Raw genomic sequence first — 72089 nt, 5'->3', positions numbered from 1 at the left:
CAACAGGGCACCTAATCGTGTCACACACAAAAAGCAATAAATCCTAAACACTCTAATCAGATTCACGCAGGCACACTCTTAAACTAAAACAGAAATTAAATAAGCTCTGTAAATTTACCTAGGCATGAAATAAATAAGCATGTAAAATTATCTAATGCAGAATTTATAGAAGGCATATAAATTATCTAGGCACAGATTAAACGGCGTAAGATTATCTAAGGTTTTAAACTAAGAGCATTAATTCAAACATAAACCATTTCAGTAAACATTAATTATCTAGGCAATGAATTAAATGATTAAGCACAATAAATTTATCTAGAGCGTGAATGAAAATAATGAATACTGTGAAATCAATAAGCGAGAAATTATCTAGGCAAGAATAAAATCACTTACAGTAAAGCCGATCCTGAAAATAAATCTCTAGCTACGAATTATCTAGGCGTAAGGATAAATTCTCAACGCAAAATAACCCTAACTAAGAAAACAGGAAACCCTAACTATGAACTGCGTCTAGAAATGGAACTGCCGCTTTTTGGAGAGCGGAAGAATGAATGATTGATTCATTGATAACCCTAGAATTCAGAAGTCTCGCCCTTTTATATCCAAAAATAAAACACGCCAATAGCTTCTTTAACACTGCATCCGGGACACGTGGCAATCTCTAACTGGAGCAAAAGAGACTAAAATAGGGTGAAGCTTGGGTTACACACGGGCGAGAGCCTTGGCACGCGGCGAGGGCACGCTTGGGCGAGGGAAGGCTGCAGCTCGGCGAGGGAAGGCTGCAGCTCGGCGATGGGAGGCTGCAGCTCGGCGATGGGGTGCTGCTCCTCGGCGAGCAGTTGGGCGAGGCTGGAGCTCCTCGGCGCTGGCTGGGCGAGGGGGAGATGACGCTCGAGCGCACGGCTCGGCGATGGAATGGAGTCCCTCGGCGCTGGGGCTCGCCGATGGGGGAGCAGGCGCTCGGCGATGGAATGGAGTCCCTCGGCGCTGGGAGAGCAGGCTCGGCGAGGGGAGAGCAGGCTCGGCGAGGGAGGCTGCTGCTTGGCGATGGGGGCTGCAGTACGCGGGCGAGGAACGAGAGCGTGCGGCGAGGGGGCTGCTCCTCGGCGATGGGAGAGCAGGCTCGGCGAGGGGAGAGCAGGCTCGGCGAGGGGGGGAAGGCCTCGCCGAGCAGTGTTGAGAGATCGGCGATCTACACGGCGAGCTCTCCAAGGCATCGGCAATCTGGAATAAGACTCGGACTCGGATGTAAGCGTGAGTACACGGGCGCATGCGCCACACGTACTCCGCCTTCTTTTGCTCCCAGAAAATACTAAAAATAGACATTACCTTTATTTCCACAAATTCCTACAAAGAATAGGTAATTGTCATTCAAAACACCAATACTCATAAGATATAAAACCAAAATGCACTCACAACTCCCCCACAATATGAACAAATAGGCACAAATCAACCCCCCCACACTTAGCCTTTTGCTTGTCCTCAAGCAAAAATCAGTATAAAACTAATGAAAAGATGGTATCTCGATGCTCAATTCCAACTAGACTTTCACAGATAATTCAAGGTTTTTCACAACAACACACGATTCTAGATGATGCAAAAACTCAGAGTAGAAGAAGCAACACAAATGTAAACAAAAGATTCGATCAGACCCAGTTCTCCGATAGAAGTGAATTCCCTAATGCGATCGCCTTTATAATCCATATCTCAATTAAGCGCATTCCACTTTTTACAACTTTTGTGTTTTCAACCGAAGTTATTCCTTTAAATTCAACAGTTAAGCCAGTATTCGTGAAATAAACCCTTTGGGTGCACTTCCAAAGTTGTTTCACGTGGTTTCCCATGCTCATAGATTTTCTAGAGGAGCAGAGACTCAGAGCTGTCAAATATTTTCAGATTTAAAACAAACTTCACACAAATAGATACGATCGTAGGCAACCACAATGACAACACTCCTTCTATCATCTACCGGACAAATCACGCCTCAAAAGTTTGCAAAAGTGTTACAACAAAAAACTCATAAATCATTTGCATCACACAGAACATGTCAACCGGAAAAACCAAAATTCCACCAATCAGTCACAAACCCGAAAATCACATTAGAAACCATCACTTCACAATTTTTAAACTGACCAGCTCAATTTCAAACAATTAACTTTATGCAAGGGGACCATTTGCCCCAAAATTAAGCTCATAAATAAAACTTCCCGCAGTTACCAGAAACTCTTCCCCCCACACTTAAAAATAAAGCGCATAAGTGTAGAAACACTTCCCTGGAAGAATAGGGGAGGAGAAACTTCTGACTTCTGCAGGAGATCCACTTCTTCTCATCCGCACAAAATCACTCTCAAAAGAACAATTCCTGCATCAGACCACAGAACCCAAAACAAAACATTAAACAGAAAGAAAACCAAAAGCAAACAGAAAGCAATAAAACATGGGTTGCCTCCCATGCAGCGCTAGTTTTAAAGTCGCCAGCCCGACTTGGAAAAACCCGTTAACCAAAATCACATTTACGAGCCAGCTGCCTTAATCCTTGAGAACACAATCCTTCCTTGATTGCAGCTGCGGGTTCTCCTAATGAGTTTACCGAACTCATCACATTTCTCCTCTTCAAGATTCTTATTGGGGAGCCAAATCGCGTGCTCCCCACTTCTTTCTTTTCCAAAGGCAATAAGCACTGCAATCCTTGCACAACTCCATCGTTGCAGTGCTGTCTATCCAATTCCTCTTCTTCACGGGCCTCCTCAACTTGCAAGATATTGGGAGGCTCCTGCAGCTTTTCGTCATCCTTCTGCATTAAACATTCTTGCTCCTGCAGATTATCAAAATTTTCCTGCACAGAATCTGTTTTTTCTGCAGAATCACAAATCTCAACGAAGGAACAGTTATGCAAATAAGGAGAAGAATTAGCAGTCTTTTTATCATAGACAGAAAATGTTACTGATCCACCTGCCCCGGCCATACTCAAAGTTCCAGAACCCACATTAATGCGAGTTTGCGTAGTAGCCATAAAAGGTCGGCCAAGCAGAACAAGACGACCATTTTCTCCTTTTATTCCTTTTCCTGCATCCAGCACCACAAAATCTGTGAGAACTTTAAGTCCTCTCACCGTGACTTCTACATCCTCCAAGAGTCCACGAGGACTGCTAATCGAGCCATCGGCCAGCTGAATCTTCATGTTGGTGCACTTCAGCTCACTTTCTCTTCTTCCCAGCTTCTCGAAGAAATCGAACGGCATCAAGTTGATTGCCGCACCCAAATCAAGCATACCTGAGACCTCCCCAGCTCGTCCCAAGCCTATGTCAAAAATGAAGCTACCGGGATCTCCTTGCTTCGGTAAAGGTTGGGTGGACTGAACCTGCGGCAGAGGTGGACTGAGCTGTTGATTGATCTTCATAGCTTCCACCGTTTTACTCCTCCACTTCCCCGCGGTTCTTTGGGCATCTTCCTCGACAAGCTCAATAGCATGAGCTTGATGCAGCTGTGGGTTTTCAGTTTGCTGCGATTGCTGCAACTGATTCAAAGCTCCTGTGAGTTGCCCGACTGTAATCTCAAGGCGCTTTATGGTAGCATTCTGAGCCTCCATTGCTTGCTTGCTAGCTTGCATAAATGACTGCATCGTGTCCTCCAATGAAGGTCCCATGGGTTGAGGCGGCTGCTGCAATGGCATAGAAAAATTTTGTTGAGGTGGAAAATACTGCGGCTGATTCTGATATCCCATCTGCTGCGGTGGTCTGCGAAACTGATTTCCTTGGCTTGACCCTGACCCGCTAGGAGCTTGATTCCGCCAACCAGAATTGTAGTGTCCTTGGACTGCATAAGTCTCAGCTTGTCCTTCTGGTGGAAATTCTCCCATTCTGTGACAATTATTGGCTCCATGGCCAAAATCACCACAGATTCCACAGCCTTCTGCATTCTGCACTGGAACGGGTGGATTTTCCACCTTGCTCATCTTGAGCTGTTGTAACTCTCTCATCATAGTGGCCATCTGCTTTTGCAGCTCGCAATTTGGTCCTACTGCATTTGCCTCCACCCGTCGTCCCCGAGTGGTCTTCTGCTGTGAACTCTCCGCCAGTGTCTGAAAAATCTGATTAAGTTCAGCTGCGGTTTTTCTGGCGATGTTCCCTCCTGCAGTGCTGTCCACCATAAATTGGGAGGTGTGGATCAACCCATCATAGAAAAATTGGCTCAACATTGCAGGAGCCAGCTGATGCTGCGGACACTGTCGGAGTAATTCTTGGAATCTTTCCCATGCCTCATGAAAAGGCTCGTCAGCTCCCTGGATGAAAGTCATGATCTGTGTACGGATTTCCTGCGTCTTATGGTTGGGGTAGAATTTTATCATAAACTTCTCACATGCTTCCCCCCAAGTTTTGATGGAATTTGGAGGCAAGGACAACAGCCATGTCCTTGCCCTATCCTTAAGGGCATAGGGGAAGCACTTGAGCTTCAGCTGATCTTCAGTTATTTCCAGCAGTGGGAAAGTTTGTACTTGAGTACAGAAATCCCGAATGAATTGTAATGCATCTTCATTTGGCAACCCGTAGAAAATAGGAAGCAGATTTGCATCATGGGGCTTCAAACTATAGTTCCTCACTGCAGTAGGAAGAACTATAGCCGATTGCGTAGCCCCAATAACAGGCCGGGCGAAATCTCCAAGGACTTGGGGATTGTCTGCCATTTCTTCTTCACGCTCACTTTCAGACTCTTCAGAATGAAAAGAGTGAGTCTCCGTGTCCTCCAGACTGATAAATGAATTTGTTGCTTGTTCGCGATCTTCTTCCACAGAACTTCTAGAACCGGACTCTAATTTATCCCAACGATCTCCAAACAGCTCTTCACTGCAACTCCTGAACACGTTACTGGTTCGATCAATGTTGTCGTTATAGGGCTCCAACTTTCTTTTCAGACTTCGGCGACCCTGCATACACAACACTAACAGACGGATCAAACGCACCGGAGGGAGAAATACAGAGTCAAAAATAAAAACGCAATTAAAAGGAAAAGAAACACAGAAAACAAAGTGACACAATTAAAAACGCCTAAAATCTTCCCCGGCAACGGCGCCAAAATTTGACTCAACTCAAACACTAGTGAATTGACTCGCAATCGTACGAGGTCAATTGCAGTGGGCAAGCTAACCCAAGTCGTCTCTCAAGGAAGATTCAACAGGGCACCTAATCGTGTCACACACAAAAAGCAATAAATCCTAAACACTCTAATCAGATTCACGCAGGCACACTCTTAAACTAAAACAGAAATTAAATAAGCTCTGTAAATTTACCTAGGCATGAAATAAATAAGCATGTAAAATTATCTAATGCAGAATTTATAGAAGGCATATAAATTATCTAGGCACAGATTAAACGGCGTAAGATTATCTAAGGTTTTAAACTAAGAGCATTAATTCAAACATAAACCATTTCAGTAAACATTAATTATCTAGGCAATGAATTAAATGATTAAGCACAATAAATTTATCTAGAGCGTGAATGAAAATAATGAATACTGTGAAATCAATAAGCGAGAAATTATCTAGGCAAGAATAAAATCACTTACAGTAAAGCCGATCCTGAAAATAAATCTCTAGCTACGAATTATCTAGGCGTAAGGATAAATTCTCAACGCAAAATAACCCTAACTAAGAAAACAGGAAACCCTAACTATGAACTGCGTCTAGAAATGGAACTGCCGCTTTTTGGAGAGCGGAAGAATGAATGATTGATTCATTGATAACCCTAGAATTCAGAAGTCTCGCCCTTTTATATCCAAAAATAAAACACGCCAATAGCTTCTTTAACACTGCATCCGGGACAGGTGGCAATCTCTAACTGGAGCAAAAGAGACTAAAATAGGGTGAAGCTTGGGTTACACACGGGCGAGAGCCTTGGCACGCGGCGAGGGCACGCTTGGGCGAGGGAAGGCTGCAGCTCGGCGATGGGAGGCTGCAGCTCGGCGATGGGGTGCTGCTCCTCGGCGAGCAGTTGGGCGAGGCTGGAGCTCCTCGGCGCTGGCTGGGCGAGGGGGAGATGACGCTCGAGCGCACGGCTCGGCGATGGAATGGAGTCCCTCGGCGCTGGGGCTCGCCGATGGGGGAGCAGGCGCTCGGCGATGGAATGGAGTCCCTCGGCGCTGGGAGAGCAGGCTCGGCGAGGGGAGAGCAGGCTCGGCGAGGGAGGCTGCTGCTTGGCGATGGGGGCTGCAGTACGCGGGCGAGGAACGAGAGCGTGCGGCGAGGGGGCTGCTCCTCGGCGATGGGAGAGCAGGCTCGGCGAGGGGAGAGCAGGCTCGGCGAGGGGGGGAAGGCCTCGCCGAGCAGTGTTGAGAGATCGGCGATCTACACGGCGAGCTCTCCAAGGCATCGGCAATCTGGAATAAGACTCGGACTCGGATGTAAGCGTGAGTACACGGGCGCATGCGCCACACGTACTCCGCCTTCTTTTGCTCCCAGAAAATACTAAAAATAGACATTACCTTTATTTCCACAAATTCCTACAAAGAATAGGTAATTGTCATTCAAAACACCAATACTCATAAGATATAAGACCAAAATGCACTCACAACTCCCCCACAATATGAACAAATAGGCACAAATCAGCTTGTCTAAGCGCAGTTAATAAACACATATTAACAAGCAGAGACAAAAAACAGCATGCAAAGAGCATAAGGGATAAACACCACGACATGCAAAGAACATAATTAAAACAATAAAGTTCTTCGTGACCCATTCGTGGAACCCCAAATTCTAATCTATTACATTTCAAAAGCGCCGCCAGCATCCCTCGACAGCAGCTCCCGGCACGCTAGGGTTTGGGCCCCCTAGGGTTTGGAAAAATACGCCACCTAGGGTTTGAAAACCCTAGGCAGCGCAGCCAGCATCCCTCGACAGCAGCTCCCGGCGCGCATCCCCGGTGCGAGCGGCAATCTCCCGGCATGGCAGCCCCAGCACGAGCAGCAGCCCGAGGCGGCAGCCCCCTGCGCGAGCAGCAGCTGCCCGGCGCGGCAGCCCTAGCGCGAGCAGCAGCCCGGCGCGGCAGCCCATGCCTGGCTCGGCGTGCAGCACCACCCGCAGCAAGCAGCGCACGGCAGCAGCAGCAGCAGGTCCGGCGCACGGCAGCAGCAGCGGCAGCGCGTCGCCTAATGGGCGCGCAGCACGCAGAGCGCGCTGGCCCGGCCCCGGGCGCGCACAGCCCACGCCGACCGCGTCCACGCTCGCCTTCTGACCTTGCACAGTAGCAGCCTCCCGCGCACGCCACAGTGTGCAGCAACAAAGAACAGCAACGGTGGCACAGCAGCGCGCAACCGGGCGCGCAGCGCTCAGTGCGCAAGCGCGTGCGCGCGCGGCCCTCGTCGTGCGCAGCCACCACCACTCCTTCGTCCAGCCATCCCGTCCACCGTTCTTTCGTTGTTGATTCGTCGTCGTCTTCGTCTCATTCCTCAGTTTTACAGATTTACAACGGAAAAACAAATACAATTTGAAATCCTAATCTAACCACGGATTTATCTCGTGGTGAAAAACGATTACAACGTCAAAACGACGTATCCCACGAATCAAAAGACCACGAAGAACAACAGCAGTAAAAACAACGCATATTATTAATCGTACATAAATTAATAATAGAGCCAAGAAAATAATCCTGGGCTCTGATACCAATTGAAGGAATATTAAACTGAATTAATACTCTAATTGCCCGATGATCGTTTCTTGGATTATTATTAATTTATCATACAACGATTAATCCCTAACATGCATCTATGAATTTAAATGTTGCACGTTGGAGTTCAGAAATACCTGAAGAATTCAGAAGAATTCGTCAAACTCGCAGCTGAACAGATCAGTCAGCTTCAAGCCTTCGTTTGAAGCCTCAACCGTCCTCAAATCATATTTTGTCCAGAAATACGACTTCTTCGTCTTCGAGAGGGATTTCCGTGGCTGCCTGTTAGACTTGAATCGGAGTTCTGTGGAGGAAGTTATGGCTGTTCTCCCAAAACTGCCAGAACTTGATTTCCTGCGTAAAATCTGACTCCAGCTCTGATCTTCTGAACTGTATCCCGCTCAGCTTTCACCGTTGGATGGACAACATTCTACGAAAGTCCCAAGAGAGAAATAAAGCTCCACACGTTTCCCTGCGCCCCACAGCTCTCCAAAACTCTAATATTTTATCAGTGTATCTTTCCTGAGAGCTGACAGCTGTATTTATAATAAAATAAATACGTAGGAAGCGCAGATTAGGTGTAGGAGGCGTGTTCTCTCTCTTCTTGGGCTACGAGACTTTGGGCCAGTCCAGGGACCAAATACAAGGAATAAAGATGGGCCTCAAATAAATTAATTATCTACGGTCAGCCCAGACCATAATTAATTTATAAATATCAGTTCATTCCACTAGAGAACCAATATTGACTTACCCCTTTATTGCCGGTGTTTGAGTCGGGACTTGTATTTAGACTTATTAAATCCTCGTATTTAAAATATCCGACATCCATTAATTAATTAGAGCTCTGACAGCTTAAATTAATTAATCTCTTTGTAATCCTTAAGCACTACCACTCAAACCTTATTATTGCGCCTGAACTTAATCAACCTGCAGGGTTTAACGCAATAAACATTATTGAGCTCCTTAAGGGGATGTCATTATCCTCTATCGGATACGAGTACTAATACAGATAATCAAATATCATATATTAACCGCTATCACCCAAGATACGGAGTACTGAAGTTACTATATAACTCTCACTCATAGTAAATCAAAGTGATACACGAATTAACATATATATTCGAAATCTTATTAGTATTAAGATTTTATTAAGTCACCGAGATCTTGATTCTTCACTTAAGTCAGATAGAAGAATACATCTCACTGTGGTCCTATCAATACGTTATGACGTACCGGTATAGACAAGTAGTCAAGACAAACTAATTCCATCTATACCGCAGCCTAAACCGATGACTCGTCCTAAAGTCATCTCGGCTGTGATCATATTATATCTCTTAGGGTTAATCCGATTATATGGTCTTCTGTGATCTACAACACACCATATAATCTACTTGTATAGAGATAGAGAACATAGATATGCAATCATGAAAACAATCAGATAGGAGATTGGATAGTGAACTTAGGAAATATTGTATACAAGCATAAAACGGTTCTTGCTTTCAGTATACAAATCCAACAGAGGAGAGACCTGATGCTATTCTGGACCGGAAGATCCAACAATTGAGGAACAAGTCGATACCTTTGGTTAAAATCCAATGGTGACATCACGGTCAAGAAGAATTAACATAGGAAATCGAAGAGAAGATGAAAGAGAAGTATCCTGAGCTTTTTTCCGAAGGTGAATAACTCAAATTTCGGGACGAAATTTTCTTTAAGGGGGGTAGGATGTAACACCCCTTACTTTTCCTTATGTTGTGAGATAGTGTCTTAACACTAATGAGAGTACTGAGATGTCGAAATGTGAGATTATATTTTTTATGACCAGATAAGACATATTGTCTTTTAAATAGAATTATGAGTGGACAAACCAATGATAGAGTTAGAGTGAAGAGATTTGAGAAATGAGTTGAGATAGAGATGCTGATTGAATTGAGTTGAGATTTTATTTTATTTTCGACTATCGGGAATAGAATTACCGGATACCGAGTTATCAGAGATTGACTGTCCTATTAAGAAAATATGAATAATGAGTTTGACATAGAGTTGAGAAAGAAAGAGTGAGAACCTTTGATGAAAAGAGTCGGTCAGAGAGACGTCTAGTTTGTCTGTGTTTGCCGATTGCTTTGATGTGATGTTATGTGAAATTACGTGACTGAGTGATTATGTGACTTCGTTACGAGTGCTTTTATGAGCAAGTTATTATGATTTTTATTGAGGACTTTAGCACTTGGAATTTTAATTAAGTTTCCAAAGCAAGTGCGGTTTTTATTTTTACCGAGAAATCGAATGATGCCGGTTTATGGAAATTTTTCCAGGCATATATTTTTTTTTAAATTATTTTTCCTACGACGAGGAATATTAAAATTGAGTGAGTCCACTAATATTAGTGCTATAATTATTTTATTTTGGGCACATGAATAATTATGCTATGGTATTTTATTAATGAGTAATATTTCCATAATTATTATGGTTATTATTTAATCACCCTTCTCACATTATTATTTTATCCGTTTGAGCATGTGCTTAATTACCCACTTGCCAAGTGGATTGCTTGAGAGAGTGTAGAGATTAGAGAGAGAGAGCGATCAAGGCAATTAATGCCCAATATTCACTAAGATCTTGCAAATGTCTCTAAGATTACCAAATCAAATTCAATCTTGTAAAGCAATTCTCTCTCTCCTTCACCCATCAAATTCGACCACCTCCTCTCTCCCTCATCTCTCACTTTTCACCATTGTCAACCATTAATGAGACCTTCGGAACTTCCTAAAATCATACCAAACACACTAATCGACCACTAAATCTTGCCTAAACACCTTCAATCTCATTGAATTCAAGAGGATCCTTGAAGATTGGTTTCAAAGCTAGAAAGAGAAAGTGTGAGTTTTGGTGTAAGTTTGGGTTAGTGACCTTTAAATCCATAGATATAACTTGTATGATGATATATGTGAGTATTTATGGAAGATTGAAGCAAGAAAATCACCCCTTCTTTTTTTTCCAAATTTTCGAAAATTAAGGGTCTCTACCCTTCAAAAAATTTTCTTTTTCTTTCCTTGATTTGGGGTGAAAAATGAGATCTACGTGATGTTTGGTGATGATTAATATGTGTTGTGAAAGGCTATGCCTTGAGATGTAAAAGTTGGATGAGTTTAGTTTACCCAAAATTTGGGAATTTGTGAGTTGATGTGTTAAGTGATGAATTGATGATGAAAATGAGTCTATGAGATGTTTATGATGATGATTGATGGAGTAGATTGAGTATATGATGTAAATTGATGAATTTGAGGTGAGTTAGTTTAATAAAATTAGGGGCATGTGTATCTATGCCCTAAATTGTAAATTGATGGATTATATGTGAGTTTAAATGGTTAAAATTGATAGATCTATGATTAGATTAAAGTTTCACGTATGTTTATAAAATTTCAAAGAGTTCAGTTTATTGAAAATTAGGACTTTCTTGCCTATGTGTTTATTAAGTGATTTGGTTTAGGATATATGTAATTGAGCATGATAGTAGTGTCTAATTATGTTTGACTAGGTCTTTTGTTGGCTAAATAAAATTGGGACTTAGTTTAGTTTGTATGATTAAAGAGGATATATGTGTGTATAATGAGTTATATGATGTATGAGATCATGTTTGAGTATTTGAGTAATTTTGAGCATGAAAGTGAGAAGAGAATTGAAATGATGCGTTTGTTGAAACGTTTTCCTTGAGATTTGAGTCTAAGATGTAGGAGGAGAGTCAATTTGAGTTATGATGAGTATTAAGTTGTGCTTGAATGTTTTTGAGTGCTATAAGTGTTTAAAAATGAGCTTTGATGAGTTTTCTTTGAAGGAATGTTGAGTTGAGCATGTTTACTTGTGTGGGTTGAGTTCGGAGTCATTTTTCATGACGCACTGACCTACTGTTTTCGAGGGGTTATTGTTACCCAAACACCTTGAAACTTTTATGGCACGTTTATATCAGAGTCTTAAACATACTGGTAAAATTTCAAGTCATTTGAACTTCGTTTACTATTTTTATAAAATGTAAAACCAAAACTACTACTTTCTACCGAAATGTTCGGTGAGTAGCCCATAGAGTCACCTTTTTCAGTATTTTTCCTTAACATTTTGGAGTCCAAAATTTTATTGTTGAGACATGAGTGTCTTTGCTAAGTTTATATCAAATTTCAGACCTTTTCGTCAACGTTTACTATTTTTCAAAAATCCAAGTTTTCGATTGCTCAAAACTGTCGAATATGGTAGATCGTGGTAAAAACGTCATATCTCTCAAACCACTTGGAGTTTTCGACTCTACTTTTTTTTAGGAAACTGGACTCGAAGATCTTTCTTTCGGTATGAGTCTCGTGTCCAGGAGGTGTCGGAGTCAGAACAGATTAAATTTTGAAGTTGAATCAGTGTTAAAACAAAGCATGTGTTGATGATATTTGATTGTGTTTCTTATGTGCCTTATGTGATTGTGTTGCCTATGTGTTTGAATGAGATTAGATGAGCCTTATATGAGAGATAAATCGAGACTTAGAGCCATGATTTTCTTGAAACCTATCCTTGAACTTAAGGATTTGAGATGAGTGAAGAGTTTATATAGAGTTGAGTAAGGAGATAGAATATGAGATAGAGCATTAGTTAAGGCTTGAGAATTAGTCAATGAGTTTCTAATCGAGATTCATTTTTATGACATGAACCTTTGATGATGATGATGATCCCTAAAGACACAAGCAGAGCAAGGAAGTAAGTAACTCCGCTTTGACGGGAGATTTTGAGTAAGGTCTTCAGGTGGGCAATATTTTGAGTATACGTTTATCATTCGAGCTTTCTAAAATGATTTAATGATGTTATGAGTTTAGCAAATATTTTGAGATAAATGATGTTTGAGAACTGTTTGACTTGCCAATTTTTGATGTTGAGCTTGTATGTTAACCTCTACTGATGAGATGAGACGAATTCGGATCCTGCTACTAGCGGGGTTGTGTACACAGAGGTGACTGTGAGCCGTCTTCGGGTCGGCCGGCAACGGTGCTTGAGAAGGAGGCCTACTTCTCAGTTCCTTGTTTATGATGATGAGTTGTAGATGCGGTACATACATGTCGATTACTTGTCTGCAGACACATATTTATGATGTTTATTATTAAAACTGCATGCACAGATTCATTTACGCTAACTTTATTCCTGTGTATTGCTGAGATGTGGCAAGTTTCAAACCTATAGCTCTAAGAGCACCTTTCTTGTTTTTCGGTGTTTTCCCACTGAGTATTATGTACTCACGCCCTGCATATATTTCTAAATGTGCAGGCTAAGCAGGGAGCGAGATTGGTCCGGTGCTGGTGGGGGAACGTTTCAATCGATGTGTTCATATTTAATATTGCCGTTATGATTGATAGAGTCTTGATGATTGAAATACTTTATTTTCTCTTGAATCAAGTAATATACTCACGGTTATGTGTCTTTATACATATAATCGGTTCGCCTTTTGCTGCGATATTCTACATATTATTCTTCCTTATGAAAATAAGCTATACCTGCTTTGTTTTTTTTCTTGAAATTCCTGATATTTATGGAGTTATGACGATGTTTACGTTTATACCCCTGGAGTTAAATTATGATGTTTTTCCTTAACACTTTTTCATGTAAGCTTCCGCTTGATGTTCGACCTATTCTTCTTGTCTTTTATTCTTTTAAAATAGTCGTATCGATACTCGTACCCCACTATCCCTAGTGTCGGGATCGGGCTGCGACATTAAATTAATTAATCTCTTTGTAATCCTTAAGCAGTACCACTCAAACCTTATTATTGCGCCTGAACTTAATCAACCTGCAAGGTTTAACGCAATAAACCTTATTGAGCTCCTTAAGGAGATGTCATTATCCTATACCGGATACGGGTACTAATACAGATAACCAAATATCATATATTGACCGCTATCACCCAAGATACAGAGTACTCAAGTTACTATATAACTCTAACCCATAGTAAGTCAAAGTGATATACGAATCAACATATATATTTGAAATCTTATTGGTATTAAGATTCTATTAAGTCACCGAGATCTTTAATTCTTCACTTAAGTCAGACAGAAGAATACATCTCACTGTGGTCCTATCAATACGTTATGACGTACCAGTATAGACAAGTAGTCAAGATAAACTACTTCCATCTATACCGCAGCCTAAACTAATGACTTGTCCTAAAGTCATCTCGGCTGTGATCATTTTATATCTCTTAAGGTTATTCCAATTATATGGTCTTCTGTGATCTACAACACACCATATAATCTACTTGTATAGAGACAAAGGACATACATATGCAATCATGAACACAATCAGATAGGAGATTAAAATAGTGAACTTAGGAAATATTGTATACAAGCATAAAACGTTCTTGCTTTCAGTATACAAATCCAACAGTAGACACATGCAAGTGGATTTCAAATTACCTAACTCTAATTGTTGAAAAATAGAGTAAGGCATCAAGTTAATTCCCGCACCTAGATCTAACACACCCGTGGCTTCCTTACCGTTCCCCAAAGCAATATTAATAACAAAACTACCTGGATCTCGCTGCTTCGGTGGTAAGGACTGCTGCATGATCGACTTTGCTACTTCTGAGACCAGCACTTTCTCATTGTCGCCGAACTTTCTTTTGTTGGATGCCAATTCCTTGAAGAACTTCACATAAGCCGGGACATTTCTGATCACGTCAAGAAGAGGCAAATTCACGTTCACCTTGGCCAACATATTGTAAAAGTCCTCGAACTGCTAGTCCTGCTTCTCATTCCTCAATCTGCTCGGAAAAGGGATTGGTGGTCGATAAGGTGTAGTAGATTTGTGAAGTTTAACCTCCCTTCATTCCTCCATCTCTCCATCTTTTGACTACCTCAGCTTCTCTGCCTTCTCTTCTTCGTAAGGGCTCGTCAGAGCTGAACTCGGCAGAGCTGAACTTGTCAGATCTAAAGTCTGCAAAGCTGGATGTGACATAGCTGAAGTCTGCAGAGCTGGATTCTGCAGAGCTGGATTTGGCAGAGCTGAAGTATGCAGAGCTGGATTCTGCAGAGCTGGATTGATCAGCTCTGGTATGCGAGTCTGCTCTGATTTTTCCACTCTATTATCCACTATCTTACCACTGCGAAGAACAGTGACAGCTTGAGCCTGGTGAGTCTGCAAGGGCTGGCCATGAAATTTTTCGGGCTGCTGCTGCTGCTGCAATTGGTTCAGAGTGCCCGACAGTTGCCCCACGGTGGTCTCAAGTCTGGTTGCAGACTGAGATTCCAAATTCTGCTTGGTCATCTCCATGTTCTGCTTGCTTATGTCCATAAACGATTGCATCGTCTCCTCTAAAAACTATTTTTTTGGAAGCAACTGCTGTGCATTCCGGAATTGATTGCGCTAAAAGTTCCCTTGCTGCTGATACCTTGGAGGGTATTGTTGGGAGTAGTTTGGCTGCGGTGCATAGGGCTGATGTCCTCTCCATCCACCATTAAAATTCTATTGCCCTTGATTATAGCTCTGCCCATACTGCAGTCTGCTCTGCCCTTGATTAAAATTCTGCCCGAATTGTGGTCTGTTCTGCCCTTGATTATAGCTCTGAAATCCTTGTGCCGCGTAGACCTCAGCTTCACCCTCTAGAGTAAATTCGCCTATTCTGTGACACTCATTAGCTCCATGGCTGAAATCTCCACATATGCCACAAGGCTCGACATTCTGCACAGGGACGGGGGAATTTTCTATCTTGCCCATCTTGAGCTGTTGCACTTCTCGCATAATTGAGGCTAATTGTTGCTGCATCTTAAACTGGTTCGTCACAACGCTGGCCTCAACTCTCCTTCCACGGACTGATTTCTGCTGGGAGCTCTCGGCTAAGGTCTTGAAGATCTCCTTTAACTCTGTTGCCGTCTTCCTAGCGATGTTCCCTCCTGCCGTGTTGTCCACCATAAATTGGGCAGTTTGCACTAACCCATCATAGAAGAATTGCATCAACATGACATTCGTAAATTGATGTTGAGGGCATTGACGGAGGAGTTCTTGATATCTATCCCATGCTTCATGTAAGGGCTCGTCCGATCCTTGGATGAATTCCATGATTTGCGTTCTGAGCTCCTGTGTCTTGTGGCTGGGATAGTACTTGAGCATGAACTTTTCACAAGCTTCTCCCCAAGTAGTGATGGAGTTGAGCGGCGGAGATAGCATCCACGTCCTCGCCCGATCTTTAAGAGCATACGAGAAACACTTGAGCTTAAATTGATCCTCCGTAAGATTCAGCAGTGGGATGGTCTGAACTTGCGTGCAAAAATCCCGGTCAAATTGCAGGGCGGCCTTACTCGGCATCCCGTGGAACAACGGTAGCAAACTTGAGTCATTCGACTTTAGATTATAATTTCCGACTGCAGTGGGGAGCACAATAGCCAAAGTGTTGGTGTCTCCGATGACGGGCCTGGTGAAATCTCCCATGTACTCCATGTTTTGCGCCATCTCTTCTTTGTTTGTATTCTGCTCTGCTCGGTCAGAGTCAGAGCTGGCTTCTTCCTCCTTCGTTTCTACGGTGTGCTCTACCGTGTCTATGGTCTGCTCTGTATAGTCAGAGCTGGCTTCCTCCTTTGTTTCTACGCTCTGCTCTAGAAAGTTAGAGTCAGAGTCAGAGTAGACACTGTCAGTTCTGTCACGTGCTTCTCCTTCAGTACCAGACTCAGAATCGTCTGCTCTGTCCTCTGCAAACACTTCTTTGCAACTGCTCTTCTTGAAAATCCCTTCGCTCGTACTGTGCAACGGAGACACAAGTTTGCCTTTAAGACTACGGCGTCCCTGCATGCACAACACTAAACGAACGGATCAAACGCACCGGCGGGAGGAAAAGTAAAAATAAAATGAGAAAAACTGAAATTTAAATAAAACAAATAAAAAGCGACACAACTAAAATGCCTAAAATCTTCCCCGGCAACGGCGCCAAAAATTGACTCAACCTAAACACCACGCTAGATCGACTCGCAATAGGACGAGATCTATTGTAACGTATAAGCTAACCCAAGTCTCTCTAGGAAGATCTTGAAGGGCTTTTAGTTAAATCGCAAGAAAACAGTAAAGAAAGCAGTAAAGGTTTGATTTAAAAACTTGTAAAATAAACTTAAACGTAAATTTAAACTCAAACTTAATCATCTAGGCAAGAAACTATGAAAACCCTAAGCAAGAATTAAACAACTTAAAGTAAATCTAAACTTAAGAATTTAAAGACTTAAATTAAAACTTCTAAACTAGGCATGAAACAAAATTGCATAATTTAAATTGCATAATTGAAAGGAAAGCATAAACGCAAAAGCAAAGCATAAACATGATGAAACAAAAGAAATTGAATTAATTATGAAATACCGTAAATGTCACGAGGATAAAATCTGTCACTTGATTACACCTTCGAAACAAAAACTAAAATAAACTAACTTGAAAGTAAACTAGAACTAAAAACTCGAAAAGTTGAAGAAACTAAGAAACCATGAAAACGCCTAAGTCTTAGTTACCTTGCGGAACAATGCTCTCAAGGTGGAACGAAGATTAGGGCGAAATGATTATTTTACAATGAATAACAAAGCCTTATTTATAGACTTCAATCTAATCTTGATCACCATCAAACTTGCCATGCAAAATTGGACTCTTAAGAAAATAGAATCGTGCAATGGAAGGAAAGTCCATCTGGATCGTGCTCTGCAAATCATCTTTACTCTGGCGAGAATTGGCTACTCTGAACATTCGGCTCTGAAAGTATAGTGCAGAGTTAGCGAGTCAGCTCTGCATTAGCGAGCTCTGAAAAAGCTAGAGCTGAAAGTCAGCTCTGCATAAGTTGACTTTGGCAAAATATGTTTGACTCTATCGATCTTTAGCTCTGCTCTGTCAAGTTTACTCTGGTGCGTAAGTCAGCTCTATCGTGTTTAGCTCTGCTGCTTTAGCTCTGTTCTGAAAAGTTTGTTCTGCTCTGGAGATTTTAGCTTTGATATGGAAGTTCAGCTCTGGAGACTTAAGCTTTGACTCTGCAAGTTAGCTCTGCTCTGGCGAGCTTCTCTGCTCTACAGCGGGCTTTTCGGCTCTGGCTCGGGCTTTTCAGCTCTGAACACCAAAGTGCGCCAGAAAATGCATTTCTCATCCAAAATATCCAAAATCACACTCTTCCATCTATAAAACCTAAATCTCATGCAAAGCATAAAATAAATCATAAAACGCACCAATTTCCAGAATATTTAACTTAAAATATGCACATGCAAACCCCTAAAATTAGAACAATTAGGCATAAATCAGTCTATGCTGGATCCCTTATTCTGTTAAAGGTAGGTGGGTTCTGTCGTAGGAATAATTCTTCAATTCTTCATTCCGACTGCACAGGTGGTGGGACAATTTTTGGTTCTCGCCCAGCTTCCGGACCTCTCTCATCATTCCGGTGAACCCTTCTCCTTCCTCTCGGACGTCCTCGTCTTGGTGGCATTCTAATGAGTTAAAACACAAGATGTCAGCGCATTAAAATATAATTAAGACATACTATCATTTCTATAGTCGCTCCTTAACTCATCGAGTTCTGTTTCTCCTAAAACTTAAGCGAACATATAAATAAAACATAGCGGGATGACTTGCCGCGAAAGACCAATAAGGTCACTATATATACATCATAATAAAATTTCCCCCAATGAGGACTTCACAACGATATGAAAGTTCAGATCTAAAGATATATCTAAGTGCTACTGTTTACCTCGTTTTTTGGGTGATCTTTGCTTGTGTTTCTGCTGTGCATTCGAGCATGTTTCATGACTTTTTGCTCTATATTTCACGTGCTCGATGATCTTTTTGGGTATGCTATTGATTGTATGCAGGATTCGTGAGTTGTCAAGCTTTTTCGGCATCGTTTGGAGCAATTTCCGATGGCAGACTCACGGCCGCCGCCGTGCCACGGCGGCCGCCGTCCAGGCGGCGGCCGCAGCCCTACGGCGCGGGCCGTGCTTGTTTTTGAAGGATTCTGCGAAAGGGCCTCACGGCGGCCGCCGCCTCCGTTCAAATCCGGCAGTTACGGAAATTCGTATAAAAACCCTTTTTTAGGGTTTTACTTCATACCTTCGATCACAACAGCCTCCTAGGCGAATTCCACACCTTTTCCATTGTTTTTAGAGGTTCTAAACATTTACTTTCGCTTTGGGGATTCATTGGAACGCGTTTGATGTGATACAACTTTCGATCGGATTAGATTTCTTGGATTGCTACGTTTGTAAGAACTCTTTTTGATTCTCTTGGTTATATGAATCCCTTGGTTTATTGAATCATTGTTTTATGCTTTTGATGAATGTGATGATTTGAGTTTATGCTCGTTGAATCTTAATACTTTACGAGAATCGTTTGATCGTTGCTGTTGCTCTCGTTTTTCTTTCTATGGAAAATGTTAGGGACTTCTTTTATGGAGATTTAAGCTTTCTTTGAATTCGAATCTTATGCTTGATTTAGTTCTTGCCTAGTTAGTGTTTAATCTTTGAGGTTTACGAGTTTACGATCGTTTGGTTTAGAGTTTGAGATTGAAACCCTAGTTGATTTCATTAATGTTCAAATACCATGTGCTAGTCCTTATTTGTTTTCTGCATTAGTTAATGTTTATTGTTTCTTTCTGTTTACGTTTTGGTGATAGAGTGTGAGATAGTGCCAGACCCAATCTTCTGATTAGAGTGTTTAGATTTCTTTTCAGTTCCTTGTGAGTAACACGATTAGAGCCCTGCTAAGTCTTCCTTGTGAGACGACTTGAGTCACCTTACCACCCTAGGACGACCTCGTATAAATTCGAATCCATCCGCTAAGTGTTTTTGGATGAGTCAGCTACCCCTGATGTACTGGCTATCTGGCGGAACCATCACAAAAGTATTCAGTCACGGAACGCCCTGCGGTTCGGGTGATCACAATTCGAACTACCGTACCTCAACATCGTAAGATCTTAACACTATACTCGGGTATAAATCGTGTAGTCGCTATCATGTTGTAAGTAATACTGACTAGGGTTCGAAGGAGGTACTCTATTATGCCGTGACTAGCTAAACATATATATATCACACTCATTGTTATGAGAAATGCTCATGATACTCGTTTGGTTAAGGCCATAGTTGATTCGGTGTCCCGCCTTGCGTGAACAGTCCGAACGAAGAACTATGCACGTGTCATTAACTAGCATGACACACTTCTTTACACCTCATTGTATCTTGGTTGCTAGCTTCTTGTGTCCCCTTGTGTGACATTTGACTTTCACCTTTTGTAGCTCACTCTTCACCTTAACCAGTGCTGAAAAGTAATTGTGTTTCTGCTAGTTGCTTTTACTGTCTTTCTCACAATAGTGATCATGCATCCCTAACGCATCTAAGTTCATTGAGTCATCTTCTCAATAAAAGATATAAATAGGATATTAAACACTTGCGTATTTGTGCGAAATATAAAGCTTTCGACTTTTGATAACTTTTTGTTGTTCTTCCTCCTAGTTGAGCATGGCGATGTGATGAAGTGTTGAGCTTTGGTTTACTGACGCATATATACTAGTGATCATACTAGAAAAATTGGTTAACTCTAGGGTTCAAAGTAATGAATGGCTCTGATACCATTCTATCACGACCGGACCTTAATTAAAGATAATTAAGCCGGGGAATTCGTGACTAAGGGAGGGAGATTAGAAATGGGGATAGAAAGGGGATAAATGAACAAGGAAGGGTCGTATTTAATTGTTGTTTAGCAAAAGGATCATTTATAATATAAACTCAAATAAACTAGTAAGTTCGGATTAGTCCGATTTAGCCAAAATAACATAAACTTCTGAGAACTGACTCAACCTAGAACACCTCTAGTTTGACTTGCAATAGAACAAGGACATTCTAGTGATGGTAAGTTGACCCAGTGTCATCTCTCAAGGAAAGTCTTAAAGGGCTTCTAGTAGTATCGTGGGAAAAAGTAATAAAAGAAAGCAGTAAAGAGTTTGATTATTAATCTAAAACTGAAACTTAAAACTGAATTAAAACCAAATTGTAAAATTACTAGGCGAATTAAATTATTAACCCTAGGCAGAATTAAAACAACTTAAATAAAATCTAACTTAAGAAATTAAGTACTTGTAAATTAAAAATAAAACTAATCTAGGCATGAAACTAAAGTGCATAATTTAAATTGCATAATTAAAAAGAAAGCATAAACATGAACTAAAAACATAAACATGATTAAACGAAAATAAATTGAATTGAAATACGAAATACCGTAAATGTCTTGAACGTGTAATTGTGTCACGCAATCACAATCCAATAAATAACTAAAACTTAACTAAATTGAAAACTAACTAAAAACAATGAATTTTCAATACTATGAAAAAGAACTATGAAAGCAATAAATTCTAAATTTCGGATGCCAAGAGATCTCAAGGATGGAGTCTAAAACTATAGCAAAAGATAGATGATTTTACAATAGAAATGAAACCCTATTTATAGACCTAGCTCTGGTGAGAATAAGCATAGCTAGAAAGTAATCGGTGCTGGCAAGAATAAACATAGCTGGAAAGTAATGGTGCTGGCAAGAATATGCGGAGCTGGAAAGAATAAACATAGCTCTGGAAAGTGAACTCCGATGATTTATGCTTGGGAAAGGTAGTCAGCGTTGTCGAAATAGGTGGAGCTGGAAAGTAGTCAGCGCTGGCATTTATGGGCGGAGCTGAAAATGGTCAGCGCTGGCAAGAATGGGTGGAGCTGAAAATGGTCAGCGCTGACAAGAATGAGCGGAGTTGAAAAGTGGTCAGCGCTGGCAAGAATGAGCGGAGCTGAAAATGGTCAGCGCTGGCAGTTATGAGCGGAGCTGAAAATGGTCAGCGTTGGCAAGAATGAGCGGAGCTGAAAATTGGTCAGCGCTGGCAAGAATGAGCGGAGCTGAAAATGGTCAGCGCTGGCAAGAATGAGCGGAGCTGAAAATGGTCACCGCTGGCAAGAATGAGCGGAGCTGAAAATGGTCAGCGTTGGCAAGAATGAGCGGAGCTGAAAATTGGTCAGCGCTGGCAAGAATGAGCGGAGCTGAAAATGGTCAGCGCTGGCAAGAATGAGCGGAGCTGAAAATGGTCAACGCTGGCAAGAATGAGCGGAGCTGAAAATGGTCAGCGCTGGCATTTAGCTCTGCTATGTCGATGTCTGCTAAAAACACCATTTTTAGCCCAAAAATCTCCAAAATTGCATTCTTCCATCTATAAACCTAAATCTCCTGCAAAGCATTAAACAAACCATAAAACGCACCAATTTCCAGAAGATTTAATTTAAAATATGCACATGCAAACCCCTAAAATTAGAACAATTAAGCATAAATCAACCCCCCCACACTTAGCCTTTTGCTTGTCCTCAAGCAAAATCCATATGAATCCTAGGAAGAGATTGATTTCAACAATGCAATTTTCCATCCAAACATTCACAAAGTCAATTCAAAATTTTATCAACAACACACATCTCTCGATCATGCAAGTAACTCAAAGTTTAAGACGCAACAAAAGAGTAATGCAAGTAATTCAATCAGACCTGATTCTCCGCTAGAAGTGAATTCCCTAATGTGATCACCTTTACAATCAATATCACCATTTTTCACACTTTTCGTGCTTAAGATTTTCAACAGTTGAGCCAAAATTCATGAAATAAAACCATTTGGATGTAATCCAAAGTCTTTTCACGTGGTTTCCCATGCTCATAGTTAGTCTAGAGGAGCAGAGACTCAGAGCTGTCACGTTTTCAGAACAGGCCAGATGTTTCAGAGCTGGAATTTTCAGAGTTGGCAATTCGTCCAACATTTTTCACATTTCACAGATAAGATACAATCGTAGGTAATCACACTGACAACACTCCTTCTAGTATCTACCGGACAAATCACGTTTTACTAACTTACAATCATGTTGCAACAAAACTCATAATTCTTTGCATAATCAAGAGACGCATATTAAAAATAAAACAAGAATAACCACCATTCATTCACAAACCCAAAATGCACATCGAAAACCATATTCTCTTCCACAAATTCATAAAAATTCGCATGAGACAAAGACCAAAAACTAAGCATAGAAGACTAATCTCGCCAAATTTTTTTTTTATTATTATTATTATTATTATTATTATTATTATTTTTTTTTTTTAATATAAGCACAAGAAAACACCCCCACACTAAAAGCATGCCATGTCCTCAGGGAAGAAAAGAAATACGAATAGTTTAGAAAACGTCCCTGATTATCGGCATTGAAAATCTGAAGAGGCGGTTAAGAAAGGGCTTTGCGGTCTGTTGCAAGTGTGGAGAGTAACAGCATTGATAGCTGCAGATTAGAAAGGCAGCGCTGACTCAGCGTGTTGAAGAGCGGCTCCACATAACAGCTAGATATCGCCACCTGCGTGTCGTCGGCCCCGCCTTTCAACGCCATGGCCAAATTCGAAATCAAGTCGCCTAACGAGTTTCCCACGCTAGGTCAGTTCAGCGCTGACGGGTGTTGGGCGCAGCAGGGCGTGATGGCAGCAGGGCTGAATCTTTGGGAGCGAAGGTACTTGCATTTGGCAGCGCTGGCGTTATGCCGCGCTGAATATGGAGAGTAAAGGTGCTGGTAGCGCTTTCATGTAGCAGCGCTGTCGTTCTGCCTTGTTGAATTTGGAGAGCGAAGGCGCTGGCATAGAAGACTGATCTTCGCATGAGGCATGGTGTGCGAGAGGCATGGTGCTGGGCAGCGCTGGGCATGAGGCAGCGCTGCCGGGGGCGTGGCTGGGCGGTCTTGGCGGCTGGCAGCGCTGGTGTGGCTGGGCGGACTTGGCGGGCTGGCAGCGCTGGCGGGTGGCAGCGCTGACGGGGTGTGGCTGGGCGGTGTTGGGTGGCAGCGCTGACACGACGCCCGTGACGGGTGGCGGTGCTGGCAGCGCTGTCGGAGGCGTGGCTGGGCGGGGCGGGCTGGGCTTGGTGGCAGCGCTGGCGGGTGGGAGCACTGCCGGGGGCGTGGCTGGGCGGTCTTGGCGGCTGGCAGCGCTGGCGGGCGGGCAACGCTGGGCGGGTGCGGGTGTCGGTGCTGGCAGCGCTGACGGGGTGGGCTGCGGTTGGCGGGTGGGCTGGGCGTTTCGGGGTGGCAGCGCTGACACGACTCTCGTGACGGGTGGCGGTGCTGGCAGCGCTGACGGGGGTGGGCTGCGGTTGGCGGGTGGGCTGGGCGGTTCGGGGTGTTAGGCGTTGACGGTTGCGTGGATGGGCGGGGTGGCTGGCAGTTCGGGGTGGCAGCGCTGGCGGGTGGCAGCGCTGCCGGGGGCGTGGCTGGGCGGTCTTGGCGGCTGGCAGCGCTGGCGTGTGACCGAGGCGTGCGGCGTTGACGGGTGCATGGCTGGGCCGGCTGGGCGCCGCTTGCGGGTGGCAATTTTTGGTGACTTTTCCTTCTTTTGCTAGCCCGCTCCATTCGACGTTTGGCCAGCGCTGACTCTTTTAACTTCAAGCGTTGACTTAATTTCCTAGCCAAAGCTGCGTTGGCCCTTTCTTAGTTTTTAATCCAGCGCTGACTCCTTCCCCTCTCTTTTAGCAATTTTTAACACCTTAATCAGCTTTGGCCCACACATGTAAATCAACGCCTTCTCTTAGACTTGGTGTATTCTCAATCTTTTAGGCAACGGACTCCTTCAGCTATTCCATTTTTTATTATTATTATTATTATTATTAGCGTTGGCTCCCTTCTTCCCTTTGTCGGCGTTGGCAACCAAAACTGAGGAAAGACTCAAAACAATCAACGAAAACAAAAAAAAAGCAAAAGAAAAATAAAAATTAAAAACAAACCAAAGGTGGGTTGCCTCCCACCAAGCGCTAGAGTTAAAGTCTCCAGCCCGACTTCAGAGCTGAACTTCAGCTAGGGTTGTGCAGAGCTTGAGACTCCACCTCCATAGGCGAGCTCTGGTGCTCGTAGTACGGCTTCACTCGATGGCCATTCACTCGGAAACTCTCCTTTGTGTGCTCGTTCAACAGCTCTACCGCACCATGCTCGAACACCTCTTTGAGTAAAAATGGACCGCTCCACCTGGATTTCAGCTTTCCTGGAAATAACTTAAGTCGAGAATTGAACAAGAGCACCTTCATTCCAGGGCAAAGATTCTTGTGGCAAATGCGGCGATCGTGGAGTCGCTTCACTTTGTCCTTGTAAATTCTCGCATTCTCATACGCCTCATTGCGTAGCTCATCTAGCTCCTCCATTTGTAGCGTGTGCTGCTTCACAGCAGAGTCCAAGTCATAGTTAGCAGCCTTGATCGCCCAATAAGCTTTATGCTCAATTTCCACCGGCAGATGGCAGGCCTTGCCATAGACGAGACGGTACGGACTCATCCCAAGCACGCCCTTGAAGGCAGTTCTGTACGCCCAAAGAGCATCATTCAACTTTGCGGACCAGTCCTTGCGCGAGGGTTGAACCGTTTTCTCCAAAATTCCCTTGATTTGCCGATTGCTCGTTTCGGCTTGGCCAGAGGTCTGCGGGTGATAAGGTGTTGCTACCTTGTGCGTGATCCCATTCTTCTTCATGAGCTTTGCAAACAACTTGTTGCAGAAGTGCTTGCCTCCATCGCTAATGATGGCTCTAGGAAATCCGAATCTAGAAAGAATGTTCTCTTGCACAAACTTAAGTACCACATTAGCATCACATGTTCGCGTGGGAATAGCCTCAACCCACTTGGACACGTAATCTACAGCAAGTAAAATATATTGAAACCCATGCGAAGTAGGAAATGGCCCCATGAAATCAATGCCCCACACATCGAAAATTTCGACAATTAATATGCTTTGGAGAGGCATCTCATTCCTGCGTCCGATATTTCCTACTCTCTGGCACCTATCGCATGCAAGAGTGAAAATATGTGCATCTTTGAAAATGGAAGGCCAAAACAAACCTGATTGAAGAATTTTATGTGCTGTTTTCTGCCCCCCAAAGTGTCCACCACAATGATCTTCATGGCACATCTTCAACACTTGTTGTTGCTCCTCTGCCGGCACACACCGTCTAATGACATCATTCTTTCCAAGCTTGAAGAGGTGAGGAATCTCCCAATAGTAGTGTCTGCACTGAGCTAAAAATCTCTTTCTCTCCTGCGATGTCAGCTCAGGTCGTAGAATACCACAAATTAAGTAATTGACAATATCAGCATACCAGGGCTCGGCGCTCGCAGGGCTGAATTGAGCCGCGTTGGGCTGGGCAGCGCTGCATTCGGTGGAGCAGGGTTCGGTACATCTGGACTCTGCAGCGCTGCACTTGTCAAAGGTTAATGCATATGTTTGCTCAAAAGGAAAAGATTCAGGGATGCAATTAAGATTCGACTCTATCCGATGATTATCCAAGCGTGAAAGGTGGTCAGCTACATGGTTCTCGCTCCCTTTCCTATCCCTGATCTCTACATCAAATTCTTGCAACAGTAAGACCCAACGGATCAGACGAGCTTTAGCTTGAGGTTTAGTCATCAAATATCGCAGCGCAGCATGGTCACTATGAACAATAACCTTAGACCCAATGATGTAGGCACGAAATTTATCTAAGGCAAAGACCACAGCAAGCATCTCTTTTTCAGTAGTGGTGTAATTTACTTGTGCACTGTTCAGAGTTAAACTAGCATAGTAAATTACACGTAACATCTTATCCACACGCTGACCTAGCACAGCTCCTACAGCAGAGTTAGACGCATCACACATAATTTCAAAGGGCAATGACCAATCAGGCGCAATCACCACCGGGGCAGAGCTCAACTTTAATTTTAATGTTTCAAAGGAATTCATGCAAGAGTCATCAAAATTAAAGGGAATGTCCTGAGCTAGCTGTTTGCATAGAGGTTGGCTAATTTTAGAGAAATCTTTAATGAAACGTCGGTAAAAACCGGCGTGACCTAAGAAACTCCTAATTCCTTTAACATCAATAGGGGGTGGCAACTTTTGGATTATCTCCACTTTAGCTCTGTCGACCTCTAGTCCATGATTAGACACCACATGACCCAAGACAATACCACGTGTAACCATGAAATGACTCTTTTCCCAACTCAAGGTTAGGCCACTTTCAATGCACCTTTGCAACACTACATCAATCTTCGTCAAACAATCATGAAAGGACTGCCCAAAAACCGAAAAATCATCCATAAAAACCTCCACGAATTTACCAATCATTTCAGAGAATATGGACATCATGCATCGTTGAAATGTCCCGGGTGCATTGCATAACCCGAACGGCATCCTCTTCCATGCAAACGTCCCAAAAGGAGTGGTGAAGGCAGTCTTGAGTTGATCTTCCGGGGCGATCGCGATCTGGTAATATCCTGACAAACCATCAAGAAAACAATAAAAATCATGCCCAGCTAAACGATCTAACATTTGATCAACAAAAGGGAGAGGGAAGTGATCCTTCTTGGTGACGGCATTGAGTTTCCTATAGTCAACGCACATCCGCCACCCCGTCGTAGGACGCGTCGGTACCAACTCCATCTTGTCATTGCGCACAACCGTCATTCCTCCTTTCTTTGGCACGACATGCACGGGACTCACCCACTCACTATCAGCGACAGAGTAGATGATCCCTTCGGCCAGCAGCTTAAGGATCTCCTTGCGCACGACATCCATCAGAATAGGATTCAATCGTCGCTGGGCGTCTCGCTTGGGTGTTGCTCCCTCCTCTAGGTTGATTTTGTGCATGCATGTGGCTGGACTTATGCCACGTATGTCTGCCAGGCTCCATCCCAACGCTGCCTTGTTTCTCTTCAATACCTTGAGCAACGCTGCCTCTTGCTCCCAAGTCAGCGTGGAAGATATGATCACTGGCTTCTCCTCACCTGCTTCTAAAAATACATACTTCAGATTGGCAGGGAGTTCCTTTAGTTCCAGCGCTGACCTCTTGGTTTCCATCTGTTCATCAAAGGGCAGCTCGGTATGGCTGGACAGCGCTGAGCTCGGTAGAGCGGACTGGTCAGCGCTAAAGGGTGGCAGAGCTGGCTGGGCAGTGCTGAAGGGTGCTGAGCTCGGCAGAGTTGACTGTAGCAGCGCGGGAGTCGGCAGAGCTGGCTGCGGCAGCGCTGACTCTTCAGGCAGCGCTGATTCTTTAGCTTCCTTAGCTAATTCCTCCATGTCGGCCGATCCAGCAAAAGCTTCCATATACTCCTGTTCCTGAATAAATACCTTCTCAACCAAGCCATTAATAGCATCTATATATGAACATTCATTTATGAAATTCGTAGAAGGCATTGCACGATTTTCATGCACCGAAAAAGACACCGACTCCCCTAACACCGTCATTTTAATAGTTCCATGTTTAACATCAATCAAAGTGTTAGTGGTCGCCATAAAGGGTCTTCCTAATAGTAGAGTGTGGTCTCTACCATTCTCATGCACATCCCCAATCTCAAGCACTACGAAATCAACAGGCACAATCAAACCCCCGACTCTAACCAGAATATCCTCTACTATCCCACGGGGGTACCTAACGGACCTATCAGCTAGTTGTAGACACATGCGAGTGGATTTCAAATTACCTAACTCTAATTGTTGAAAAATAGAGTAAGGCATCAAATTAATTCCCGCTCCCAGATCTAACATACCCGTGGCCTTCTTACCATTTCCCAAAGCAATATTAATCACAAAGCTACCTGGATCGCGCTGCTTTGGTGGTAAGGATTGCTGCATGATTGAGGTCGCTACTTCCGAGACTAAAATTTTCTCATTGTCCCCGAACTTTCGCTTGTTGGAAACCAACTCCTTGAAAAACTTCACATACGCCGGTACTTTTCTTATCACATCAAGGAGAGGAAGATTCACGTTCACCTTGGCAAGCATGTTGTAGAAGTCGGCGAACTGTTTATCCAGCTTTTCATTCTTCAATCTGCTAGGAAAAGGGATCGGAGGTCGATAGGGTGTGGTAGACTTATGAAGTTTATTCTCCTTTTCTTCCTCCATCTCTCCATCTTTTTGTTGATCTGCCTTCTCTCCATTGGTAGGGCTGGTCAGAGCTGAGCTCGGCATCTCTGGTCTGGGCTGTGCTGAGCTCGGCAGCTCTGCTCTTGTGAAGGCAGAGCTATTCAGAGCTGAATTAGGCAGAGCTGGACTTGGCAGCGCTGACTGCAGTAGCGCTGACTTTGACTTTGAGAGATTCTGTAATGCTGAGTTCGTCAGGGATGATCTTGGCAGCGCTGGCACTTCCACTTTGTTATCCACCATCTTACCATTACGAAGAACAGTTACAGCTAGAGCTTGATGCGGCTGAGCAGGTTGGCAATGAAACTTTCCGGGCTGCTGTTGTTGTTGGATTTGATTCAAAGTACCGGAAAGTTGACCGACAGTTGTTTCAAGCCTTTTTATGGTAGATGCTTGGGACTCCATATTCTGCTTAGTCATCTCCATATTTTGCTTACTAATCTCCATGAAAGCTTGCAAGGTATCCTCTAGGGATGTTTTCTGTGGTGGCATGGGCTGTGCACTCTGCTGCAGGACTGATTGTTGGTGTTGGTATTGCGGTCTATATGGTTGAGAGGAGCTTTGCTGCGGAGGGAAATATTGTGGTTGCTGTTGGTAGCCCATTTGGGGTGGTCGACGGTATTGATTCCCCCCAAAATTTTGATTTCCCCATCCAGCATTCGGTTGACTTCTCCATCCTCCATTGACATTCTGTTGCCCTTGATTCATGTTCTGCCCATATGGTCTACTTAGCCCTTGATTATAGCTTTGAAATCCTTGTGCCGCATAGACCTCGGCTTGTCCTTCCGGAGTAAACTCTCCCATTCTATGGCACTCATTAGCTCCGTGGCTGAAATCTCCACAAATACCACAAGGCTCCATATTCTGCATAGCTGGGTTCGGCAGAGCTGACATCGGCAGAGCTGACATCGGCAGTTCTGCATTCTGCAGAGCTGGCGTCGGCAGCGCTGCATTCTGCAGAGCTGAATTCTGCACCGGAACGGAAGGTGTATCCATCTTGCCCATCTTCAGTTGTTGTACGTCCCGCATGATTGAAGCCAATTGTTGTTGTATTTCAAATTGATTCGTCACTGCGCTGGCTTCAACTCTTCTTCCACGGACGGATTTTTGTTGGGAGCTCTCAGCTAAAGTTTTAAAAATCCCTTTTAACTCAGTTGCTGTCTTCCGAGCTATGTTACCTCCTGCCGTGCTATCCACCATAAATTGGGCAGTTTGCACTAATCCATCGTAAAAGAACTGCATCAACATAACATTAGTGAATTGATGTTGAGGGCATTGACGGAGGAGTTCTTCATATCTCTCCCAAGCTTCATGCAAAGGCTCGTCCGCTCCTTGGGTGAACTCCATTATTTTTGTTCTCAACTCCTGTGTCTTATGGCTTGGGTAGTATTTCAGCATGAATTTTTCACAAGCATCTCCCCACGTAGTGATTGAGTTGGGTGGCAGAGATAGCATCCACGTCTTCGCCCGGTCTTTAAGTGCATAGGGGAAGCACTTGAGCTTGAGTTGGTCCTCCGTGAGACTAAGCAAAGGAATTGTTTGCACTTGGGTGCAAAAATCCCGGATGAATTGCAGAGCATCCTCGCTTGGCATCCCGTGGAACACCGGCAGTAAACTCGAGTCATTTGGTTTGAGATTGTAGTTTCTCACAGCAGTGGGGAGCACGATTGCCGACGTGTTGGTATCTCCAATCACAGGTCTGGTGAAGTCTCCCATGTATTCCTTGTTCTGGGCCATCTCCTTCTTCTCCTCGTTTAAATTCTGCTCAACTTTGTCCTGTTCAGAGCTGGTTTTCTTCCTTGGTGGTTTTCTGCTCAGTGCGGAAGTTGGCAGGGCTGGCTTGGTCTGTGCTGAAATTGGCAGTGCGAACTTCGGCACCGCTGCCAGCGTTGACTTCGGCAGAGCTGGCAGCGTTGACTTCGGCAGCGAAGAACTTGAAGGCAGGGCTGGCCTCTTCCTCCTTGAAGGCAGGGCTGGCAGCGTTGACTTCGGCAGAGCTGGCAGCGTTGACTTCGGCAGCGAAGAACTTGAAGGCAGGGCTGGCCTCTTCCTCTTTTGTCTCTACGGTGTGCTCTGGAATTTCAGGTTCAGATTCAGAGCCAGAGTAGAAATCGTCAGTTGGAGACACCAATTTGCCTTTAAGACTACGGCGTCCCTGCATGCATAACACTGAACAAACGGATTACGCGTACCGAGTGGAAGAAACGTAAAAATAAAACCGAGAAAAACTGGAAATTAAATAAAGCAAGTAAAAACGACACAACTAAAACGCCTAAAACTATCCCCGGCAACGGCGCCAAAATTTGACAGTATTTGGTTGTAGTATAGTGGTAAGTATAGTGGTAAGTATTCCCGCCTGTCACGCGGGTGACCCGGGTTCGTTCCCCGGCAACGGCGCCAAAATTTGACTCAACCTAGAACACCTCTAGTTTGACTTGCAATAGAACAAGGACATTCTAGTGATGGTAAGTTGACCCAGTGTCATCTCTCAAGGAAAGTCTTAAAGGGCTTCTAGTAGTATCGTGGGAAAAAGTAATAAAAGAAAGCAGTAAAGAGTTTGATTATTAATCTAAAACTGAAACTTAAAACTGAATTAAAACCAAATTGTAAAATTACTAGGCGAATTAAATTATTAACCCTAGGCAGAATTAAAACAACTTAAATAAAATCTAACTTAAGAAATTAAGTACTTGTAAATTAAAAATAAAACTAATCTAGGCATGAAACTAAAGTGCATAATTTAAATTGCATAATTAAAAAGAAGGCATAAACATGAACTAAAAACATAAACATGATTAAACGAAAATAAATTGAATTGAAATACGAAATACCGTAAATGTCTTGAACGTGTAATTGTGTCACGCAATCACAATCCAATAAATAACTAAAACTTAACTAAATCGAAAACTAACTAAAAACAATGAATTTTCAATACTATGAAAAAGAACTATGAAAGCAATAAATTCTAAATTTCGGATGCCAAGAGATCTCAAGGATGGAGTCTAAAACTATAGCAAAAGATAGATGATTTTACAATAGAAATGAAACCCTATTTATAGACCTAGCTCTGGTGAGAATAAGCATAGCTAGAAAGTAATCGGTGCTGGCAAGAATAAACATAGCTGGAAAGTAATGGTGCTGGCAAGAATATGCGGAGCTGGAAAGAATAATCATAGCTCTGGAAAGTGAACTCCGATGATTTATGCTTGGGAAAGGTAGTCAGCGTTGGCGAAATAGGTGGAGCTGGAAAGTAGTCAGCGCTGGCATTTATGGGCGGAGCTGAAAATGGTCAGCGCTGGCAAGAATGGGTGGAGCTGAAAATGGTCAGCGCTGACAAGAATGAGCGGAGTTGAAAAGTGGTCAGCGCTGGCAAGAATGAGCGGAGCTGAAAATGGTCAGCGCTGGCAGTTATGAGCGGAGCTGAAAATGGTCAGCGTTGGCAAGAATGAGCGGAGCTGAAAATTGGTCAGCGCTGGCAAGAATGAGCGGAGCTGAAAATGGTCAGCGCTGGCAAGAATGAGCGGAGCTGAAAATGGTCAACGCTGGCAAGAATGAGCGGAGCTGAAAATGGTCAGCGTTGGCAAGAATGAGCGGAGCTGAAAATTGGTCAGCGCTGGCAAGAATGAGTGGAGCTGAAAATGGTCAGCGCTGGCAAGAATGAGCGGAGCTGAAAATGGTCAACGCTGGCAAGAATGAGCGGAGCTGAAAATGGTCAGCGCTGGCATTTAGCTCTGCTATGTCGATGTCTGCTAAAAACACCATTTTTAGCCCAAAAATCTCCAAAATTGCATTCTTCCATCTATAAACCTAAATCTCCTGCAAAGCATTAAACAAACCATAAAACGCACCAATTTCCAGAAGATTTAATTTAAAATATGCACATGCAAACCCCTAAAATTAGAACAATTAAGCATAAATCAAGAACGTAGCGGAATAAGGGTTCTGATTACATGTATGAAGACATGTATCCCCATAGTTCATTAATACATAAAAATAAGACAAAAGGGTTCTGCTCGTCACTTCATCGCCACCGGCAGCGGCTCAACCTGCACATTTAGAAATATATACAGGGCTGAGTACAAAAGTACTCAGTGGGCACATATGCCTAAGTATAAAAATATAAACATGCTTTGTAAAATTGTAAATTGTCATGTCATCATAAACAATACAGCAAGGGAGTTTTCGTTAAAAGAGACCAAGCCTACTAAAGTTATTTGTGATTCTTAAAGTTCGACTGATCAGTCTAAGTTCTCTTGTAATCTATCATATCTGAAGCTGTGTGCCGGAGAGGTGGCCACCTCCTACGGACATTTGAACGGCCAACCCGCTCGATGACTCACAGTCACTGGTGTACACTAGTCCCGGCAGGAAAGCTATCAGCTGCTCAGGACCCGAATTCGATTATAATTGCAGATAGATATCATACTAAAATTTAAATATTTGTGGCAGACAACAGTTGAAATAATTCTCAGTTCAAGATTTTGTAACGAATAACTTGCTCAAATGTAACATTTAAATCATTTGATATATATATATATATATATATATATATATATATATCCATAATATCAAAATTATAACATGAAAAATCCCTTCAAAAACGACTATTCAACATATAAAAACGCCTCAATCACCGGCAGTCTTATTGTAGACATAGGTGAGGCCGCACTTACCGCAGTAGTGCCTGTCGAAGTGATTGGCCATGAAAGTTCCGGCGCCGCACTCGGCGTTGGGGCACTCCTTCCTGAGCCTCTGAACCTTCCCAGAGTCATCCACCTTGTAAAACTGGAGCACGGCGAGCTTGACCTTCTTCTTCTTATGCTTGATCTTCTTCGGTTTGGTGTAGGTCTTCTTCTTGCGCTTCTTCGCGCCACCGCGGAGGCGAAGGACCAGGTGGAGGGTGGACTCCTTCTGGATGTTGTAGTCGGTGAGGGTGCGGCCGTCCTCGAGCTGCTTTTCGGCGAAGATTAGGCGATGCTGGTCCGGCGGGATGCCCTCCTTGTCCTGGATCTTGGCCTTGACATTGTCGATCGTGTCGAAGGATTAAACCTCCAACGTGATGGTCTTACCCGTTAGGGTTTTCACGAATATCTGCATCTTGTAGGGTGCGCGGGATTGGGATGTAAATCATTTGATATATATATAAAAGTAAACCCACCTGATAGCAACTCTAGTTGTGGTGCAGCGGCTCTTAATCTAGTTATTGCTCTCGCGCTTGACCTTTATTATGAGAATTTAAGTAAGATATTTGCTCGAGCAAAATTCTCAAATATTGAGAATGCGAAATTAAATATGCATGACCTCTTATGCATGATTTATTATTCTGAGATAATAATTCGGGAAATTCAACTATTAATCCTAACTCTCGAATTAAAATAAAATAAATAACTTAACTAAGGTTCGTCTCATGAGGTCGGATAAATAACTACGACTAACCTGTTCATCTTTGGGTGTTCTTTATTAAAAGCGATTTTATTAAAAAAGAAAGGAAAAAAACCTAAAAACCCTTGAAAGCACAAGAGAGCAGACTAAGGGCCGAGCCTCATTAAAACCTTTCGACGGAAAACCCAGTGGGAAAAACCGAGAAAAGGAAAAAGAGTACCCGTCTAAAAGAAGAAAGCAAAAGAGGAGAAGAGCGGAAGGGAAAGTTTTCGGAACTCCGGCCTAACCATCGTCCCCAAACAATCCCGCTCTATTTAAAGATTTAACCATCTTTGGGTGTTCTAACTTACATAAGGATTTAAAGATCTCGCTCTATTTAATCGATTAAAAGAAAATAGCTAAGTCGGCTCGTTCGCTTAGTAATCTCGTAAGAATTAATCGTAATTGGGCAACTGCGTCTAATTAACCGGGTTGAACAAATATGAATTGAAGTAATAATATAAGTCAAATAATTAACAGGCTCAACATAATACAGCCTAATAATTAATTAAGAGTAACTTGAATTAAAAATAAATAATTACAATTCATATATATAAATCTGGAGCCCAAGTAAAATAATTAAATTTGGGCTGAATAATTAAATAAATCCGGCTCAATCAATAAAAGAATAATTGATCCACGATGAACCAATTAAGGGAAACTCATATAATTAAAATGAATTTGGCCCAACTGGATTAAAATAGCAGCTCATTTACTGAATAAAATAGTTGGACTCAAATAATCAAATACAGTCGGCCCAATGAAATAATTAAGGAGGCCCAAACAATTTTTAAAGCAGACCCAAATCTATTAAAAAGAAAAGGCCCATGGAGTGGCCCAACTCTCCCTTATTCCTCCCTAACTCGGTCTCTCTCTCTCTCTCTCAAAAATCAGAACGTCTCTCTACCTTCTCACTCAATCTGCCCTCCGTCGGTGCTTCTGCCGCCGCATCTCCGGCGCGGCCATGCCGGTCGAGGGTGCCGATCCTGACCGCTTCCCCTCTTCACGAATTCCTTCCCCCCAAATCAACAGAGACCACGAAGCCCTAGCCTTTCTTTTCTGAAATCAAACCCGCCTTCGCCGCCGTCACCATGCAACCGGCGAGCGACCATTGTTGTCGCTGCTCTGAAGTTCGGCGAAGCTGTACTGCCATCTCTCACCCTCTCCTCTCAATTTAGTGAAAAGACCCACTTGAGAAGCCCTAATTTCCGAAAATCCAAAACCGCCGCCGCCGCCTGCACTTCTGAAATTCAGCGGATGGCTGTTGCCTGAGAGTGAGGCCGCCCCTCCTGCTCCGCCTTCTTTCTTTCTTGGTTCCTACGCCATCCACCGCTATGATCTTCGAGTTCCGGTGAGGTTGCGTTCTGCCTCCGACGCCGAGTCTCCTCTGCTGCGGCCGTAGGCTGTCATCGTAGACTGGCCTCATTCGCTCGTCGTCGCTAACTTAGAGCCGCGTTGACCAGAGCCACCAGCTGCTCCCTCTCCCCCCTCCCTTCTAAAGCTAAGTTTCTTACTCTCCCTCTTTAGCTACTATAAAAAGGTTTCTCTGTGTGTTGGTCTATACTCTGTTATGAGACTCGTGGTTTAGCTACTGTGAGATGATAAGGCTATGGTGTGAAAGCCATAGTCTGTGAAAGGTTATATGTTGCCGGTTCTTCGTGGGAGTACTGCTATGTTCATTCTTACGCAATGCATTGGTTTTGGTTGACTATCATGCTTGGATGCAGAAAATGTGTGATGGAATATAGTATGGGGCTGAGTATTTACCTTGAAATCTGCTGTTGACTATTGTGGTTGAGCTAATGAATCGAATGAACCAAAGCTGAAATAGAATCATGGTATTCTCTCTTAAACAATGTAGGGGAAAACACATGGCAGGAGGTGGGGAATTAAACCAAGGTTACCTTCTTGAAGACTTGGCGGAGATGGGTTTGGGCTTCATTGCGTTTCGGTAATCCCTTGGTGAAAACGAGAGTGAATGTTGTTGAATGACTTGAGATAATCTGGCAGTTTGGCAGAGTAATGAATGAACGATCTCTCTCTCACTTCTTCAAGTGTTGAGGTGTTAACTGGAATGGCTGAAATGATTTACAGTCGTTGTTCTTCAATAAATGTAGGTGAATACATGAAGAAAGGTGGGAATTAAAGCCAAGTCTCACCTTGTTCAAGTTGGCAGCAGGATTGTCGAGCAGTGACTGTGAGTGAATGAGGGAGTTTGTTGGCTGAAGTTGAAGCTAATAGAGAAAGGATGTTGGCTGCACACTTGAGTATGCTAAGGAATAGGTAAGAGGTAGGGAGAATAGGATTGGACGGATGGGCGGCTGGCATAGGGAAAAGGGAAGGGTGCTGCAGATTTTTGCACACACACACATACACTTTTTCTTTCTTTGTACTCAACATTCGCATGCTTAGGTAGATATGTTGTAAAATGAGATGTGGTGAATAATGAAATAAAAATTCTTATGTCTTCGAATTTCTAAATCTAAAATATTCTATCGCGTGTTTGTGTATCTGCTCGATATCTGATTACTCGCTTGTTAGTATCGATAGACTATAAAATAAATCTAAATTAAATCCGTAGATTTAATTCGTTCGCTGATCTAATATCTAAATTAAATCCGCAGATTTAATTCTCTTCACAAGTCGGAATAAATTCACGACTTAAGTAATAATAATAATAATAATAATAATAACAGTAATTATAAATAATAATAGAAATAACATTTTTATTAAATAACATGACTTTGCTAAGTCAGTTATAAACCTGAAATAAAAATTATTGATTGTCTCAATAATCCTTATCGTGGTTTTTCACGCAAAGCTAACAGACATAAATAAAATAATAAGTCTGCTTCCATAATTAATTATCGCATTACTGGTTTTAATATAATTAAAAGAGCAGATTATTACAATACTACTATGATAGAGCTAAGAAGATTTATGGTGTTAGAAGTATTTTGCTCATCACTGTGTATTGAAAAATTAAACATTTTTCTTAGTGATTTTCAATTTACACTTCTTCTTCTTCTTCTTCTTTTTTCCTTCCAGCTTTACAGTCCTCTGCTTTTGGTTGGCTTCCTTCATATAACCCCTTTACCTACAAACTATATTTGAAAAGGTTGAATACTTAAAGGGTTAATAGCCAGAAAATACACGAAGTTTGCCCGAATTTGCAAATTGCACATGAGCTTCAAAAATGGCCTCAGAATACATCAACTTTTCATTTTATCATAAATAGCACATGCGTTGACCAACACATTAATCGGCGTTGACGTGGCTCCCGGAATTTGCCGACGTGGACACTCCGGCGTTCAAATGATACGATGTCGTTTTGTAGCTATATTCTACACTCAAAACGTCGTCGTTTTGACTGAGTCTAATTAAAAAAAAAAGAAAAAAAGAGAGGAAAACATCTCCGGCGCCTCCCTTATCACTCCCAGCCGCCGCACCCCCTGCACACCATCTCCGGCGCCTCCCTTATCACTCCCAGCTGCCGCACCCTGCACACCATCACCGCGTTCCACCACCACCGCTCAGGCCAGCCGCCAGAGCGTGTCCTACTCAACGCCGCCTCACCTACTCCGTCACCTCATCGACGCCGCCACCCCCCACCTCACCTACTCCGTCTTCCTCCGCCTGTCGCCTCTCTGTCCACCTCCCTCAAACCCATCATCTCCAACAACGCCACCGCTTTTATCCTCCTGCACCGCCAGGAGCGCCATGGCTGCAGATCCCCAAATTGCGGCCCTCAGCCTCCTAGATCCCCAAATTGCAGCCGTCGCGAGTCTCTCCACTGCCAATACATAACCTCCTCTGACCTTCTCCGACCCACACACACCACGCAACAACAAACACCAAATCCCAACTCCTCTTCCTCCTCCTCGTCGCCGCCGCCGCCAGATCTGGGGGTTTCCCCCTTTTTACCCCATCGCCACCTCTGCATTCTCCGACCCACACACACCACGCAAGGATTGTGGCTTCAGATATGGGGATTTCTTCCCATTTGATATAGATTTTCCCTCACCACTCCTTCGATTTCATTCGGCTCGACACCGATTTTGGAAGGTTGGAGGCGGAGGAGGATGTGGGGGTTTTGCAAATTTGGGGATTTGTGTGGTGTTTTCGTCGTGGTGTGGTGGTGGAAGGTGGCGGTTGAGTGGTGGTGGAAGAGGGGAGGCAGCGCCGTTGCTGCTGTGTTGATGTCGGAGAGGCGTTCCTCACCTGAGAAGCAGGGGCTGCTGCCGTGTTGATCTGGAAGATGTTGGACAGACATTTGCAATTTTTTTTTTTTCGAGTAAATTCTTCAAAATATCAAAACGACGTCGTTTTGCCCACGTGGGTAAAAAAGCCACTCAATATGCCATGTAATGTCCACATAATCATCGGTCAAACTTTGCAATTTTAAAGGTCATGTGCAATTTGCAAATTTAGTGATAGTTCATGTATTTTTTGGCTACTTAAACTATTGACTTCACTTTTAAAACAATTTTGTTCTAAAGATGAAGTCTTTAGTTCGATAATATTTGTTAATTAGTGATCGAATTAAGCATCCAATTTGTAACAAATAGTTTGAAAAAGAAAACGTCTTAGTACCTTTATAATCAAATATGACATTTTTTTATGTTATTTTCTCTATATTCAAACATTGTAGTCAATTACGGCATATATAATTAATGAGTACTTGGCATGTATAATTAATGAGTACTGAAAGCATAAAAAATAGTAGAAAGATTTGTAGAACAAGAATTGAATAGGAAAAGGTGTCTTCATAAGTTTAATTTATGCTGCAATATGCCAATATTATATGAATGCGCTGTTTGAATCGAAACATAATTTCATATTACAAATATAGTTTGGTTGATTTTGCAGGAGGTTGGGAATTTTATTTGAATGTACACATTCACTGTTGTGTATTTTTTCATTAGCGTATCTGAGTGCATCGTGGAGGAGCGAGCATATAGGCGGGAGAAGAGTGGAGACGAAGAATATCCTATTAAAATTTGCTTCATGCCAATGCGGAAAAGAAAAGACATTTAATAGTTGTATGCAAGTTTGATTTGTGTTTTACAAGAGTATTGTTATAATTCTATTTATTTTTTGTTCTTCGGTTTATTTTCTTTACTCTGTTCACATGTACCAATTGTCAATGTTAATTATAATTGATGTATTTGACAATTTTTTTTGTCAATTTATTATTGATATCTATTTATCGTACGAAACAGTAATATTAAGTTATAGCATAAATTGATGGTCAATATATGAAAGTAGCCAGGAGGCAGTGGGGTCACTGGACCCCCTCTCCCCTGAATTTTGAAAATTTTGTAGGGGTATTTAAGTAATTTCGCATATATTAATAAAAAATAAATAAATATAGATTTTATATTAATTTTTAAAGAAAATCTCTAATCCCATTCCAGCCCTACCGTTTTCACATTTGCCTTCTTTTTATTATTTTTTTGAAACGACCTTCTTCTCTTTTTCAAATCTCAAACTGAATCTCTGCTCAGCTGCTCCCACGTCCCGCTAGCTTTGGCGTTCCGCTTAGAGGTTTCTTCCCGTCGGTTATTAGCTTCGATTTTCACCGGCAGCTTGTCTCTGTGCCGCTGTCGATGCCGTCGCACCGCTCACTCTCTTTCACGAAGGTAGGTACTAACTCGCCGACAATTAGTTCAGACTTCAAATATCCATCCTCTCCAAACTCGAATTATTGTTGAGTGAGAATTGTAAACTGAAACTCCAGAATCGACCATCTTTGACAAGCAATGGGAGTCTTTCATTCCAATGCTGGGAGGGGAAAGAAGAGGGTATGCTGTTGTTAGGTCCGGAGGGTCTCGAATAGGTGTATGGGGGGAATACACTTATATGCTATTTTTCGAGAATGAAAACGAAACTTTAAATACAAACTAACTCAACCTGTTTACTGAAAAGAGTTTTGTGAAAACAGGGTTGGCGACTGATACTGAATACTCTTCAGTAAGGAGTTATCAGTTAAGTCAAAGACTTTAACTTATACACGTAAGGCTTCAGTCGAGTTTGATAAACAGAGATATGTTATGAATCTTACTGACTATCAGAAGATAGATCAGTTAGACTGATAACACACGCAGCGAAAAACTTTTGTTTCGAAATAGCCTGTGTAATTAAACACGTTGTCAGTCGTTAGGCTTCTCTTTGCAATTAATCAGTTTTCAGTTTAAGAAGATAAGAGCACATGTAAGAATGTAAGTACTGAAAGCTGTAAATAACACAGAGATTTTTTCGTGGTTCGGAAAACACTTCCTACATCCACGGTCGGTTGATCAGACCAACAACTTCACTGGGCAAGTGCTTACGGGTGCACTGCAAACCGATGCTAGTGCTTACGGGTGCACAACAAACCTGAACGTGTGCTTGCGGGTGCACACAAGCTGAAACGACTGAAGATCCTATCTTCAGTACCAACACACTGGGTTGGATTTCTCACTCCTAGCGCACACTGGGCACTAAGACCTCACGGAGACAAAACTCTGGTTTGAACTCCTTTTCGACACAAACACTCAATTCGGTTGATTAAAGAGAGGTTTGAAAACTTGCCAACTAAACTACAAAGAACAAGTTCTTTACAGTCAGTTTTACCTAGGCTTTGTATATACAATATTTGCCTAGGTGTTGGATTTGTATACTGAAAGCAAGAACCGTTTTATGCTTGTATACAATGTTTCCTAAGTTCACTATCCAATCTCATATCTGATTGTGTTCATGATTGCATATGTATGTTCTCTATCTCTATACAAGTAGATTATATGGTGTGTTGTAGATCACAGAAGCCATATAATTGGATTAACCTTAAGAGGTATAATATGATCACAGCCGAGATGACTTTAGGACGAGTCATCGGTTTAGGCTGCGGTATAGATGGAAGTAGTTTGTCTTGACTACTTGTCTATACCGGTACGTCATAACGTATTGATAGGACCACAGTGAGATGTATTCTTCTATCTGACTTAAGTGAAGAATCAAGATCTCGGTGACTTAATAAAATCTTAATACTAATAAGATTTCGAATATATATGTTTATTCGTGTATCACTTTGATTTACTATGAGTGAGAGTTATATAGTAACTTGAGTACTCTGTATCTTGGGTGATAGCGGTTAATATATGATATTTGATTATCTGTATTAGTACTCGTATCCGATAGAGGATAATGACATCCCCTTAAGAAGCTCAATAATGTTTATTGCGTTAAACTCTGCAGGTTGATTAAGTTCAGGCGCAATAATAAGGTTTGAGTGGTACTGCTTAAGGATAACAAAGAGATTAATTAATTTAAGCTGTCAAAGCTCTAATTAATTAATGGATGTCGGATATTTTAAATACGAGGATTTAATAAGTCTAAATACAAGCCCCGACTCAAACACCGGCAATAAAGGGGTAAGTCAATATTGGTTCTCTAGTGGAATGAACTGATATTTATAAATTAATTATGGTCTGGGCCGACCATAGATAATTAATTTATTTGAGGCCTATCTTTATTCCTTGTATTTGGTCCCTGGACTGGCCCAAAGTCTCCTAGCCCAAGAAGAGAGAGAACACGCCTCCTACACCTAATCTGCGCCTCCTACGTATTTATTTTATTATAAATACAGCTGTCAGCTCTCAGGAAATATACACTGATAAAATTAGGGTTTTGAGAGCTGTGTGGGGCGCAGGAAATCGTGTGGAGCATTCTCTCTTGGGACTTTCACAGTTCGTTGTCCATCCAACGGTGAAAGCTGAGCGGGATACAGTTCAGAAGATCAGAGCTGGAGTCAGATTTTTCGCAGGAAATCAAGTTCTGGCAGTTTCGGGAAAACGACCATAACTTCCTTCACAGAACTCCGATTCAGGCGAAACAGGCGGCCACGGAAAGCTCTCTCGAAGACGAAGAAGTCGTATTTCTGGGCAGAATACGATTTGAGGACGTTTGAGGCTTAAAAAGAAGGCTTGAAGCTGTCTGGTCTGTTCAGCTGCGAGTTTGACGAATTCTTCTGAATTCTTCAGGTATTTCTGAACTCCAACGTGCAGCACTTAAATTCATAGGAGCATGTTAGGGATTAATCGTTGTATGATAAATTAATAATAATCCAAGAAACGATCATCGGGCAATTAGAGTATTAATTCAGTTTAATATTCCTTCACTAAGGTCTAAGAGAATGTATGTAATCAGCGGTGACTGATTTTTGGCTTTGTGATTCTCTTCTTCAATTGAAACTTTGGGGAGGCTTGGTTTAGCTGAGTACCAAATTTGGCAGCGTTTCAGCTTATGTTGTTGAATCGGTGAAGATTGAAGTGACCCTCGAGCGCTATTTATTGGAATTGCTATAACACCCCGTATTTAGTTTACCTTACAATAGTATCGAAATACTATTGAGAGATTAAGGACTAGCTTACTAAAGACGAGAGGAAGTTGTCGATGGATGGTAATATGAGTAAAATAGAGATGTTACGAGAATTGAGAATGATGCTAGAGTTGAGATGGAGATGATAATTGATAACACTCATGTTTCCATGGTTTTAGTGTTCATATGATGTCAATTTTATAGGAAACTAAGTGTTGGATGATTGTTTTATACTTAATTTGCTTTATCTTTTGAAACATGTTTCTTACTCGAACTTTGAATGAAATTTCAGGTTTATTGAGTTCGAATTTGGAAAACTTACCTGAAATAGAAGTTGTAGATCGTCTCGATAAGAGTTCGTGAGCGCAAACGGATCATAAATCGGAGTTCGGACGAGAAAGTTATGAGCAAAACAAGAAAGTCGCGCACAGCAGCGAAACGGCGGCGACCTCGCGGCGACCGGGCGGCGACCGCCGCCCGAACAAGGATTGTTGGGAAGGAGCCGGCGACCTGCCGGCGACCGCCGGGCAGCCCGCCGAGTTTTCGGCGCCACCTCCGTATTTTTGCGTTTTTTAGGCATTTTTCAAGTCCTTTTCGAGCTCAAACTCTGTATTTTACCCTGGTACTATAAATAGGTCTTCTTTTGACCTATTTTGGGTTCCTTTTCAGTTCCAAACTTTATTTTTCAGTTTTCTAGCTTTCAGAATTTCATTGCTTTCTAGTTTTCAAGGCTTGGATCAAGACTGAAGATTCAAGCTGCTACAATCATTCTTATTCAGTTTTTATACAATTTAGTTTTTATTATTGCTTTCTTTTTAATTATGTTTATGCTTTCTTTTATTATGTCTGGCTAGTTTCGTTTAGCTGATTCTAGGGTTTGTAAATAGTTAATTGAATTTATGTGATTTATTTGTTAATACCTTTGTGCCTTCCAGTTTATGATTCATAATTCCTGGTGCTTAATTTCTTGTGAATTATCTGATCAATAGTTTGCATGTTTAGCTATTCGGTTTGAGACCTAGCGGAGATAACTGTTTAGCGGATTCAGGAATGTATGATATGATTTTAACCTTGAGACCTAGCGGAGATAGGTGGATCATAGGGAGCTATTCTTAGGAGCTATTGGGAGTTAGTAGATTCTCTTGAGACCTAACGGAGATATATAATTTACTAATCTACGATCGTTGCTGCTCTAGCGAGAGTGATTGATTAATTAAGTGATCTCTCATCATAACTGGATTAAACTGGTACATAGGATTAATAGATTTATTATGTGGATTTAGTTAATGAATTTACTACCCTAGGATCAGTTGTCTTTTATACTTGAATTTTTCCTACGTGCTTTTATTTATCGTTATTTGCGTTTTAGTTTAAGTTAATTAAACCTTCCTGCTTTCGTTTACCTGCATACTGTGAGAGTCTGTTTAGGAGATAGCTAAAGTAGTTTCGTTGTGTCAGTCCCTGTGGATACGATATCCGATTGCTGTTTATACTACGATTACACCGTGTTAGTTGCGGTATTTTTGTTGCTAATAAAATAGTGATCAACTTTTTGGCGCCGTTGCCGGGGACTGTTAAGAAGTTGCTTTAATATTTTCGATAGGACTTTATAGTACTGTAGGTTTTATTTGTTTTTATTTTTCTTTTCTGACTGTTAAAAGTTGTGTTTCTGTAGGTTGCATATGAACACACGATCTCACTGAAATCCTCTCTTTGAGTTTGACCCTGAAATCAATAAGACCTTGCGCAACCTAAAGAAGCAGAACGATCAAGTTGAGACAGAAACGATGGCTACTCCAGAGCAAATCCAAATTCGAGCTTTGCAAGAGCAGTTGAAGAAGCTGCTTGATGCACAGGAGACAAGAGAGGCTCAGAAACAACCAGCCATCAATGAAGCATTCATACCACAGTATGTGTACCAGGAGCCCCCACGAGTGAACGTTAACAACTTTGAGCTGAAAACGGGTTTGATCACGATGGTCCAACAGAGCCAATATGGTGGACAAGCGATTGAAGACTGGTGAAACTCTTGAGTCCGCTTGAAGGCTGTATCACATAGGCAAAGAGGGGTCCGAAATCCTCCAAGTACTCTTGAGTCCGCTTGAAGGCTGACAAAGTGCCTTCCAGCATCAACCCCAGAAAGTGTTGACCCTGCGGAGACAAGAAATACTCCAGGCGTTGATCTCGCGCCCCCAAGACATAGGCACGATGCTGCGCCTCCACAAGCGTTTTCTTCCAACCCCGCCGGGTCTCCTTGTAGGCTTCTTCATATCCTGCCTTGAACCGGGCCAAGTTCTCATGGCCTTCCTTGGTCGCCCTGATCAGCTCAGAAACCAGGGAAGACTTTTCCACCTCTGCTTGAGCCAGCTGAGCCTTCAACTCAGCAATTTCTGCTTCAGCCTTACTCAGACGCTCCACCACCCCAGCGACATCATCATCACGCTTGGCGATGTCCGCCTGCTCCTTCTCCCTTTCTTTCTCTGCCATGTCGTAGTCGTGGATGCACTTAACAGCTCCCCACATCCGAGCCTCCACCTGCAAGAAAACAAAAGGGGTTCCGACAGAACAATAAAAAGGTTAGTAACTTCGTTTTTCTTTCTATGATAAAAGTATAAGAAGTAGGGTACCTGAAGAGCCAACTGGCATAACTGAGTGGCTAAAGCTCCCCGGGGCAATTGCTCCACTTTCTCCTGGTCCTTTGAGTGGACACGAGCTATCAAGGCATCAATTAGCCCTTGACCCGACAAACTCGAGATCGGCCCAGGAACAACATCTGCTGGTTCATCAGCAGGGGACACCACAGATTTCCCCTTGCCTTTTCCCCCGGCAGAAGCGGGAACTTTAGAGCTACCAGCAGACTTCTTCGCTGGCCCCTTGCCCTTCTCCATGGCAGACGAGAGAACTTTCGAACCACCAGCAGATTTCTTCGCTGGCTCTGGAGACTTGCTGGCCTTCTTCAGGTCCGCCTGCCTCTCTTTTTCACCGACGGAGATCAGGGAACCTCTCTTCCTTTTCTTTGATAATTCGGAGAGGGTGACACCAGGGACCGAATCAGGCGAGGGAACTTCATCGGTAATGTCCACAATCTGGACATCTCCTTCATCGGCACCAGATGTATCACCAGCGTGGGAGCGGCCACGCCTATGAATAAGGCTACCCGCATCAACCCCCTCGGCATCAAAGGGGCGTGAGACTTCCACATTTCCCTCTGGGACTTCTACCACAGGAGGGAGGGCGACCGGCTCGGCCCCAATTGGCTGTTCTGAGGGGCCTGTCCCAGAAGCAGAACCCCCAGTACCATGCTCCCCACTGGGAACAGGAGAAGCAATAGTGGGCAGATTGTCCCCGCACTTCTTCCTCCAAGACATGTCTGCAAATCAAAATGCTATACCGTTAGCAGCAGGGTAACAGAAGTTAATGTATTTTTCTATCTCATATTCTTTACCTATTGATTTCTGTGGATATAGGGGAAACAGACCATTGTATGCCAGAGCCGAATTATTCTCAGCAAGGTATTTACAGTCTAAAGGCTGAACTTTGTTCATAGCATTCAGACGGGCTATGACATCCAGGTCAAAGGCAGAGGGAGCTTCTGGGGAGGCTGGCCTATAATTAGTCCGGGAATTGTGCCATTCTAGTTCCCGAACATAATACTCGCGCCAGGTGCCGAGAAGGGTGCGTACATAACAGTAATAGCTCAAAAAACCGCCATCAGAAGAATTTAAAGAGGAAAGGAAAGAAGTGGGAAATCTCCGAAGACCCGCAAAGCTATACAAAGGATTGCCTTGCATGCGAAGAGATTGGGTTTGACAGAATAGTTTGGCGGTGTCCTTAACACCCTGGGCTCGGCAAAGGACATGGAAGGCGTATAGTCTTCGGATGGCAGAGGGAGCAACTTGGAAAAAAGGAATATGAAAATGGTTGCAGACATCAACCAAAAAGGTAGGAGGAGGGAGCCTTAGGCCAGCGTCTATTTGGGCTTGCCAGATGACTATTACTCTAGGGTTGCGAAGGCTCTCGGGAGGTGTTGAACTTTTAGAGAAGGCTTCGAATTTTAAACCTTCGGGGTGACGACATTTACGTGCTAATCTCTCAACCGCCGCGACATTAAGAAGGGAGTCAGGAACACGCCTCGGGGGTAGGGGGGTCTTCTTACCCCTTTTCTTAGGATGAGAAGAACTGGGGACAGTTTTGGAATCATAAGAAGCAGTGGGGGAAGGGAGGTTATCAAGATCCTGTAGTTGGGGAGAGGAAGATGAAGAGGTTCGGGAAGAAGGAGAGGGCGAACGCGAGGGTTGAAGAGCAGAAGTGGAAGCCATTATCAGAAATACCAATCCTAGGGTTTTCTAACACGCTCAATCAGAGCACCAAATAATCACACCCCTACGCTACAACTAATCACAAGAGTTGGGAGAGAAGGGTATGCGAATTACCTAGGTCAAATAAAGTTTGATTGCAAAATACCGGAGCGGAAGGGTCGCTGAAGATACGCCGGAACAGGAGGGAGAATCGCCGGAATTTGCAGAAGAGGGAGTTTGATAAAACCGGAGAAGAAGAATAGTGAAAAACGGGAGTTCGAATCGACTAAGTAAAAGTATACGCGGGCAACTACCAACATGCGGGATGAACAACACGTGGCATACGGAAATAAATCGACGGCTAAAAATTCCTACGGAAAGACGAAAGGACGCAAGGGTTAAAAAGGTAACCTTGGGGTATGAGAAAAGCACTGTAGCTCGGACAGGCATTTAATGTGGGTGACGTCACCCACGCGGGCGAGTTCTCTGACTAGTCGCACTAATCCAGAGTGAACTAGCCAGACCAGGGGGTGGGAGTAACAGAAACACTGGAGAATAATTTATAGAGTTTATCTTTGCTTTCTTATAATATTAAGCTTCTCGTGTCTTCAAGATCTGCAGGAATCAGGGAAAACATCATAGCACCAGCTTTAATAATACTTTAATGGTTGAACACGAAGAATACCCGGTTCAACCAGACTAGAGGGGGGAGTGGTTGATGAGGAGTAATATGTGCAGAGTAGAGAAAGGATACAAATCAGAAGAATCATCCTTACCAAAGGGATTTCATCCATCAGAGATAACTCATCCACCAGAGGAATGGCTCTTGCCAGAGAAGTCAACTCCGTCAGAGAAGTCACCCTCCTCAGAGACGTCATCGTCGTCAGAGAAGTCCTCCACGCCAGAGAAGTCAACTCCGTCAGAGAAGTCACCCTCCTCAGAGACGTCATCGTCGTCAGAGAAGTCCTCCACGCCAGAGAAGTCATCATCGTCAGAGAAGTCCTCCACGCCAGAGAAGTCATCATCGTCAGAGAAGTCATCCACGTCAGAGAAGTCCTCCACGCCAGAGAAGTCATCCGTGCTAGAGAAATCGCCTCCATCAGAAGGATCGCCAAAGACGCGGAGGGTTTTCCCGCGTGAAAATGAAATTCCTGTTATACCCTTCGACCACGCCAAGTGCATGCGATGACACCAATTTTACTATTTTACCCTTCCCTGTACCCTATAAATAGATCTTAGCTCGTGTATGACAATTACGCTATCATTTGCTCTTGAATACTACAGTTATATTTTGCTCTCGTGCTCGATTCTCCGATTGTTACTTCATCCTTTCCGATCAACTTTACTAGGTATAGTTTACGCCTTTCATTCCGTAGTTTAGGTGTTGGTTTCGTTAAACACCAAAGACCCTAATGCGCACCTAGCGCATTTCCTGGAGCTGTGTAGCACGGTGAAGATGAATGGTGTCCCTGATGACATTATCCGTCTTCGTCTTTTTCCCTTCTCACTGCGGGATAAGGCGAAGTCGTGGTATCATACGCTGCAGCTGGGAGAGAATATCGTGTGGGAGGATTTGGCTCATGCATTCCTACGCAAGTTTCATCCGCCTGGCCTTACGTTGAAGTTGAAGATGGACATCGTGCAGTTTCAACAGTACGATGGAGAAAAGCTAGCGGAGACTTGGGAGCGGTATCAGGAGAAGCTCAGAAAGTGCCCAAGCCATGGATTTGATGAAGGCACGCTCGTGATCATGTTCTACAATGCCTGCGGGGAGCGTACAAGGATGCACATGGATACAGCTGCAGGTGGCTCTCTATTGCAGAAAAGCAGTTCTGAAGCATGGAGCATTATTGATAGCATGGCTTCTACAAGCTACCAATGGCCATCTGAGCGAGTACAATTGAAGAAGGTTGCAGCTGCGTCAAGTTCTGATCCTATGGCAGCAATGGTTACTCAACAAGCAGCGATGGCTACACAGCTGGCAGAGCTGACTACAAAAATTGGTTAGTTGAATGTTGGACGTCATGTGCAAGCTGTGATAGACCCGTCAAGCATGGAAGATGTCAATTTTGTGAATGGCAGAAATTATGGGAATTTCCAGCAAGGACAACCAGGAATGTATGGCAGAAATCAACAATTTCAACAGGGTCAGCAGCAGTTCCAGCCAGGAGCACGCCCGCATCCTAACCTTTCTTACGGCAATCCGAACAATGCTTTGCAGCCTCCACCTGGATTTTCTGTATCTAGCGGAGGAGTTATCAATGAGCCAAAGAAAGATTCGATGGAAGACATGATGAAGCAGGTGTTGGGAAAGATAGGTGGTTTGGAAACGAATGTAGGTGCGTGGAAGACCAACATGGAGACCCAAGTGAGTCAAATAGGAAATCATGTTTCAGCACTCTCCAAGCAAGTGCAGATGTTGGAGACTCAAGTCAGTCAGATGGCCAACCAAGCAGCTGAGCAGAACAAGCCAGGCCAATTTCCTAGCAACACTCAGTTCAATCCGAAGAGCCAATATCAACAACCTCAGAAAAATCAGCAATGTCATTCCATCCGGGTGGTTGATAATTCAGTTGAGGATGAAGAGCAGCGGAATCATCCAAAGCAGCGGGATCATCCAGAGCTGCAGAATTACAAGGGAAAAGGCAAAGTAGTGGAGGAAGACGATGATGATTTGGAGGAGCTTGCAGCAAAACAGACGCCTCCCCCTAAGAAGGATTCGAGCTCTTCTGCTGTTAAGGAGCCTGTTCCTACCCCTACGTTTCCCAGGCCAGAGTACAAGCCTGTAGCACCCTTCCCGAATAGCCTGGCAAAGCCGAAGATGGATGAGAAGTTTTTGGAGACATTTAAGAAGTTGGCTGTGAATATTCCTTCCGTGGAGATCTTGAGAAACAAGCCAAATGAGGTGCAAATTGTGAAGGCTGTGATGGAAAAGAAGAGAGCATTCAATGAATTTGAGAAAGTGCTCGCAGTGAAGGAGTATCAGTTGGCTCCAAAGAGAGAAGATCCAGGCAGCTTCAATATTCCTGTGAAGATTGGAAAGTCACTGTTTGAGAAAGTGATGTGTGACACCGGAGCAAGCATAAATGTCATGCCTCTCAAAGTGTATAGGAAGTTGAAGCTGGGGGATTTGAAGCCAACCAACAAGACAATTCAGCTTATTGATAAGTCTTGCTCTAAACCTCTAGGAGTTGCGGAAGACGTGCTTGTGAAGGTGAGTGATTTTTTCTTCCCAGTCGACTTTGTAGTGTTGGATATTCCGGAGGATCCAAAGATGCCTTTGCTGTTAGGGAGACCTTTCCTTGCCACATGTGGAGCAAAGCTAGATATGCAAAGGGGGACGATGACATTGGGAGCCTATGGGGAAACTGTGATTTTCAAGAAACCTCCACCAAAGGAAGTTCCCCAGAATGAAGTGATAAATTTGGCTGACAGTTTTCTAGCAAATTCGGAGGATGAAGAGGTTGAAAAAAATGAGCTGCCCAAGCATGAAGCCAAGAAAAAGACTCCAAAGCCAAAAGAAGTTCTGAATTTTGAGATGTGTTTGTTTTTGGAGCATGATGGGGGGTCTTTGAAAACCCATACCCCCAAGAAGAAGAAAGTGAAATTCCGGATTTTTCGGAACAAGAATGAGGAGGGGGCAATGCTTGTGGAGGATGTTCGAGCCAAGAGAAGTGTTTTGGTGGAGATGACACCCAAGAGTAGAAAAGCTTTCCAATGGTTAGAGTGTTGTTTCCGACCTCCATGAGTTTTTGAGGTATCGTCGAGCTCTAGACGTTAAATTAAGCACTTGTTGGGAGGTAACCCAACCGTTTTTGTTTTGTTTCTCTTTCTTTTAGTTTCATTTTGTTTCTTTTTGTTTTGTTGTTTTGTTTGGAGTTTTTAGTGCAGTGTTGAGCTTGGAAGATGAGGGAACTCGCGCTTTGTTCATACCACCACCATGGAGCATGTTTTTCTGTGAGTAGTGACACACATATCATCATCCCTCCAAACTTATTTTCGAACTTATGTTCTATAATAAGTTTGGGGGAGGGGGGTGAGAGTAGATATGTGTATCACTTTTATCTTTTTGTTAGCTTTATTGTTTTATCCTGCTTGGTTGGTGGTGTGTGATTTTTTTTTAGTTAATTGTTGCTCCATTAGATTTCTGGTGAGATGCCAATGATGATTTCTGTGAAAAAAAAAATGAATTTGATTTTCTTTGATGATTTGAGCATAATTGGAACTAATTTGCATAATTCTAGAGTGATTTTGACCTTGACTTTTAGACGTTGAATAAACCTGTGAGGATTTGAGCTATAACTGTTTATCATACACAGTTTATTCTTTGTTGTGAGTTTTGTCATGCATATGTAGTGATCTTCTAGAACTTGCCATGGTTTCTGTGTCGAGGTTGCTGTTGTGCCCAGGATTAGGAGATGATTTTAGGCCATCTTTTGTTAGCCACAATTTTTCCCAAACACTGTCCTTGAAAAAATTTATCATTTGTTATCCACTTTGAGCCTATTTAGCTTTTATTCTTTAGCCGGATGATAGGGGGTGATGTAGTATATGGGGATCTTTGTGTGGTGAATATTCAAAGTGGGTTGTGAAAAAGAAGGGATGATATTATGATACTATTTACTCTTATAAGCTCTATAAAAGTTGTGGAAAGAAAAGAAAAAAAAAAGAGTTGTTCAAGAAAAAAAAAAAAAGAAAAGAAAATGAAAGAAAAAAAAAGTATAAAGTCAAGTGTATATTGAGAAATTTGTTAGAGAATCGACTTTGTGTGTTGGAAATAAATGGAGAGCATAAAAGAGTATTTAGTTCTGTTTTGTGATGATTAAATCCCTTGAGTTGTGTTGATTATGGTGATATAGTTGGGTGGAAGATGGAATTTATTCCATGCTTGATTAGTGAAGCTATAAGGTTGGTGTTCTTGATCTATTTGAGTCACTTAGCCTATATTTCCCTACCTTAACCAATGTCCCTACATTATAACCCGAATAAAAAGACCTTTTTGATCTTAGTCCTGGCACACTATTAGCGATGGAGATTGTAGACGATTGGCAAGCCTATGGTAAGAGATCTGCATTGCATTGAATTCGATGAGAGCATACACGTCCTATATATTCCATCAAATTGAGAGTTGAGTGATACACATACCTTGTGAGATTCAATTGTTTGGAATGTCAATGTTGATTTTGCTATAAGTTGTGTTTATTGGTGATTTTTGTGCTTAATTATTGAGGATTTGAGAATTCTATCATTCTTATTCTTTCGGAGGCATTGATGAACTAGATTTCTTACCCACTCGTGTTATTGATTTTATTCTTCCCATTATTCGAGGACGAACAATGGCTTAAGTTTGGGGGATTTGATAACACTCATGTTTCCATGGTTTTAGTGTTCATATGATGTCAATTTTATAGGAAACTAAGTGTTGGATGATTGTTTTATACTTAATTTGCTTTATCTTTTGAAACATGTTTCTTACTCGAACTTTGAAGGAAATTTCAGGTTTATTGAGTTCGAATTTGGAAAACTTACCTGAAATAGAAGTTGTAGATCGTCTCGATACGAGTTCGTGAGCGCAAACGGATCATAAATCGGAGTTCGGACAAAAAAGTTATGACCAAAACAAGAAAGTCGCGCGCAGCAGCGAAACGGCGGCGACCTCGCGGCGACCGGGCGGCGACCGCTGCCCGAAGAAGGATTTTTGGGAAGGATCCGGCGACCGGCCGGCGACCGCCGGGCAGCCCGCCGAGTTTTCGGCGCCACCTCCGTATTTTTGCGTTTTTTAGGCATTTTTCAAGTCCTTTTCGAGCTCAAACTCTGTATTTTACCCTGGTACTATAAATAGGTCTTCTTTTGACCTATTTTGGGTTCCTTTTCAGTTCCAAACTTTATTTTTCAGTTTTCTAGCTTTCAGAATTTCATTGCTTTCTAGTTTTCAAGGCTTGGATCAAGACTGAAGATTCAAGCTGCTACAATCATTATTATTCAGTTTTTATACAATTTAGTTTTTATTATTGCTTTCTTTTTAATTATGTTTATGCTTTCTTTTATTATGTCTGGCTAGTTTCGTTTAGCTGATTCTAGGGTTTGTAAATAGTTGATTGAATTTATGTGATTTATTTGTTAATACCTTTGTGCCTTACAGTTTATGATTCATAATTCCTGGTGCTTAATTTCTTGTGAATTATCTGATCAATAGTTTGCATGTTTAGCTATTCGGTTTGAGACCTAGCGGAGATAACTGTTTAGCGGATTCAGGAATGTATGATATGATTTTAACCTTGAGACCTAGCGGAGATAGGTGGATCATAGGGAGCTATTCTTAGGAGCTATTGGGAGTTAGTAGATTCTCTTGAGACCTAACGGAGATAGATAATTTACTAATCTACGATCGTTGCTGCTCTAGCGAGAGTGATTGATTAATTAAGTGATCTCTCATCATAACTGGATTAAACTGGTACATAGGATTAATAGATTTATTATGTGGATTTAGTTAATGAATTTACTACCCTAGGATCAGTTGTCTTTTATATTTGAATTTTTCCTACGTGCTTTTATTTATCGTTATTTGCGTTTTAGTTTAAGTTAATTAAACCTTCCTGCTTTCGTTTACCTGCATACTGTGAGAGTCTGTTTAGGAGATAGCTAAAGTAGTTTCGTTGTGTCAGTCCCTGTGGATACGATATCCGATTGCTGTTTATACTACGATTACACCGTGTTAGTTGCGGTATTTTTGTTGCTAATAAAATAGTGATCAATAATTGTTTTCGAGTTGAGACGAAGTACTAGAGATAGAATCGAAGTAATGTTTGAGAGTCACCATAAAGAGACTTAAGCTAGAGTGACGATTAGATTAATAACGAGTGATGATCTGTTTTTAATGTGATAACTCTGTGAGTTATTTGATTGACGTTATGTGATTTACATGTTACGTGCGCACTTATTTTATTTGAGTCGTTGTGATTTTTGAATAAATAGCATACATGATTTAATTACCACCACACATTCCTACACACTCACTCCTTTTTTTATTTTAATCTTTCACACATGTGTGATTAGACATGTGGCCAAATGAGGAGACAAGGTACTATTTGAGCATTTAATGCTTTCTAGATTAGAGTGTAAGATTAGTGATTAAAACAAGGGATTTTCTCACTCTTCCCGTCACTCTCATCATTCCCGGCCCTTCACCTTCTTCTCTCTCCCTCACGCCATTCTCTCTCTCCTCCATTGGAGACTAAGCTCAAAGCTTCACAAGTCATAACTGTGATAGAATCCTCCGCTAAATCTAGCCTTAAACACTTTCTACGCTTGTTTCAAGAAGATTTGTGGAGTTTATAACTTGAAGAATAGAGAGAGGACGTCCTTTTTCTTGGAACTATTTGAGTAAGTGTTCAAATCTTTTGGATCTAGACTGTTGTGTGTGTTCTGATCCTTTGGATCTAGACTTGTTGTGAGATATTTGTGTGTGATGTATGTGTGTAAAGGATGATTTGAGCATGAGAAACTCCCCCCCCCCTCTCCTCCTTTTTCTTCACTTTCGAAAATTTGGGTTCATACCCTTAAAAATCCTTCTTTTCTTAAACCGAGATGAGGAATGTGTCATATGTGATGTTTTGAAGTGATTAAAGTGTGTTTTGCAAAACTGAGTCTTGAGATATGAGTTTTTATAAAATTTAGTTTGATATAAGAATTTGGGAAAAAAATCTGTAAGTGATGTCTTGCATGATGATTTGATGATGAGTAAGAACTTGTGATAGGATTAACGTGATTTTGATGATTTTAGAGTTTGTAGAGTTCGTGAGTTGGTTATGATGCTGCATGATAAGTATTTTGATGTTTGGAAGTGTTTTACGAATTTTGAGAATGAAAAAGTTGATGAGTTTTCGAGTTACTCTTGATTGCACTGTTCTGCCTTGAGTCTTGTTCTACTCTGCCGAGTTGTGATTTCGCTGCTCCGAACCGAAAAATCATTTCCCCGCTGGTATGCCAGAGAAGTCATTTCCTCGCTGTAATGACAGCGAGTTCATTTTCTCTGCTGACGATCGATTCCTCTGACGATCGATTCCTCTGGCTAGTGATTCCGCTGGTATGACATAGAGTTCATGATTTCGCTGCTCTGGCCAGTTGATTTCTCTGCCCTGGCTAGTTGATTCCTCTGCTCTGGCGAGTATTCCTTCGCTGCTCTGCCGAGCTGCTCTGCTCCGCTCTGCTGAGTTTTTCCACTCTGACCACCGAGCATTTCTCTGCTCTGATCTCCGAGTCAAACTTATGTTTGCTTGCTTGTGATATGTTTATGAGTGAGTTGTATGCTTAGGTGTTTATGCATGCCTATATGTTTGTTTGCTTTTAATCTAGCCTTTTGAGTGTTAAGTTGAGAATAAGATTAGAGTTTTATCATAGAGTTGAGTGATTAGACGGAGATAAGCTGAAGAATAATTATGATGAGTGTTATAATAAGTTTAAGGTTAAGCTTTTAGAGAGAAAGTTTCTAACTAGTTCCTCACTTGTCGCATGCACTACTCCGATGTTACAACTACAGAGACCAGTCGATGACGTAAGTGAAGATATTTCCGAGTATCACCTGCAATACGCCGGGCCCTACAGGTGGGCAGTATGTTGAGAATATGTTGAGTATGCAATTATTACGAGCTTTCTGAAATGACTTTATCATGTTATGAGTTTATCAAATGTTGAGTTAAATGATGTTTATGAACTGTTTGACTTGCCAATATTTCTGATGATGAACTTGTATGTTACCCTCTACTGATGAGACGAATTCGGATCCTGCCACAAGCAGGGTTGTGTACACAGAGGTGACTGTGAGTCGTCTTCAGGTCGGCCGGTCACGGTGCTTGAGAAGGAGGCCTACTTCTCAGTACCTTGGTTATGATGATGAGTTATAGATGCGGTACATACATGTTGATTACTTGTCTGCAGACACTTCTTTATGATGTTGATTATGAAAACTGCATGCACAGATTCATTTACACTAACTTTATTTCTGTGTATTGCTGATTATATGGCAAGCTTCAAACATATAGCTCTAATAGCACCTTTCTTGTCTTTCGGCGTCTGCCCACTGAGTATTATGTACTCACGCCCTGCATATATTTCTAAATGTGCAGGATAAGCATGGACGGAGGATGGCTTGGTGTTGGCGGGGAGTGTTGTTTCGGATGATCACCCTTTTGTCACACTTTCACCTCTATGGCAGCTTTATGCTTTTGAGATGTTCTAGACTTAATTAAGGAATACACTCTCAGCTATATGTCTCCATACATATAGTTTGATCATCCTTTTGTTGTGTAACTCTGTATTGTTTTTGAATCCTTGTAAATATTGAGCTATGACCGTTTGTTATATGTTGACAAAAACTCTGATGCTTTGGCTTTTATAGCGATGCCGATGTTTATGATCTAGAAAGGATGTTATGACGTTAAAGATAGTAAATGTTTATCTTGCTTCCGCTTAAAGACGAGATCAGTTTTCCAGCCTTTGTTTCCATCGTTTATTTTAGTCATATCGATACCCGATCTACGCTATCACTGGCTAGACGGTGGGCTGCGACAGACGCCTTGAATAGATCCCTTGGCGGAGATGGTCTTCAAGATTTCTTCCGTTAGAGTGTAATTTGAACTTGGGCTGAGGCTTCAATCTTCGAGGTTTATTGTTTGGTGAGAACGGCTACTTTGAAGAGCAGGAGATGTGATATCTCTGAAAAGGTAATCACCAAAAAGGAATAGCCTCTGCAGCGAAAGGACGATCCTGAGATCTCTGCATTTAATGCGGCTGTACTTCTGGAGTGCATGGCTTCCTTTGAACGTTGGAGGTTCAGTCCGAGGAAGAATGTTTAACTGATACTTAACTTTAGTATCAGTCCGCTGAATCCACGTGGCGCGCATGAAGTAATCAGTCGAAACTGATTCTTCGACTGATACTTCAGTCGGCATCTTCAGTCTTCAGTCTTCAGTCCTTCGTTCTTCAGTCTTCAGAACAGTAACTAAACTAGAAAAAGAACTCTAACACTTGAGTTCGAACAGTTCTAGTCTATTACAATTGAACCCTATTGATTTTGGTATCATCAAAACTAGGATTAGGATATTTCATTAAGTTCGCAACAGCTGTCCTGATGAATTGTTCTATCTCATATGGACTAAATTGAGTATCTATCTTCTAAAGAAATAAGCATCCAGAACTTCACTTCTTGCTCTTAGATTTGGGGAAATTTTCCCATATCCCATAAGCATGGACTTGTTGTTTGCTTAATATGAATATATAATATATTATACTAATTACTAATGGTAGTGCTTTTATTTGAATTGATGAATTTCATTTTTTCATGTTTGACTGATGTGCACAATTTATTCTAGAGTTTAGTTCCACATGTAGTTGGGGGACTTGGGGTTAAAGGCTTGTTTGGATGGCTTTCCATGGTTTTCTTAGGGATTAAGAAATTTTTTTATCTATATCACACAGTCATAGAATATCATATCAAGCACTGAAAATTTAAATTTAATTATTTATTATTTATTTAATTATTAATTTTAGTAAAAAAAAAATTGGACCACCCTGAGTCTAAAATCTGGCTTCGCCCCTGAAAGTAGCCATTTTTTTTTTAAATTTGTTACAACCAAAGAAAGGAAAAAACCCACTCACACTCTAGCTCCTAGGGTGACTCGAACCCCCGACCTATTGGTTGGAGGGGAAGCGTCTTACCAACAGACTGCGCTTCATCGTCAAGTAGCCAATTTTTTTTAATAAACTTAAAATTTATCCACTCAAATAAAAACTTAAAAAATCGCCCACTTTTTGTATTAAATGACTAAACTACCCCTAAGACTAAAATTAAAAAATAAATCAAACAAAAAAAATAATTCTTTCACTCCCCCTGCCTAGTCCACCCCCCGACTCCCCACCCCCACCCCGACCACCCACCCCCAAGTCAATATATATATATATATATATAATATGTCATTCTCACTGCTAACGAAGCATGGTGCGAGTTTTCTCTCTTGAGAAAAAACCCTAATTTTGCCGCCGTTTTTTCGTCGGCCTTCGCCGATGGCTTCTCCGGTGAACTCTCAGACTCGCGAGACTACGACACAATCTAAGATTGGAATGGCTGAAGGTCTGAAGGAACGTGGAACTTCGGAAGCACATGACCGGATTATTCTGAGGGGGCAGCCCAGCCAACTTATGCCAAGGATCTCTACCAACTGTGATGCGGTGCCTTTTGGTGATTCTTTGGCTAACGAGAGATTGAATACCACTTCGCCTAGGGCTTCTTCGTCTAGGGTTCCTTCGACTAGGGTTTCCTCGCCTAGGGTTTCTCCTACGGGTCTGCATGGCAAAAAGCCTATTATTGAAAAGAACAACGAACCAGGGACAATCGCAAAACCGAAGAACAACGAACCAGGGACAATCGTAAAACCGACTTACTCTGCTGTCACGGCTCCAAGGCAGGCAAGAAAACCAAACCTTCCGGCACACAAGTTTTTTGCTCTGAAACCGGTGAAGCAAGGCGACGTTTTTGCTCTTAACATACCCTCCGATCTTTATCAGCAACAAGTCGCCACCTTCCAGCACTCTGTTATTGGCAGATTGATGTTACGGAAAGGAGATAAGCCACGGCTTTCAATGGAGTTAAAGCAGGAATTACAAGAACTTTGGCAAATTTCGGGAAGCTGGAATCTTATACCCATGAGTAAGGGATTTTACACTTGTAAGTTCAACTCTGCTGAGGACAAAGCTAAGGCGAAGTTTCATACGGTTTGGGACTTATCAAATGGATCTATGAGATTGAGAGATTGGGTGAAGAATTTCGATCCTTATCGTGAGATTTCTTCTCTACATCAAGTCTAGGTCCGTATTTATAATTTACCGGTCGAGTGTTGGCACCCGGAAATTATTACGGAGATAGGACGACACCTTGGACTGCCAATTCGGGTTGATAACACCTCGGCGGTTGGAGAATTTGGTCATTTTGCGAGGATTTTAATTGAAGTTGATTTAAGATTACCTCTTATAGAGACTCTGCTAATAAATTGTGATGAAGGGCCTTTCTATGTGGAGTTTGGATATGAACAGCTGCCTCTGTTTTGCAACAAGTGCAAGATTACCGGCCACTCTGTCGAGAAATGTAAAAAGATTGATAAGAAAGTTGGAGATAGGCAGAATGGAGCTAAGGCGGTTGAGAATAACAAGCCTTCGGAGATCGTGGAAAAACCTTCCAAGAATTGGAAACCTAAAGTTGTGGAAAAAATACACACTTCTGGAAATTCTTTCGAAGCACTGAATTTGGAAGATGGGGAGGTTCACTCTGAGGATTCCGAGGAGGAGCTTTCAGAAGAGGAAGAACAGAATACGCAGGAGGAGGAAATCAGAGGTTCAGATTTTCTCCATCAGGTCCTTGCTCCTTGCAATACTGTGACTGAGGAGATTTCACCGAAAGTACGAGATAATCAGCCCAACAATCAGCAAGTTCTGACTGAGAAAGACATGAGGATACAGAAAGTGGACGAGGTGATCCGGGCAGAAAATAGATTGACTCAAGAGTTACATAATTCGATGGCGGAGGTTCCTGCGATAGAAAAAAAGAGAGGACGTCCTACGGGGAAAGCCGTGAAAAAACATGTGAATATGGAGGAAAGCTGTAACACCCCGTACTTTTCCCTATGTTGTGAGATAGTGTCTTAACACAATTGAGAGTACTGAGATATCGAGATACGAGACTATTTTTTTTTTATGAGCAGATAAGACAGATTGTCTTTTAAATAGAGATACGAGTGAATAAACCAATGATGGAGTTAGAATGATGAGATTCGAGAAATGAGCTGAGATAGAGATGCTGATCGAATTGAGTTGAGATTTTATTTTATTTCCGACTACCGGGAATAGATTTACCAGATACCGAGTTATCAGAGATTTACTGTCCTATTAAGAAAATAGGAATAATGAGTTGACATAGAGTCGAGGCAGAAAGAGTGAGAACCTTGATGAGAAGAGTCGGTCAGAGAGACGTCTAGTTTGTCTGTGTTTGCCGACTGCTTTGATGTGATGTTATGTGAATTTACGTGACTGATTGATTATGTGATTTCTGTTACGTGTGTCATTATGACCAAGTTATTATGATTTTTATTTGAGACTTTAGCATTTGGAATTTTGATTAAGTTTCCAAAGCAAGTGCGGTTTATTTTTATCGAGAAATCGAATGATGCCGGTTTATGAAAATTTTTCCAAGCATAATATTTTTTTAAAATTATTTTTCCTACGAAGAGGAATATTATAATTGAGTGGGTGCACTAATAATAGTGCTATAATTATTATTTTGGTCACATGAATAATTATACTATGGCATTTTATTAATGAGTGACATTTCCATAGTTATTGTGATTTTTATTTAATCACCCTTTTCACACTTTATTTTAATTTCTCTACCATATGTTATATGCCTCAAATTACTAAGTGTAGAGATTGAGAGTGTATTATTGAGAGTGTAGAGATTAGAGAGAGAGAAGTGTAGAGATTAGAGTGAAAGAGAGATCATCCATTAATTGCCAAATATTCCCTAAGATCTCAAATCTCTTTAAAGATACACAATATCAATTCAAATCTTGCAAAGCTAATTTCTCTCTCCCTCACTTGAAATTTTCGACAACATCACCTCTCTCCCTCACACACATTTTCGCCCAACACACACTCATCTCCTTCATCTCTCATTTCCACCATTTTCCTCCATTGATGAAAACCTTCGAAGCTTCCAAAAATATTACCAAACACCTTAAACCACTCTAATATCTTCCATAAACACATTCTAGCCACTTTTAATCAAGAGAATCCTTGAAGAAGAGCTCCAAAGTTAGAGTGAGAAAGTGTGAATTTTGGTAAGAATTTGGGTAAGTGGCCATGTTTTTCTATAATTCTTGATTGAAGGATGTTGTATGTGTGTATTCTTGAAAGATGAAGCAAGAAAATCACCCCCTCCCTATTTCCTTAATTTTCGAAAAAATGGGTCTTCACCCCTTCAAAAAATTTTCTTTTTCTTTTCTTGATTTGGGGTGAAAAATGAGAGTTATGTGATGAGTATTGATGATTGTGGTGTGTTGTGAAATATGTGCCTTGAGATGTTAAACTTTGATGGAAGTTAGTTTACCCAAAAATGGGAACTTTTGAGTCAAAGAGTTAAATGATGAATTGATGATGTAAATGAGTCTTTGAGATGTATATGATGATGATTGATGGAGTAATTTGAGTATATGATGCCAATTGATGATTTTGATGTGAGTTAGTTTACTAAAATTAGGGATATGTGTATATATGCCCTTATATGTAAATTGATGGTTTATATGTATCATTAATTGGTTAAAAATGAAAGATATATGAATAGATTAAAGATTCATATGTGTTTTTAAAATTTTCAAAGAGTTTAGTTTAGTAAAAATTAGGACTTTTTGGTCTATGTGTTATTTAAGTGATTTTGCTTAAGATATATGTTTTTAAACATAATAGTAGTGTCTTTGTATATTGATTAAGTCTATTGTAGGCTAAATAAAATTTTGGCTTAGTTTAGTTTGTATGAGTTTTGAGTTCTTGTATGATGTGAGTTTGATGCTTGATAAAATGAGGTCTAATTGCTCTATGATCATTATGTGAACTTTATCCATGTTTTGTTGAGAGTTTTATGTTGATACATGGATTTTCATTAAAATATAGTTTACATGATAAAAAGAGAATGAATATGTGAATAATGAGTTATATGATGTAAAAGATCATATTTGAGTATTTGAGTAATTTTCGAGCATGAAATTGAAAAGAGAATTTGTTTGATGCGTTCGTTGAAGTGTTTTCTATGAGATTTGAGTTGATGATGAAAGAAAAGAGTCGAGATTGAGTATTATGAGTATTTTGTTGTATTTGAATGTTTTTAAGTGCTATAAGTGCTTAAAATGAGCTTTGATGAGTTTGCCTTGATGAAATGTTGAGTTGAGCATGTTTGCTTGTGTGTATGTTTCGGAGTCGTTTTTCACGACGCACTGACCTACTGTTTTCGAGGGGTTTTTGATACCCAAACACCATGACAATTTTATGGTAAGTATATTTGAGAGTCTTGAGCATACCGGTAAAATTTCAAGTCATTTGGACTTCGTTTGCTATTTTTATAAAATGTAAAACTAAAACTGCTACGTTCTGCCGAATTGTTCGGTGAGTAGCCATTAGAGTCACCTTTTCCAGTAGCATTCCTTAGCATTCTGGAACCCAAATTTTTATGGTTGATACCTGAGTGTCTTAGCTAAGTAGCCACCAAATTTCATACCTTCTTGACAACGTTTAATATTTTTCAAAAATCAAACTTTTCGGTTGCTAAAAACTGCCGAATATGGTAGACTGTAGTAAAACAGTCATATCTCCTAAAATTCTTGGAGTTTTTTATCCTAATGAAACTAGACTCAAAGAGGTTTCTTTTGGTATAAGTTACGACCCCAGGAGAGTTCTGTACAGAGTCTGGTGAGGTTTTAAAGTTGAGTCAGTGCAGAGTGAAGTTTGTTTTTGACTTGTCTATGTGTGTTTTTAATATGCTTAAGTGTTTATACTTGTTTATGTGCTTGATTGCTATGAGTTTGAGCCGAGTTGGGAGTTAAGTCGAAAATAGGACGTATGAATCCTTAGAAGCCGAGTATACCTAGGGATTAAGTTTTAACGGGTAAATAGACGTTGAGTGAGAAGTTATAGTTAAGATGAGATTGGATTTAGAAATTGAGTTTCTGACTAAGGTTTGTTTTATCACATGAACCTTCGATGACGATGACGATGTGATGATGACATATGAAGGCTCGAGCGAGACGAAGAAGTAAGTTGCCTGATTTTCTTTCCAGGATTAGCGAAGGACTTCAGGTGGGCAATATTTTGAGTATACGTATATCGTATGAGCTTTCTAAAATGATTTAATGATATAATGAGCTTATAAAATGATTTGAGTTAAATGATATTTGAGAATTGTTTGACTTGCCAATTTTTGATGTTGATTTGTGTGTTACCCTCTACTGATGAGATGAGACGAATTCGGTCCTGCCACAAGCGGGATTTTGTGCACAGAGGTGACTGCGAGCCGTCTTCGGGTCGGCCGGTCACGGTACTTGAGAGGGAGGCCTACTTCTCAGTACCTTGATAATGATGAGTTGTAGATGTGGTACATGCATGATGAGTACTTTGATAGCGCTATCGTTTATTTATGATATCTTGATTATGAAAACTGCATGCACAGATTCCTTTAATACTAACTTATTTCTGTGTATTGCTGAGATGTGGCAAGCTTCAAACTTATAGCTCTAAGAGCACCTTTCTTGTTTTTCGGCTTTTGCCCACTGAGTATTATGTACTCACGCCCTGCATATATTTCTAAATGTGCAGGCTAAGCAGGAGCGAGATTGGTCTGGTGCTAGTGGGGGAGAGTTTCTATCGATGTAATTTAAATTTCTATTTTGCCTTTATGATAATAGAGTCTTGATGTTGAAATACTTAGTTTTCTTTTGAAACCAAGCAATACACTCACGGTTATGTGTCTTCATACATATAATCGGTTCGCCTTTTGCTGTGATACTCTGCATATTATGCTTCCTTATGAAAAATGAGCTATACCCGTTTTGTTTTTGTTCGTGAAATTCCTAATAATTAAAAAGTTATGACAATGTTGACGATTTTACCCTTGGGCTAATTTTGTGAAGTTTTTCCTTAGCATGCTTTGACGTGAGCTTCCGCATGACGTTCACCTAGTTCTTCTTATCTTTTATTCTTTAAAAATAGTCGTATCGATACTCGTACCCCGCTATTACTAGTGTTGGGTTTTCGGGCTGCGACAAAAGCATCAAAGGCAGATTGCAGAGAACGGAACAGTTGAAGCAAGCTTCAAAATCTGAAGATTACATAAACAAAAAGCTGTCGACTGCTATTGATATGGGCCATAAACCGACTGGTTATGCGATTTTACCTAGCAACAATTCCAAGGCTAGAACTATGGATAATGTCACGGCTAAAAGTTGGGCTTCCGAAGTGGAGTTGGGCGATGCCCAAGCCACGACACACTCATAATTTGTCATGAATTGCTTTGTTTGGAACGTTCGGGGTCTCTTGGATGAATCTAAACAGATTCTTAAAGAGCATTGTCGCTCTTTTAATCCTATTATTATGGGAATCTTGGAACCGAAAGCTAAGTTTCACAAAATTCCTACTTCTTTTTGGCATTCTTTAAATCTCATTCCTCTGCATCAAAATCGCAGAATGGGCAAAAGGTCTAATATCTGGTGTTTTGTTCATCCTGATTTGGTTGCTAATGTTATTCTTTCCTCCGAGCAGGCTGTTATCTTGGATTGCTCTTGGAGCAACGTGGGTTTCAAGTTTGCTATTGTGCATGAAGGAATATTAAATTGAATTAACGTTCCACTTTGCCCGATGATCGTTTCTTGGTTATTATTAATTTATCATACAACGATTAAATCCTAACATGCTCCTATGAATTTAACAGCTGCACACAGGTGTTAGGAAAAACTTACTTGAGAATCGGATGCACAAACTGTTGATGATCGTGTCGAAAGAATCTGACTCCAGCTCTGATCTTCTCGACTGTATCCCGCTCAATTCCCAACGTTGGATGGACAACGAGCTATGGAAATTCCCAAGGCAGAAAGATCACTCACGTTTCTACGCCTCCCTCTGCTCTCAAAAACCCTAATTTTTATCAGTGTGTTTTCCTGAGAGCTGACAGCTGTATTTAATAATACAGAAAATAGGAGGAAGCGCCACTTTCTTAGTGAGGGCCGAAAATTCTGTCTTCTTGGGCTAGGAGACATTGGGCCAGCCTAGGGACCAGATACAAGGAATAAAGATGGGCCTCAAATAAATTAATTTATCCATGGTCAGCCCAGACCATAATTAATTTATAAATATCAGTTCATTCCACTAGAGAACCGATACTGACTTACCCCTTTATTGCCGGTGATGAGTCGGGGCTTGTATTTAGACTTATTAAATCTCCGTATTTAAAATATCCGACATCCATTAATTAATTAGAGCTCTGACAGCTTAAATTAATTAATCTCTTAATAATTCCTTAAGCAGTACCACTCAAACTTTATTATTACGCCTGAACTTAATCAACCTGCAGGGTTTAGCGTAATAAACCTTATTGAGCTCCTTAAGGGGATGTCATTATCCTATACCGGATACGGGTACTAATACAGATAATCAAATATCATATATTAACCGCTATCACCCAAGATACAGAGTACTCGAGTTAGTATATAACTTTCACCCATAGTAAGTCAAAGTGATATACGAATTAATATATATATCTGAATACTTATTAGTATTAAGATTTATAAGTCACCGAGATCTTGATTCTTCACTTAAGTCAGATAGAAGAATACATCTCAAACTGTGGTCCTATCAATACGTAATGACGTACCAGTATAGACAAGTAGCCAAGACAAACTACTTCCATCTATACTGCAGCCTAAACCAATAACTTGTCCTAGAGTTATTTCGGCTGTGATCATATTATATCTCTTAAGGTTATTCCAATTATATGGTCTTCTGTGATCTACAACACACCATATAATCTACTTATATAGAGATAAAGAACATACATATGCAATCATGAACACAATCAGATAGGAGATTAGATAGTGAACTTAGGAAACATTGTATACAAGCATAAAACGTTCTTGCTTTCAGTATACAAATCCAACATGCATAGGTCTAGCACGCATATTGACAGAAGACATCTGTGGATGGATTTACTTGATCATATTCAGGGTCCTACGGTTTTTATGGGGGATTTCAACGCGGTGAAAGGAGCCCACGAACGCAGCAGTGATTGTCTTCCTAGTGTGACGGCATGTCAAGAATTCTGCAATTTTATTGAAGCTACGGGTTTTATTGAGCCGCCGGCTGTTGGGTTAAGATTCACCTGGTCTGGACGTCGCTTTATGCCGATGCATGTGGAATCTAAAATAGATAGAGGCATGTTCTCTGAGGAGTTTTCGAACTTCTGGGACTTCACTTATACTCATGCTCTTCCAAGAATTACTTCTGACCACTCGCCGCTTCTCCTGCGGTGCGTGAAGAATTCACAGCAGGGTCCTCGGCATTTTCGTTTTTTGCATATGTGGACGACTCATGAGACTTTTCTTGATACGGTGGCTGCTTCTTGGTCCCAGGAGGTGGAGAGCAACTGTCATATTTTTGCTGTTATGGTAAAGTGAAAAAAGCTTAGGAATGTTCTGAAAGATTGGAATAAAAATTTCTTTGGCAGAGTTGAGAGGTTGATGGCCGATAGCCAAAGAAAGCTGATGGAGGTGCAGAATCAGATTGCTATTCACGGGTATACTGAGGCTCTGTTTGACAGGGAAGTGGAGATTCAAGCTCAGATTAATGTGGCTCTTTCTAGGAAGAGCAGTCTGTTGCAGCAGAAAAGCAGAGTGAAGTGGCTTAAGGACGGAGATCAAAATACTAACTTCTTTCACACGATGCTTAAGTATAAGAAGAAGCCTTACCTGATTTCTCACCTCTCTATTGATGATAGTGTGGTCTATGATCAGAATATTATAAGCAATCATATTGTGGATTATTTCTTGAAACTTTTCCAGGTTGAACATCATGATGATTTGGAGATAGCTGCCATTGAGGGGGTTATTGATCTGGTGGTGGATGACGTCCACAATGGGATGCTTACTAGAGTGCCTAATGAAGAAGAGATCATTGCTGCGGTGTTCGGTATGGAGGCGAGCAGTTCGCCCTGCCCGGATGGCTTTACGGGGAAGTTTTTTCAAACTTGTTGGAGCGTGACGAAGACGGATATTTGGTGTGCCGTTCAAACGTTTTTTATAAAATCCTATCTTCCCACTGGCTATAATGCTAGTGTCATGGTGCTTTTACCTAAAAAGGAAGTGGTCAATTCGGTGATGGATCTCCGCCCTATTGTCCTTTCTAACTTCTTTTATAAGATCATTCCCAAGATCTTAGCCACTCGTCTTAGTACGGTGGCGGCAAAGTACGTGATGAAGAATCAGTTTGGCTTTATTAGTGGCCGCTCTATTCACGACTGCATCATGCTTAGTTCGGAGGGGATTAATTGCATGAAAAGGACGTCTGGTGGTCATAATATGGCGTGCAAAATCGATATTAAAAAGACTTTCGACACTCTCAGGTGGGATTTTCTCTTGGCTGCTCTAAAAGTTGGTGGCTTTGCTCATCAGTTTATATCTTGGGTGGAGATCCTGCTTCGTTCGGCGAGGCTCTCAATTAGATATAACGGTGGTACTTATGGGTACTTCGCATGTTCTAGAGGGGTGAGGCAGGGAGATCCGATGTCTCCTATCTTGTTTGGCATTGCGGAAGATGTTCTGAGTGTGCTTTTTATCAATTGTGTGACTTCCGGTCATCTTACGCCTATGAAGATGGTCCGGGGTTGCCTCTTCCCCACTCATCTTTTTTATGCCGACGATATCTTAATTTTTTGTCGGGCTTCTATGGAGAATGCGAAAACTATTAAGAAAATCTTGGACTTCTATGGGGGTATGTCTGGTCAAGTTTATAGTCCTGAGAAATCCAACGTTTTCTTCTATGATAAAGTTCCTAATGGTTTGTGTCGTGAGATTGAAAGGGAGATCAACTTCAGGAGAGGCTCTCTCCCCTTCACGTATCTCGGTGTTCCCCTCTTCATTGGACGTATCCGTGCTTCGTTCCTCAGGCAAATTCATGACCGGATTGTCCAAAAGTTCTCTAAATGGCGGGGACGGCATCTGTCCATGGCTGGAAGAGTTTGCCTGGTGACTTCGGTCATTCAAAGTTCTCTCACGCATTCTATGATGATTTACAGATGGCCGAAGTTGCTCCTCAAAGAGTTGGATTTCAAATGCAGAAATTTCATCTGGTCTGGGGATGCTGTCAAACGACATGCTTGCACTGTCGCTTGGGCTGGGATGTGTGCTACTAAGGAGGAGGGTGGCCTTGGGATTCGCTCTTTTTCTACTATGAATAAAAGCTTTCTCATGAAACGAGCTTGGAGTGTTATTAAGGGGCAAGATTTCGGTTTTGACATCATGAGAGCTCGTTATCTGAAGGCTTTTGGGGCCCCTAAAGTGGTGGTCACTCCCTCCTCCGTTTGGATGGGGATCAGAAGTGAAATAATGCCGCTTATAAGGAATTCTTTTTGCGCTATTGGGAAGGGAGACTTCACTAATTTCTGGACGGATGATTGGCTTGGATACAAGATTGCAGAGAAATGCAAGGTTCCGGGTTACATGCACGATTTTTTGACCAACTCTGTGGCGGATTTTTACTTTGAGGGAATATGGCACTTCACTCAGTCCTTTTTGGATAATTTTCCGGATGTGGTTTGTGACATTCTTCTTTTGCCGGTGGGAGAGGATGAGGATGTTCGTTATTGGAAGCCGTCTTTGCATGGGAATGTCACTTCCGCCTTAGCGTTTTCCCACCATTGCCATAGCTTTCCTCGCGTAAGATGGGGCAAGTGGATTTGGGAGAGTAATGTTTCGACTCGGAGATCTTTGGTTTGTTGGCGCATTCTTCATAACAGGATGCCTACGTTTGATAGGCTGATTAGGCATGGTCTCATAATGCCTAATCACTGCGTTTTCTGCTTCAATGACTTAGAGTCTTTGGATCACATTTTCTGGAAGTGTGCTCGGATTAACCAAGTTTGGCGAGAGTTTTTGGGCTGGTTTGACCTAACTTTGGACTTGGAGGCGCCGGACATTCACAGCTTCTTAGTCTTCGCTTGGAATAAAAATTTTAGCTCTCAAGTCGAGTGTTTTTGGAAGGCGGGAATTCTTACTTTGTTGTGGGTCATTTGGACTCACAGAAATAAGTGTATTTTTGAAGATAAGCCGTTTAATCCTAACGGTATTCTTGCTTTTATCAAATCTTCTTTCACGGAGTTGGAAAACAATTTCAAAAGTCTTGGCCACATGAGTAACACTTGCTCGAATCTGCTTATCCTTAGAAACATTGGTGTTCGGCCTCGGGTGGCTCCTCCGCCTACTTTTGTTAATGTTTATTGGTGGCCTCCCACCAATAACTGGATTAAGGTTAATACTGATGGGTCCGCTTCTGGAGCGCCGGGGCAAATTGCGGCAGGAGGTGTTTTTCGTGACACTTATTGTTCGGTTAAGGGCTATTTTCATATCAAAGGGGGTCTCGGTTATGCCTTCGAAGCGGAACTTCTAGCGGTTATTACTGTCGTGCAAATTGCTCACGCTAGAGGTTGGAACCATTTGTGGATAGAGTCGGACTCTACCTACATTGTGAGGCTGCTGCATTCTAGATCCGTGACAGTGCCTTGGAGGTTTGCCGCCGTGTGGGCTATTATTTTAGAGATTCTTAAGAGTTTTCAGGTTCATACAACGCATATTTTTAGAGAGGGAAATAAAGTGGCGGACATTCTTGCGCACAATTCAATGCCGGAGGGGTGGTGGTCGTTTGAGATTGATATTATTAAAGATGCGGCTCGCAAGGACATTTCGACTCATAGTCACCTTCGACGGGTGATTTAACTCCTATGGCTTTTTAGCCTCTGTTCGTAGAGGCCTTTTAGCATACTTTTGGTGGGTTGGTTTTATTGATTTTGATTTCAACGGTCTGCACGTCACTTTGGCTGGTTTTTTTAGAGCGGCGAGCTTTGGTCATCGATACGCTGCTTCTCGCTCTTTTAAGAGCGTGGTTACTGCTGTTTCGGCTGGAGATGGCTAGGTTTGGTCTCTTCGGGGGAGTGGAGGCAGATACTTCTGTTTCTTTAGTATAGCCTTTTTTTTTCTTACTCTTGGCTGTTGGGGTTGTGGTCTGGGATGAGTTCTTGGCTTGATTTGGTTGTTTCGATGGAGTGGCAGGAGCCTCGTTTCAATTCTGAGGAGTTCTTTCTTTGGGGTATTTTGTCATACAGTTGGGGGATTTGGTCTGCTGCTGATTTCTTTAAAGCTGGCTGGGTTTGTTGGGCCGCTCTCAGGTTCTTTTTCAGCTTTTGGGTGAGCTCAAGGCTGGGGCCGAAGAGTTCGGCCTCTTTTGGTTGCTCCGCCGGTGGTACTTTTATCGATTGGCGTCGAGCTCTTGAGTGCGGTGAGTTTTGGTCGTTGATACACCGTATCTCGCTCTTTTTTTAGCATGGGTATTTCGTTGGTTGTGGCATGATGCCTCTTGGTAGTTTGATACTCCCTTGGCTTGATCTGGTTGTTTCGATGGAGTGGCAGGAGCTTCTTTTCAGTTCTGCGCAGTTCTTTCTTTGGGGGATTTCGTCTTACAGTTGGGGGATTTGGTTTGCTGCTAATTTCTTTAAAGCTGGCTGCGTTTGGTGGGCTGCTCTCAGGCTCTTTTTCAGCTCTTGGGTGAGCTCAAGGCTGGGGCCGGAGAGTTCGGCCTCTTTTGGTTGCTCCGCCGGCGGAAATCTTACCGTTTGGCGTCGAGCTCTGGAGTGCGGTGAGTTTTGGTCGTTGATACACCGTATCTCGCTCTGTTTCGAGCATGGGTATTTCGTCGGTTGTGGTATGGTGATTCTTGGTAGTTTGACACTCCTGTTGTTTTATAGCAGATGCTTGGGTTGGGTTTTACTTTGGAATTTTCGCTGGTTCTTGTTCTTGATTTCTCTTCTTTTCCTTTTTATTTGTTTTGTTTATGTGATGGGTAGCCGAGACAATCTAGGGACAATGGTTAGGCCGGAGTCTCTGAGGTCGTCTCACTCCGCTCCCTCGCAGTTTGTTTTTATCTCCGTAGACGAGTACTCTTTTTCCTCTAATTGAGGTTTTAATGAGGCTCGGCCCTTAGTCTGCTTCTCTGTGCTTTCAAGGGTTTAGGTTTTTCGTTTTTTCTTTTATAAAATCTTATTTTAATAAATATGTTATTCTCACATGACCCTCTCTCTCTCTCTCTCTCTCTATATATATATATATATATATATATATATATATATATATATAGAGGGTCATGTGAGAATGACATATTTTTGTGACACCTAAAAATTAATCCTAGCCATCTAATTTGTGAATCTAACGGCTGGAGATGCTATTCACGTTCAGCCTATAAATATATGCTTAAAGGGTAATTATGTATTTCATCAATTCACTAAATCTGTTACTTTCCTTATTTCATGCAAATAATATCACATAATTATGGTATTTTACATGTTGGTCAAACAAACATATCTTTGAATCTAACCCACTAACTCACGAAAATATGATTGTGATTTTATCTTTTATTAATCAAAATTTCAAAGCCATTTAGAACATGTAACTTACGCATAGTTTTAACAATGTCTGACGAAGGTTAGTAATCGGTTGTTCATGTCTTAATTCCATCATCATTTGTTGCTTAATTATTTACGTGGATCTCAGTTTTCTTTTATATTCTTTAAATTATTTTGTTTTCAACACTTGAATTGTAATGTTTTAATTCACTTTGAATGTTTTATGAGTTTGATTCACATAACAATTACTAAGTTTGATTTAAAAGTGAATTCCACCTTCAAGTTCTTAGTAATCGATTGTTCATGAGTTTGATTCACATAACAATGTCTTAGTGTTCATGTGAATATAAAAGTGAATTCTGATTGTTCAGGCAACAAATGAGGATGGAAAGTTAAATTAGATTGAGTTTGATTCAAGTGTCGAACAACAAAAGTGAATTATGATTGGATTAAATGTTTCATGAGTTTGATTCTTATTTTATGTAATTTTAAATACCTTTATGGTCATTCGAATATTTTTATCGGCAAGTTGTTCAATCGTTGCGCATAGTATTTTATTCAGCAAAACAATGAATGTAATTATTCATGTTGCCGTTGCTCGTATTCATGTTATTCACACCCCAATCATATTCATGTTGTTCATTCAAACACAGTAAGAATCTCAAAATAGATTTATTCACATGAACAACATTCATGCCCATTCTTTTTATGCTCACATGTTTAAGAGTTTAACAATGGAACATATTAAAAATTTCAACATATATTTATTCATAAACACATGTGAGCAAATTATAACAACCAATATGCATAAATTAGATTCCAATTGTCAAATGTAATAACGGGTCTTTGATCTATAGAAAAATGGCCTAAAACATAAAAACTGTTTAATGTCTAACACTTATTCATGAAAATTGTGTTGTATCATCCAAGCAAGACGTAGTTAGCATTGAAGTTGCTATTCTTGCACAACTCCAGATAATGTGCAGCCGCATATTTCAGCAGCTCCCCCCTCACATAATTGAACTCGCAACTCAAAATTGTGCCACAATATCTAACTCGCATACGGCTGATATGACGTGGAGAAGATGACGACATTCCACACTTCCAACTTGTTAAACCATCTCCCATAAAAGTCTCTAAATGGCGCATGAGGTATAACC

The 72089-nt window shown here is 41.8% G+C and overlaps 1 protein-coding gene and 1 pseudogene across 1 annotated transcript; both read right to left on the bottom strand.

Moving 5' to 3' along the window:
- Positions 1-33159: 33159 nt before the first annotated feature.
- On the bottom strand, positions 33160-33701 carry LOC131014017 (ubiquitin-40S ribosomal protein S27a-like; annotated as a pseudogene).
- A 3941-nt stretch (positions 33702-37642) lies between these two features.
- LOC131018623 (uncharacterized) lies at positions 37643-45780 on the bottom strand. Its single transcript, XM_057947338.1, has 3 exons — positions 45012-45780; positions 44440-44919; positions 37643-37843 (listed from the first exon to the last, which is right to left on the bottom strand). Exons 1-3 carry the CDS (start codon positions 45750-45752, stop codon positions 37643-37645), a joined length of 1422 nt encoding a protein of 473 aa, XP_057803321.1. The 5' UTR covers positions 45753-45780.
- Positions 45781-72089: the final 26309 nt, after the last annotated feature.

This window comes from Salvia miltiorrhiza, chromosome 3 (genome assembly GCF_028751815.1).
Source record: "Salvia miltiorrhiza cultivar Shanhuang (shh) chromosome 3, IMPLAD_Smil_shh, whole genome shotgun sequence".
Classification (NCBI taxonomy): domain Eukaryota; kingdom Viridiplantae; phylum Streptophyta; class Magnoliopsida; order Lamiales; family Lamiaceae; genus Salvia; species Salvia miltiorrhiza.
The sequence above is the reverse complement of the archived record's forward strand: the minus strand, read 5'-3'. Positions and strand labels throughout refer to the sequence as shown.

Coding starts and splice junctions, on each gene's coding strand:
- LOC131018623 (XM_057947338.1), bottom strand. CDS start 45,752: ATGTCTTGGAGGAAGAAGTGCGGGGACAATCTGCCCACTATTGCTTCT. Junction 44,920..45,011: donor TATGCCAGTTGGCTCTTCAG/GTACCCTACTTC, acceptor GTTTTCTTGCAG/GTGGAGGCTCGGATGTGGGG. Junction 37,844..44,439: donor TCGGACCCCTCTTTGCCTAT/GTGATACAGCCT, acceptor GGGTCGGAGAAG/GTCAGAGGAGGTTATGTATT.